General features: G+C 36.5%; 3 non-coding genes across 3 annotated transcripts; 1 reads left to right on the top strand and 2 right to left on the bottom strand.

The window, feature by feature from the left end:
- Positions 1-46,961: 46,961 nt before the first annotated feature.
- Positions 46,962-47,033, bottom strand: Trnap-agg (transfer RNA proline (anticodon AGG)). Its single transcript has one exon. It is a non-coding gene; the product is annotated as a tRNA-Pro (tRNA).
- A 976-nt stretch (positions 47,034-48,009) lies between these two features.
- Positions 48,010-48,081, bottom strand: Trnap-agg (transfer RNA proline (anticodon AGG)). Its single transcript has one exon. It is a non-coding gene; the product is annotated as a tRNA-Pro (tRNA).
- A 3,515-nt stretch (positions 48,082-51,596) lies between these two features.
- On the top strand, positions 51,597-51,668 carry Trnap-agg (transfer RNA proline (anticodon AGG)). Its single transcript has one exon. It is a non-coding gene; the product is annotated as a tRNA-Pro (tRNA).
- The last annotated feature ends 20,421 nt before the right edge of the window (positions 51,669-72,089 follow it).

The following is a 72,089-nucleotide window of genomic DNA, read 5'->3' as shown; positions in this document are numbered from 1 at the left end:
GATGACTCATTTATAATAGTATATGACTCCTGTAGAAGCTGTGTCCGTGAAAGTGTTAAACTTTTATAACTTTTTTAAAATTCTCGCTAAGGCACGCGCGGTGGAAGAAGATAGACTGCACTTTTTTTTCAGGGCTTGAGGTAGAGGAAGTTTTGGGCGTGAACCAAAATAGTCGTCGGCCGGGAAATTTAGTTAGTTTCCTAATAAAGTGTAATGTGGTGTGACATAATGGTACGTAGAGCAATGTGCAATTATTGTGTAGTGAGCTTATAATATGAGATAGCGTATTATACGAATGATTCGATGTCGGTTGCCAACGCTTGCGGGTTAATGGTTCGTTAGTTAGATAAGGTAGTATGAGCTAATATGTATTTATATACATAGAGTTACTGAGTACGTAGGTGCCTCGTATTAAATAATTTAAAGCCTGATGAAACAAAGCCGTGGCTGTGGTAGTCCAGTTAGATGAACGCTTGACTCTCACTGTAACGACGCAGGTTCGAATCCAGCACGAGCCTAAACCTATGATTTTTAAAATCATTTTTCGATGTGAAAATCTTTAAAAACACCTTGATTTTATTTCATGAATTTCATTCGAAGTTACATGAAACCATATTTTTTACTCATGTCTATTGCGAGTTTAAAAAAAAAATCACATACGAAGATAATTTCTCATAGAGGGTTTTTACTATAAGTCCACGAAAAGAATAGTTGAAGAAACAGCCGCAAGAAGGAATCCTATTTAACTTACACGTGACATATCTTTCGTCTCTTTCGTACTAGGCGGTGTACTATATCTCTGTCCTGCTTTCATTATAATCATATTACGTAATAAGCAGTTATCGGGACAGGTAGTAGCATTTGCGAGATTTGTCTTAAAATGGATATGCCTCTCAAATCTTGAATCCCGAAATCCAATACCTATTTGAATGTATTTTATACATTTATTTTTATTTTGCGAATTATTTCAGTTATTTCTATATTTTTTGTTTATTTATTTATTTGTTAATCGACAAATTTTCACATTTATAACATTAGTAGGACTGTACTTATGATAACTCAAACAGTTTATACAACAATATGAAAATAATCTCACAATATCAAAAACTCTCGTGGTCATATCGAGGGTTGAAAGGCAAATGGGTTTAAGCGACATTTTGTGAACTTTACAGGAGAGCCGTTTAAAGTTTTATTTTTTCGAAAAAAATTCATATAAAAAAAACTACTGAATCAAAAGTGTTCAAAATGCTAAGAATTATTTTAAATTAAACGTTGCACAATTCTGTATTTATTTGGTTCGAAAAACACATCAGTTATAGATTTTAGAAGTCGCTTAATACAAAATGCCTCAATTGAACTAAATTACAGTTGAAGGAAAAACGGTTGATATCCACTAGAGCCAAATATTGGCTAAAAGCAAAATGCTTTAAGAGAACTCTCACTTATTAGTTTGACTAAAGCTAAATGAGTTAAACGACTTCTTAAAAAAAGAAGACTAGAGGCAAATCAGCTTAACCTCCATAAAAGGTTATATGACAGGGAAGGAAAATATCTTAAGTGACCATCCGCTACTAATTTCAATTGTATGAAATCCAAATATTAGTAAGATCGGAAATAAAGTCGGTCCTTAAGCCGTTTTTCCTGGGAGAGATTTTAGTCGGGCAAGGCATTTACAGATATTTGTACCTTACAATATTAGGAAAAATCACGGCGGATATAATGAGTAAATCGATTTCATTAAGAAACAGGATCTAGAATATAACCATAAAGATTGTTACACATGCTTAATTCGACTTTTTAAGTATATGGTAAACCGCGTATGATGGCGGATGACAGATGACTGTCACCAATAAAAGTACAAATAGCTTTGAAAAAGTCTTAATATGCTTATACTCTGTGCTGAGTTTAATCTCACTATCACAACCTGTTTCCGATTTACTGAAAAATTTAACACCACGTGGCTGGATGCAAGTTCCAAGCACTGGCTCTTACTAGATGGTACGCGGTACTAGGACAGACTGCAGTGAAGTACTGATTGCTCTCATATTAAGAGGCGGCCAGGGGTGGATAGATCAGCGACTTGTTTGATCAAAATTTCTGTTACATTTGCGCCTAAGACCTCCACTTCGAGCTGGCCATAAGATACCGTCGAAGTTGACAAACAATAACAGAACTCGATCATGCTTTTAAAGCCGAGATACGTCGGACATCGCAGCAGACACATCTGTCGATGAGATAATATAGATGATAATAATAATAAATAGATGGTGTTCCTTTGCCGAGCATTTTTATAGCTGTGCTCTGCTCTACCGAAGTTATTGGTTGGTAAACCAGACCGCAAAACTAAGATTGGTGCGATGGTTCTAACGTGAAAATCAGCTCGTGGGGAACTACAGGCGGGCTTTTCTGTCACCATATGTCTCAAAAACAAATGCCAGGTGGAATAAGCTTGTGAAATTCAGCTCTATGCTGATTCCTATCAATCCAGTTCCGGTAGATTTTCGACAGCTTCAAGACTGTTTTCGGCCACAAACTTTGAAGAGAGTTTCAATCTACAACAAGGAAAAGACCCAACGCCTCACTGATCAGAAAGACTTATTAGCAGCGCTTTGGACACATTTTAACGATGTCTTAAATCCCAATAGTAATACCAGTGACTTGTTTGTTACAACATATCGGTCGAGTTTGTTACAACAAGGTCGGGGGTTTCGCTTAAGATCTAGCGGCACCCCCGACCTTTGAAGAACTTCTTACCGCGCTAAGAAGGATGACGAATACCAACACATCAAAAATACCATCTGAACTGTATAATATGCCTACACATTAATAACTGGTTATACAAACTCATCCTGAAGATATGGGAGTCAGCTGCTGGAATGATTTTAGCCTTCTTCCTCTTTGCGAGTCGATGGCGATCGATATTAAATTTTAGCCTTAACGTTATTCTATCCCGTGATGCAGAAAAGGTACTTCCGGAAACCCAATAATGATTTTGTCCGGACAGAGATATGGGGGTACGGTTTTGTTATTAAACAGATTCAGGCCAAAAGGCTTGAACAACATCGGCCTTTGTTATGTGCTGCGTGAGGCTTCACGCGGCTTGTGGATTGCTCTAAAGAAAACAGATTGTCCTGAAAAGTTATGACTTATCCTGATACGACAATATCATGACGACATGATGACGACAGTTTGATTTAGAAGTAACTTTTCAGAGCTATTCGTCGTTACCTACGGCGCGAAACAAGGCTATGTCATAACACATGGAACCATGGTTCGTAGTCTATTTTCTTTATATATCGCTTCTGTATCACGCATAAGTGGGATACTCTGTGGAATTGTCATTTATAGCTTAATTGAAATTAAGGAAATCATTTTTGATCTCTCACGTCTCACATCTATGCGTCAGTTAACCAAACTTGCCGAGGAATGGCCGATTCAATTAAGTCACACACCAGAATATTTATAGTTTTGTGCAAAAGTCTTTTAAAATAACCATCCAGAGGATGCTCCGGGGATGTAGCTTCTTCCAATGTTGCTTTAAAGGGCGCTGAGCTGGAGGAAGTTTCAAAATTAAAATATTTGGGTTCTCAAATATGAAATGACTCCAAAGTCATCGGAGTTGCCAGCCCGGATAACAGGTGCGGTGGCAGCCTTTAGAAAACTTAAAATATTAGTGTACAAAGTCTCAGCGGCGTACTTGATACGTAACACTTTAAATGTCTAAGGTCCATCCTTCGCATAAAGCGGCAAGATGCTTTTCCAATAACAGAAGTATTACGTCGTTCTGGCATATTCGGAATAGAAGCTCTCATCATAAAACATCACCTACGATGGTGCGGTCACGTCATGCGAATGGATGACAGAAAGGTTTTCTATTTCGAGGTGTCTAGAAGGAACTGTAAACAAGGTGGACAATACCTGCGGTACAAAGACGTACTCAAGCGCAACCATGTGGCTTTCAACACGCCAACTGATAGTTGGGATGAGTGTGTCTGAACCTGGAATAGCGCGTGATATAGTCCTCGAAAATCTTAGTCCAAGACGCCAAATACGGAAAACTCAACGGAAACCTTCTTACAATTACACGGTAAACTCGGCTGGCCAGCTTGATTGTATGCCATGTGACCAGATCTTCAATTCGAAGTTCGGTTCCGCTAGCCACGTCAAAGTCTACCACAACAACGACTTGGGATAGATACAAATAGAAGTCACCATCAACGGATACGGCTTGGGTGACATCTTCCCAATCGTAATTTTTAGCTGTGTGAACCGCCCAACCAGGACCTGCCCATACTTATTTTGATATGTTGAAGTGATGCGGGCACAAGGTTTCATACAAAATTGCGATGACTGAAATGTTAACATTATTTCTTTTTTGTTTTGGAAAAACGTTTTAAGTCCTTTCAAAAGAAAATGATAGTTGTTTTATACGACGAAAAATTTTAAAAAATGTAGCATAAATAGCTGAAGTCAAATTCTATGAATATTTTCGGTAAAGGCAAAACAGTTCAAGTGCCAATTTTACTTTTAAACTGTCGAAGGCAAAACGGTTGAAGCGACAATATTTATAAAATCTGGATTAAAGCAAAAAGATTTAAGCGCCAAATCTATTTTCGTTTCGTCTAAGGACAAATGATTTAACCGACTTATCTATAACAAAACACTGTCAGGGAAAACGCTTTAACAGACTTCGAATCATGAAAATGAAAAGACATAACAGCTTATGTGACCGACTCATATCCCGGAATACGACTGATATACCACCCGCCCAGAATTTTGTGCATTTTTTTGTCGGTTAAAACACGGGTTTTTAAAAATGTACCCAAAGTGCTAATTGGTTGAAGCGCCAAAAAGTAGCTTCGATTGATCTGAAACCAAGATCAGTCGACGCGGAAAAAATCGCTGATTCCGAATATATATATAAGTCAATTTCGCCCAAAATGTCGCTTAAACCCATTTGCCTTTCAACCCTCGATATCCATATTTACCACAACTCTCGGGGTTATTAACCTCGAATGGCACTACCTATCCCGATCACTGGTAATAAGGTAAAAAAAACAATTTCAAACTAACATTTATATACCTATATCAACAAGAGGCATTCCACTGTCGCCGTTACGTTTCGCTTTTACGTTTTTTAACCGCCGTATTTTCCGTACTTTACCTGACGCGTTCACACGTGGTTGGAATTTGAAACGCGAACATTTTACAAAACATTTCGTTCGAATATTGTGGGTTTTTACGCGGGAATTCGCGGCATCTCATGACAGATACGTTAGCGTTAGTGTCCTGGCTTGTCAAGCTTTTTAACAATGAGCGACTTTCCAGGCTACGTTTCTGAAGAAAATATAGATTGCACTGTCTAACATTATAATTATTATTTATACTTAATGTTTTTTCTGAATAAATTTTTATTATTATATTCTCTATTCTCCCTTTTTAAGGGGTAGTTTACACCCACTACACGGGCCTTAACCAAGTGCAGTGGGGTCGAGGTGATTCGATGAAATGGTGGGCGAAGTAAGGAATTTTCGGGTTATGCGACAGGTATTTAATATTGTAGCTTTTTGTATGGTGGTAATTATATAGGATGGTATATCAAGGGTTTTCAGGCTGCTATTTATGCTTTTGGGGATGACACCAGTTGAGGATATAACAATTGGGACAATGTGTACTGTATTTACTCGCCACTGTATTTTTATTTCTATTGCTAAGTCCCGGTACTTTGTGAGTTTGTCAGCTATTGTAGATTGGATGTTGTGTGTGTTTGGTATGGCTATGTCGATTATGTATACTGTGTGTTATTATTATTATTAATAATAATAATAATTAATTATAAATTAATTATTGTATGTCTTTTTCATATCTCGGGCTTATGGAGGCCCGGACTTTTGGAAGGCGTGCGTGGGGCCGAAGCCAACACGTAGAGGCCCCTTAAGACAGTTTAATCTAAATGTGGTGTGACACCAACCGGCGATTATACCTGTATTATTATTATTAGGTACCTATTTTCTCATTGCTCGGGTACATAATAATTATGGAATGTATTGTACCTGGGTGTAATAACAAGTCATCATTTTATACCAAAAACAAAGATTAAAGATGCTTAAGTTATCCATGAAATTAGAATATTAAACGAAGACAAATTTGGACAGCGCCACCTAAATTTTTTGGGGAACGTAGCCTGGAAAATCCTTCATTAATATAGGCAGGCAATGGTGTTGATTCCTGTAGACACCATCTAATTTTATTTGAAGTTATACCTGTAATTTTTTTATTCGCCGAAAAGGAAAGGCACGGGTAATCGACAGGCAAAAATAATATAGAACACACGTCAATTTTAAGCAGACAACCGTCTAAAAATTTTACATCAGCCAGTAACCCGACAGAGTTAAGTAGACAGCACGTCAAACGGATTACATACCAGCGAGATGCCTATTTTATTCGCCCGGGTTATTCATTTGTTTTAAAATTAACTTTTTGACAATCATCCGTCCCTTTAAAACTTAAAATAAAATTAGGAGGTGTCTGCAGGAATCGGGGCCAATAGATCTATTAATACTTCAGTAAGCCAGGTTTAAAATAATCTAGGTAAAACAGACCCTAAATTTCATAATATTGTGTGCATGCGTTGAACCTAATTTCTGTTTATCTACGCGTAGGTATGTACCTACTTTTATTTTGACAAAAATGTTATAAAAGGTGCTGTAAATGTCGCTAGGGAACGTCCCCTGACTTTCGGCAAACAAAGCGAAGAAGGGAAGTATAGCTGAGAAATTTATGGCATATTTTGGGGTACTTAATCGTAAAGGTTTGTGATATAGTGGGATAACCCCCGTCGATCGGAAATGGGTAATTTTTTTGTAAATGCCTTCTCTTTCTCTCGTGTGGGTAATGAGATTAATTATTTCATCAACTCTGGTGGCGGTTGCTTTGTAAAATACAAACTATTCCACCAATAAAAATGAATTCAAATTCAAAAATATCTGTATTCAGTAGGTAACATAGTTACCTTTTGAATTTACGCTACAATTCATATAAATGAAAACTTTTCCACCAAGAATGAATGAATTCAAATTGAATTCAAATTCAAAAATATCTTTAATCAGTAGGTAACCTAGTTACATTCCGAATCGTGTTTTTTACATAACAAACATCTCATCCGCCTAAAACTACTGCAGCTTCTCACAACCTGTACAGCCGGGGAAAAGAAGCTGTCTGAAAAACCTCGGCACAGGCACCTAGACGTTCCTTTTTTAAAAAAAGATACGGTTATACAATTTAGTAACTTAGTTTTGTAATGCAGGTTAAATGGTAAAGTTGGAAGGGGAACGCCTAGGCGTACATACCGTGATCAAATCCAGGATGTTTTACAGAAGAAAGGAAGAGTACTCCAAACCAAGAAGTCCTAGAAGTCTTTAATGAGAGTGGAGGAAGCGAAGGCGGTGTGTCAGATTCATAGTAAATAGAATTCCATGGTCTCTGCCTACTGCAACGAGAAACAGAAAGAAAGAAAGAAATAAATAATTATTATTTTCAGACACAGACACGTACAGACAGGTATATAAAACACACACACACACACACACACACACACACACACACACAGGTACAGAAATAGGCGTGATCTTATGTACTTATGTAAACTTTTCCATTGAACCTCTTTATATTCAAAGCAAGATCCTAACACGACTGTCCCAAAATTGTGATAGCTTCCTGCGTCTTCCTTTCGTATACGAGCAATAACAATAGGATAGTTTCCAACTAGTCAAATCAGTTACTTTTTACTAAACGTCAAAACACGAAATTGCTATGGAATTTGTATGTGAACGCAACCTGAGACATGAGAGAATGTCGCAATTATGATTATATTTTTCTTTATTAAAATTCTTATATAAGTTACTTAAATAGAAAAAAATAAAACGCTTTTTGTTACCTTTAGATCTGTCTTTATTTAGTACTTAATCAGAATTTCATTTTATCTTCGAAATAACCAATTCTAAGGATACCACTTTACTGATTTTACCACTTTTTCATTGTTAACCATTCCTTGGAATCACAAGTAGGTGGTAATATAGTAGACGACAAATCGTCGTAGTAAAGCAAAAGATTCGGGAAAATCTGAGAATGTTCGAGAACAAAATATTATGTAAGTACCTATATTTTTGATGCGTGCTTTGATGTAGTAGTATCGCCTACGCTTCTAAAGAGATGAAAACGATTTCTATGAATCCGAATATTGTGTTTTGTTATTCGTGTTTAAAGGGGGAAACCTTATAAGCTTGTTCCAATAGGATAATAATAATATTCATGTATATTATGAGAATCATACAGTAAGCCGGTTTTCCATGTAGCGTGCCCTACATCTATGCTTACGTAAATATAAATTATATCTTTTAGAATAAAATATTATTAAATACAATAATTAAAAACAAAGCAAACAACAAAAGACATTCATGGTTTAATAAGTTAAGGTTTTAGACATTGGTTGGTAGTCTTGTTATTGGCTTTTAGACATGTTATAGTTAAAATTGATATCATTTTTTCTTTTTGTTTTTTTGTTTTTTTTTTATGTTTATTCTTTATTTATTTTTGCTTTGCATGTCAACTATTTAGTGTTAGCAACCAGGGTAAGAGTGAGACATCCCCAACTCAAGCATTAACCTTGCTTCCTGGGGTTGCCTCATAACTTTATGCTGCTTGAAAACAAGAAATAAACACTTTTTTATTTTTTTATTTTATTTTATTACAACATAACTTATAAATAAAATACTCAGTAATTCCACTCCGACGAACTAAACGGATCAACTAGAAACTGTACAACTATTTTTCTTCCGAACGGCTCAACTATTTAGTTAGTCGGTTAGGAAACTAAATGATCAACTAGTTTGGAAGGGAAAGAGTCATGTTTCTCCAATGCGTCACATCGAGGCAAGGTGCCCAACAAGCTGGCAACATTGCCTCTCTGAATTGCCAGACTTTGTCTATCTTATTTATTTATTTATGCAATGCACAAAAACATAATTTTGGAATTTCTTTATAAGCTAATCATTCATCTCGAAAAAGCCGACGAAAGCGATTTGACACGTTCGTAACTGACCTTTGGTAACCTGTAACGAACATGGATTTATTTTCTTGCTTGATAACAGTTGAGAAGCTCGGTGGCGCAGCGGTAAACGCGCTCGGTCTGCGATTGTTGAAGTTAAGCAACTTTCGCAAAGGCCGGTCATAGAATGGATGACCACAAGAAAAAAGTTTTCATCTCGAGCTCCTCCGTGCTTCGGAAGGCACGTTAAGCCGTTGGTTCCGGCTGCATTAACAGTCGTTAATAACCAGCAATCCGCACTGGGCCCGGGCCCGATCTCCCATCAATCCATAGTGAAGGCCCGTGCCCCAGCAGTGGAGACGTTAATGGGCTGGTGATGATGAACCAGTTACGATAATAGAATTTACTTGTTGTTTTTGTAACCATGTTTCATAATCAGCTACGAAAATGGTTTTTATTTCTCTGTTCATAACTGATTATTAATTAATAAATATTTTATCCACTTTCGTAGCTGAGTTTACGAAAATGTTTTTTTTTTTATATATATAAATTCAGGGTATAATATCTAAAACGGCAGGCGTAGGTAGCGATAAGTTGATTGTCTCTTTTTTTACCGACTTTAACAAAGGAGATTATCAACTGGAACCGCTCCGATGAGAAGTATGTAATGTATGAAATATTGTTGGAATAGAACAATATAATTTAGTATAGGTGAGGTTTTAAACACGTGTGCCAAACACAAACTTCCCAGAATACTTATTATACTGTTGCGGAAGACTTAATCGTAAAACCGAATGTGTTTTTAAAATCCAAACCCCATTGTCTCAGGGTTAGGAGAAATTTTTAATATAATTAATGTTCATTTGTACACGCATTTCGTTAAAAATACTTATTAAACGTTTTTCAATTATTATTCTTTTTTCTTATTTTTTATTATGTAATCTTCTTTGAGGTCGAATTATTTTTGAAATTCCTTTTTCAACTGATAGTCTGAGACTCATGACACGATGACGTCACGATAAAAGAAAAATACCAACGACAAAGAATAGTATCTCCGTTACGCAGATTTATTGCTAACTTTCTAAGAATCGACCGCCTGCAAAGTTGATAAAGGGCAAATCCGACTTGATGTTTATCTTACTGAGAGAAAAGATCTGGCGCATTTATAAATCTGGCATTTTAAATACTGCTGAATAAACACAGACTAATTCAGGGTAGCTGATGGTACTAAGGTGACTCATACGACACCGCGTCCAAGCAAAAAAAAGGCATAAACAAAAGCAGTGTGATGATTGGTACTCTACGAACCGCGTTACCGTGCGGATCTTTGTGGGCGTTATACATTTATGCATGGTGGTTTTTTTTTTTTTTTTTGACGTGACTTATTGTAGATTTGCCGCAGATGGCATTAACTACTTGGCCGGACAAATGGGGAGCGCTGAAGGCTCTCACCCGGTACAACGTTTAAGACAACAGTCCTGAGGGTGCCCAGTTGGGCGCGAACCTATGCATGGTGGTGCTTTGTTGGTTACCTATACCAATCGAAAACCATCCGCACAGTGAGGTGGTCATTCGGATCTCTACTTCCACCGTGTGGGTTGTGAGGTGGATTACCAACCCCATCAACCCTGGTGTCAGGGTTACTATTCAGCCGCCAAAGGCCCCTGATATGGCTCATGTAACGACTACTTACTTACCAACAGGTTAACGTGGCTTCCGAAGCACCGATCATCTTAGCGAGGATAAGGGCCTGCTGCGTCAATGCGCGTGTAAGAATCACCTAATACAAACACATAGGTATATAAATCCCAAGGATTGATCCTTTGATGACTAATAGCTCATAATGACAAGCAGCAGATTGCTTTTTAAGTTGTATTTTCTATACTTACTTCCAGTTCAACAGAGCAGCGTAACGTAAATATAAATAATGTATGAACTAATCCCGAAAAATCCAATTTTGATACAAAAAATCGGCAGTCTAATTGCGTTGTAGAAATTATTCATGCGGGTCAAGGTTGAATAATGAAGTTTAATATAAAGCGCGGAATTTATAGGAATTTGCCAATGTTGATTTTATTGCGTGCTTAGGGTACAAACGCCTGGGGGTACAGTCAACCTAATTGTTTTGTCAGAGAGCTTCTTTAGAGGAAATATTATAAAAATTCCCATCCCCGACACTGCATTGCTTCATCAATAATTTCCTCCCATTTTGCGCGGGGTGTCGAACTTCGATGTTATTTATTGCTTTTTTAATCGGGGTAAAATTTTTGGCTGGAACCGTTATGAGAGAGTCTGTTATTAAAAATGTTTTCCTTTTTTTTTAATGCCATGAACCGTGGCTCGGGTACGCGTGAACTTTAATTAATCGGATAATGTAATCAATGATGTGCTGTTACCGCTGTAAAAACTCTTTGGTTGCTTTTCTTTTATAAATTGTACTTTCCTGTACTCTGGTATTATCTGCCTAAAAGTCTGTAACTGTACCTATCTTTCGTCCATTTTTTTTTGACGTGACTTATTGTAGTGCCGCAGATGGCATTTACTACTTGGCTGGACAAATGGGGAGCGCTGAGGTCACCCGGTACTTTCGCCTATGAGTGTATAACTTGTTATGTATGTTTTTTGCAATAAAGTATATTTATAATGTATTGTAATAAAGCTCTTTTTACATAATGTCATAAAAAAATAGTTTATTTTTATAAGTTTTACAAGTTATATACACATTTTTACAGACATTCTTGCCAACTGAAGAAAATGGGGAGGCGTTCCTAGAAAAATATGTGAAAAGGAAACCTTTGCTTTTATTGAACGTCAAAAGTTACAAAATTCATCATTCACGTAGGCCTTTTTTGAATATCGTAAACAATATTATTTTTTACGACGGAGAAGCGGTGCACGGAACTTAGTAAACACCATAATATTTACTTTATATTTTTCAAAGTTTTTCTGCGCAAACTCTTTTGGAATAGCCAAAACACAGAAACATTATCTATTTTTTACGGAAACGACTGACGTAAGAAACTTTGCAACAACATAAAATTATGCTTCTCTAGTGGTTTTTTAGGATCTTGTACTTGTTTATGAAGAACGCAGGCAAATATTGCTCAGGAAGAAGCGAGTGGTGTCGGATCGTATTAAGTGGAATTCCGTAGTCTGTCTATCCCAACTGATAATAGGCATGATCTTGTGTAATTTTCCATCGCAAAAGTATAGAATTGAAAAAACCCACACGATAAGAAGAAGGCCTGTCATCTAGTCTACTGCACGGTCAAACCGAGACAACTATTCAAATATAGTCGACCTTAGAACTAGAGTTGGCTAAACATTCTGAATAGCAAATCGCTCCCAAGAGAGCACTTAAGTACGCCCAATAAATACTATCATTTCTTGATTGACAAATTATTAGCGAAGGCCCAAAGTCAAATGCTTTCAGGAAGCTTGTGACGTACTTGAATATTCAATTTAAATTGATTTAGATGAAGTTATGGAAATAGTTTTACCATAGAAGGACAGTTTTATCCCGAAATCACTCAATTAAGGCGTGGAAAAAATTATACCTAGGTAATTATTTATTTTTATTTGTATCAACAGTGGATGCAAATTGTCTTTGATTATTTGTATCATGGAGTGAGTATGCAGCTCTGGAATGAGTATACAGGGTGTTAGTAACATCGTAACTAACACTAAAGGGGATTCTGACCATGATTCTGAGTTAATATTAAGTGGAATTTTCCTTCGCAAAATTCATGATTATTGTTAGTTTTTTTAATTATTTTCAAGTCTGTACTTTTGCGATAGAAAATTCCACTTGATATTAACTGAGAATAATGAGCTGAATCATCCCTCTTAGTATTCGTTACGATGTCACTTACACCTCGTACGTCGTGCCAATTAGGAGTCGAAATGGTCGCCATGGCCGAAATCCGTCGGAGAGATCATCATCATTATCATCATCACAGGTAGATTTGGGTGTTAGTACGAATACTGAGGGGGATGATTCAGACCATTATTCTGACTCGATATCAAATGGTATTTCCTGTCGGAAAATTCATGGTTTAAGTGTTTTTTTAAACTATTTTCAGTTTCATATTTTTGCGACGGAAAATTCCATTTGATATCTCCTGAATCATGTTGTTAATCATCCCTCAAAGTTTTCTTTACGATGTCACTAACATTCTGTATATATGAAAGTTATTAGAACTAATCCAGGCGCTTAATGTATTTAGTTTATTATTTATATATAACAAATCCTTAGGGTATCGCTGGTTTGTGAATAAATTAACAGATCGGGACTATGAGTTAGAAGGCCTAAAAGCCAATTGGTCTATTTACAGTTATGAGAAACAGGTGAGTGAATTTATGTGTACATAGGTATGTTACAAATATTAGTCTGTGGGCGAACTGTATTGTATTGAGCCGTGGTAGCTCAGTTGGAAAAACGGTTGACTCTCACTATAAGGTCACAGGTTCGAATCCTTCTAGACCTATGATTTTCGAAGTCATTTTTTGAATTCATGTTTGGATCAGAAATAATTATACCCGAGAAATACGTTTCGGAGGTTATGTGACCTAACCTGTGTTGGGCTGGTTTTCGCTTCGCGGGTTGGAAGGTCAGACAGGCAGTCGCTTCTGTAAAAACCGGACCTGTTTAATCTTCAGGTAAGCGGACCCTGTGAAAAACGGGATAACGCTAGAGAGATGATGGTCGAATTGTGTTGTATAGCGCGACTATAGAGGTACAATAGAATTTATCTAGCCCGACACACGCAGGACTACATATCATTCATAGTAATCTCTCCACCAACCGACACTGACGTGGAAATAACACAGAAATACACTTCCCTAAACATAATACGCACCATAATCTCTATGCGGCAGTGTAAATATATGATAGCGCGACAGCGAAATATTGAAAATCTAAATATTATGTTAACTGTAAACAACACGTGCGGCTAGCAAACAAACAACACCTGCACTTGTTTACGACACACGTGCAAGGTACGGTAGTGGGGACAACCCTTATAAGACGGCGAGCCGCACGAGTTGTACCATTCTTGTGTCGAACTCCGTACAGAGAACATCCAATAAAAGTAATCCGTGACAGTGAGCCATTGTTTAACTGGCGCTATGCGTCCTCCACAAAGGTCACTGTTACCTTGGGATCAGAGTATAATATTCGTACTCTAACATATATCAGTAGGTAACACGAACATAATATACGCCAAGGTATTAATAATACATAATACAGCCTCCATGGTATAGTGGTAAGAGCGTTAGGCTTACAATCTGGAGGTCCGGGTTCGATTTCTGATGGGGACATTGTCGAAATCACTTTGTGAGACTCATTTGTTTGGTAAGGACTTTTGCTTGAATCACCAGATTGTCCGAAAAAGTAAGATGATTCCGTGTTTCGGAGGGCACGTTAAGCCGTTGGTCCCGGCTGTTAGCCGTAGAAAAACACCTCCACCAACCTGCATTGGAGCATCGTGGTGGAGTTTGCTCCATACCCCCTCCGGTTGATTGAGAAAAGGCCTGTGCCCAGCAGTGGGACGTATATAGGTTGCTTATGTATGCTATGTAATACATAATGTCTCTATTTTGTCAAGACAAGTAATGAAGTCCGTTCAGGATATATATTTTTTGCGATTGATATTTTTTGCAAAAGATTTATTTCCACCACGTATTGTTAAATCGGCAAAACTAAAGAAAACAGCTGGTCTATTATGGCAATCAACTACAAGAGAGAGTTCTCTCTCTCTTGGTGGAAAGTGCTAGCGGAAGCCTTTCGTGTCGAATGGACAAGCTAAAAGGAGAACTGTTTGATGTGTATAATTATTATTCAAGTTTATTATGTCTTTATAATTTGAATTCGTAAATGACCTGTGTGTAATTCGCTGATGCCTAAACACACGAACACCGCTTCGCCGCGCGGTGCATAAACTACAAAATCCGGGTCGTGTGAGAATCGCCTTAAAGTATAAAATAGTCTATGATGATTTTTACTAGAAATTAATTGATACTTATGTCTATCGTGTTTTTACGGTGAAAACAAAATATACATAGTGTAAGTAACACCATATCGAATACTGTGGGGGATGCTTCAACTCATGATTCTGGTGAATCAAGTGGGAATTTTCCGCCGCAAAATTCATGTTATTTTTTTTTAAATTATTTCTTTCATAGTATTCAGTAAGGTGTCACAAAGATCCTGTATCCGTTCGTTATTTCATTTATTTCATTAAAACTGTTTTGTTTAAAGTAACAAACATATTATTAAAAAGAAACAAACTTGGTGAAGAATGAGTAGATACTCAAAATAAATAACACAAGTTCATGAGTATGTTCCTAAAATTCAGTGGTGCCTGCCTACCCCAATGGCAAAATGGCGTGATCTTATGTGTGTATATATTTCCAGTATCCACGCCTCACCGAACTTTCTCTCATACCAACGTGATAGGTGATAAGCAGTATCGCCGTCTACAATGGACGAGCTAACTATGTTAGTGAAAACTACACTTAATATAAATTAATAACTCATTGGCCCCGATTCCTGCAGACACCGCCTAATTTTATTTTAAGTTATATCCGTCATTTTCATATCCGTCGAAAAGGAAAGGGACGGATGATTCACAGCTCTTAATTTTAGGAAGAATGAGTAAATGAATGAATAACCCGGGCGAATCAAAAGGTACGTCGCTGGTATCCAATCCGTTTGACGTGCTGTCTAGTTAACTGTGTCGGGTTATTGACGGATGTAAAATTTTTAGACGGTTGGTTTAGATTTGTGCTTAAAATTGACGTGTGTTCCATAAATTTTATGCTTGTCGATTACCCGTCCCTTTCCTTTTCGGCGGATAAGAAAATGACAGATATAACTTAAAATAAAATTAGATGGTATTTACAGGAATTAGCACCATTGGTGCAAGTCAGGTACGGGGTTTCAGCTGAGAAGCAAGCGTACCACAGGATACCAGTGACTACTATTTTATCTATTTCTTTAACAGTGTCCTGTTCACCTGTGAGAATATTTCCAACTACGCTCAGAGCACGTTCACCTGCCAATGCTTCGTTTCATACAGCTTTTCTACACCATATATTACTTCACACGACAGGCTGTGCGTGAAGCGTGAATTCTTTCCCCATTCCTCAACTAGGATTGTTATTGTGAAATTTATATGACAGATATGCCAATTTGTTACCCAAATCGTGCCACTTTGCTTATTATGCTGGAAACGAAAAGGGCTGGATATTTTGTTTTCTAAATGTAAAAGGACTGATCGTCGTGGATATCCTTGGGGGAGGCCTATGCCCAGCAGTGGGCGTCGTATGGCTGATGATGAAATGTAAAGAAATGTTGTTGTACTTTTTCTTAGTGTGTTCTGTCAATTGGCTGAAATCAGCACAATATCGATACAGATCAAAATATTGGCATTTACTGGTTGTAGATTTCGGTTGGAACAGACGTGCATACACACATACATAGCGGTCAAACACATAACCCTAATTTTTGCTACGCCACACTAGGGTGATTAACGACTATTTGGTGTTTGTTGCGTAACTAAAGCTGCACAATATTTCTAATCACACACTCCGCTCTTTACATCGAATTGTCGTTATAATTCAGGCCATATCAGGGGCCTTTGGCGGTTCAATAATTACCGTGACACCAGAATTTTTGAGATGAATGATAAGCTTAAAGAGAAATTCCAAAATTGTGTTTTTATGCCTAAGATAAATAAATAAATACGATAAGATAGATAAAGTCTCGTCTGAGGAGCGGTTAACGCGCTCGGTCTGCGATTGTTGAAGTTAAGCAACTTTCGCAAAGGCCGGTCATAGGATGGGTGATCACAAAAAAGAAAGTTTTCATCTCGAGCTCTTCCATGCTTCGGAAGGCACGTTAAGCCGTTGGTCCCGGCTGCATTAGCGGTCGTTAATAACCATCAATCCGCACTGGGCCCGCGTGGTGGTTTAAGGCCCGATCTCCTTATCCATCCATAGGGAAGGCCCGTGCCCTAGCAGTGGGGACGTTAATGGGCTGATGATGATGATGAGTTGAGATAAAGTCTGGCAATTCAGAGAGGTAATGCTGCCAGCTTCTTGGGCACCTTGCCTCGCTGTGACGCGTTGGAGGAAGTGGTTTAATTGTTGTATTTTTTATTGGCTCAATTGACCCTGACACCAGGTTTGATGAGGTTGGTAATTCACCTCACAACCCACACGATAGAAGAAGTCGTTGTAATTTACTATTGTAAGTTTTACAAAACAGGTAACTTGGTGATATACTGCTTGATACGCTCTCCTGGTTTGACTAGAGGTGGTGGTTATAAATAGTACCGTCCGAGCTTTTCGGAATAATTTCCGGGTGAGAGCCTTCAGCGCTCCCCATTTGTCCGGCCAAGTAGTTAACGCCATCTGCGGCAAATCTACAATAAGTCACGTCAAAAAAAAGAATAATTTTCTCTTTAACTTAAAAAAAAAAAATCTCTCTTTATTTTGGTTCTACGTAATTGGCAAAGCCTCACTTAATCCGGTCTAAGTGCTAAGGATTGAGAAATTTGAAATTCGTGTAAACTTTATTGATTTCATATTGTAGGCGTTTCGTTTGGAGAGGGATTTCCTGGAATTTTCCCAAAGGGGATTGAAGGGTAAGTATAGCAAAGCTGATATCAAGTTAGAAATTAAGTAAATATTTTTTAGGTCAAACTTAACCTACGGATATTTTTTTTCTGATGTGACTTATTGTAGATTTGCCGCAGATGGCATTGAATACTTGGCTGAATAAATAGGGATATTCGGATGTATAACACGTAATATGACTAAAGCGAAATCATTTTAATGAAATTGAGAGAGAGAATATAATAACGAAAAGTACAACTGGGTTGTTTCCTAGGTTAAATATAAATTATAAAACTTTTATAACTAAATAAAAAGTAATAATAAGTGCGACATTTTGTCACGTTTTTTTATGACGGCACATGTTGCTTTTTCATACAAATTCCATAGTAATTTCGTGTTTTGACGTTTAGTTTTTTTTATAATACAATTTGTCGCATAAACAGAAACATACCTACGTAACTTTGTCACGTCCAACTAGGCGCTTAAGTGTTTATTTATTTTATTTTAACATTTACCGTAATATTAATAATATGTAGGGTGTTAATGTCATCATAACGCATACTGAGGAGGATGATTCAGACCATGATTCTGAGTTAATATCAAGTGGAATTTTCCGTTGCAACATGAATGTTTTTTTTTCTACTTTTTGAATTCTATACTTTTGCGATGGAAAATTCCACTTGATATCAACTCAGAATCACGGTTTGAATCATACCTCAAAGTTTTCGTTGCGATATCACTAACACCATATATATAAAAATGTGTTAATATCTTTAATATAAACAATTTTTATAAACAATTTTAACACAACACGAATATAAATTTAAATAATTATTTTTACGTTTACTAAAAAGGAAGTGATTTGACTAGTTAAAAACTACCCTGTTACAAAATTATTATTTTCTTGGTGTTTACCAGCCGTCGAAAGCTACACTGTGGTAACGGACAAGATTTAAACATAATTAATGATCTCTACTCTATAGGCAACTCGTCACATCGTCACTTGCGTTATATCACTGAGCTTAATTTGTAGAGGGCTCTCACCCAGTACAAAATTTAAGACAACAGGTCTGAGGGTGCCCAGTTGGGCGCGAACCTCGGCTCTAAGAATTAAATCGACCCTAGTGAGTCGATAGCGATATGCGCTGAATGAGGGAAATCGTCGACCACGCAGACGGGGCCGGTATCGGGCTTTTGAAGTGTTTGGAGTCGTGAGCAGATTGGTCGCCTCTATGGCTAGCGTAATCGGGTCGTCGGTATCGTATATTACGTCCTTCGGACGTCAATACTTTTGAGTACCGTCCCTGAGCGGGATGTATTCGGAAGCCGGTATTTGTAGCGAATAGCTGTGTGTTATTGCGTGATGTTCACGCTTCTATTGTTTCGCAATTATTGGGTAACAAACTATAAACACACGGAGCATATGCTGGCGTGTATTTCATAATGTGGGAGTATACAGAGCTTGCGTTTATTGGAGTAGGTACATACAACGAATAGTGAAATATGAATTTCAACTAAAATTCTGCTGTTCTTAATCCGTGACAGATAAAGAACCGTTTCTCTTTCTATTTAAGAGCTGCGCTCTTGTCGGTGGAGTAACCGCCATTCCTCTCTTCTTCCCGCCAAAACCTTCACCTCCCGATACGACACGACCTGCACCTTCTCTTTTATTTGTTTCATAAATGTTATCCTAGGTCTACCCCTTCCTCTCTTCCCTTCAATTTTTCGCCGTTTACAAAATAAAAATCTCCACGCGCACTAAGTGGCAGGGTACAAAAAAAAAAACGACAACGACCTCCGTGGTTATGTGTTGGGCTCACGATCCGGAGGCCCCGGGTTCGATTCCCTGTGGGAACATATCACAAAAATTACTCTGTGGTCCCTAGTTTGGTCAAGGCATTACTGGATGATCACCAGATTGTCCGAAAATAAGATAATCAGTGCGTCGTCGGGAGGCACGTTAAGCCGTTGGTCCCGGTTACTACTTACTGATGTAAGTGTAAGTAAGTAGTCGTTACATGAGCCATGTCAGGGGCCTTTGGCGGCTCAATAGTAACCCTGACACCAGGGTTGATAAGGTTGGTTTTCCACCTCACAACCCTCATATATAGATATACAGAGATAGAAGAAGAAAAAACATACTAATACCTATACTTGTCCTTTGTCGAATTATTAGCACTTACTTAATGTGAGTTTTAACAAAAACGGAGACAAAACATAGGACAATACTAATGTTTAAACAGATGCATGACTTTATATAACGGGCCTGTCGTCATTCATTTATTATTTCCTAATAACAAACGAATACTAATAATATCTACGTTCATCAATTATTATATTTCTTTTGTACCAGAATTTGAATTCAGAATTAAGTACTCTATTGACATTTTGTTCACGTAGGGATCAAAACAAGTACCTATTTATTCCTGAATTCAAATTCTGATGCCGATGAACATGGTTTTTTTTTGACGTGACTTATTGTAGATTTGCCGCAGATGGCATTAACTACTTGACCGGACAAATGGGGAGCGCTGAAGGCTCTCACCCGATGAATGAATATAATAATAATAATTCTTTATTAAAGGCAGAAACAAAACCCATTACAATATAAAATATAGAATATACAAATATAAAAAATCCAATTATACAAAATAAAATATAAAATAGTTAAAATGTAAAACATGAAATTTTAAAATAATAATATGATAAAAATAGATCATAAAAATACAATAGGTACAATACAATACTATTTAAAATTTGCGTCTTGGTGCAAGTGCAGCCAGTGACTAAGAATAGGACAGGTGATATCCTCACATATTCTTGCAAGTATCGCGTTTTTGGTTATTCTCAGCTTAGACCAGAAGGACGCAACACGCGCTCTGATCACGGCATAGAAGTCCGGAACACGCGACTCGGCAAACATGCCCGATGCGCTACACCAAGGTGCATGTCGCATGAGGATACGGACATCAGCATACATTTGTACTCGGAATCGGAGATAATTGCCAAATGATGTAAAGAAATAAAATGTAAGTTTAAAAACTACTGCCGTAATAGGCAAATTCTAAGGACAAATTGGTATTCGACCACTGCTATCTCCTAAACATCACTATTCGGAAGAATTTCAGAGAAACATGCCTATTTTCTTGTTTCATACCTTTTAGAGCGTGATTTTTCCGTAGTCGGGTTTTAATAGTTAAACTTATATTTTTATTTATATTATTTTGAAGTCTTATTTATTAAGATAACGCGCTTCCAATACGTGTTTTATGGAAGATTCCCACCGGGAATCGAACCCGGGACCTCCGGATCGTGAGCCCAACGCTCAACCACTGGACCACGGAGGTCGTTAGTAGCTACAGTTATACCTTGTACAAGAGGACTCGTCGACAGCTGTGACACCCGAGGCGATGCGTACGTGGCTCAGGGCAGTTAATGACTTGTCCCCAAAGTACTTTAATTGCCTTTATAGCCACTTGGAAGGGAAATTTACACTCCAAATTAAACGGAAAGATTTTAAGCTTCTGGTTTTAAGAGCCAATTTAAGAATACTTTTCTTTTTACTGTTATCTTAGGGTACCGAAGGCTTTTTCTTCAAATTACGATACAGATGGCATTAAATTCTTTGTCAGGTAAGTTTAATAGGCACTTAGATTTAAGGCGTACGCCTTGGAAAAAAATTAGCGGACACATTTAGATCAAATCAAATCAAATATACTTTATTGCACAGAACTAAATTTCAACAATCAGACATAACACATGAATACAGTACAAATTGGGCGGCCTTAGATCTTACGGCTGAACGAATTATATCTTCTATATGTGTTTCTTGGCCTTTTTAATAGGCAATTTATATGCATTGTTCATTGAATATTATTTGAATATGATATATTTTATTTTAAATTTAAAAATATAAAAAGTTGGTAATATTCTTGTCAGCAATTATTATTTTGTAGCTTAAGTACTTTCATGAATGATTTGCTTTTCTGAAACTGACTAACACAATAAAAAAAAGCTCAAAAAGACAGCCACGATTCTGCAGCGCATCTGGAATGTTCGTAGATGCCCATGTAGATGCCTTTGCAGCTATTATGAGAAAGACCATCCTTGATGTGCAGGGTGCGTGGTTGCGGAAACAGCAAAATTGTAGCAGCTTGTGCCCAAAGTTCATTTTTGAGCTCTTGACAAAGGCTCATATATTGTCTATTGATGTGTAAATGACTGAAATAAACATATTTAGATTTTTTGAATTGGAACACATCACAAATATCAAGTTGGTAAATTGTAGCGATAAGTCTACTTTCGACCAAATTTACATGAACACGTAGCACTATTCTTTATCAAAAACAAGTCAGATCACGAAAGACAGAATGACAGAATAAAGCCGGTATTTACAGTTCCATTCAACGTCACAACAAGAATCGCAATTTTTCACAGCGTTATTAATTTTCAAAATTACTTTCCGGTTTCAAAGAAACTCAATGCTGAAAGCGGAGAAATGGGGAAAACAATACCACATAAATCACAAATCAAAGTAAAGGAGACAGTGCCTTATCTGAACGCTAGGGGGCGCTGTCTAACGATACTTTGATAGCTTGGACTCTCTGGCATAGAAAACTATTAACAGGACGAAGCTTGAAGGTAGTCCAGATGCTTGAGCCAAACATGTCGTCACTCATAAATCGAATGATAGAGAAATTGGTTGCAGTTAGGATGAAGAAATCATGTTGATGTTAGTATGAATACTCAATATTTTGGACTATCTTTGGCTTGACAATTTATACTGAGTTCGGAAATCAATACAAATCCATTTTATTTCGGTTGTCATTAAAGTGCCATTATTATTTGATGTCAATATCTGGCATCACTTAAGGGCTTTAGTGTGTTAAGAGGTCCAATACCCACTCCTTCGGGAAGGTCTTGGCCCGTTGCCTGATAGCGTCTGCTTCGGGATACGACTATAATTAAAATGTCGTTAACAAAGACCAAAGCATGAGGAAAAATCGTTGTTGAAGGAAACGGTTGGTTTTTTAATGGCTCGAGATAGCCAGTTGTACGTGGCCGAAATGAGGAGGGGAAGTTTAAATTTCATATTGTGCCGATGAAGTAAGTCGAGAATAATACGCGCTCCAAATGGGGGGAAGTTAGGTCTATGTGCTCGTTTTGGTGGTAATTATTTTTGTTTGTTCCTTTTCTGTACTTATTCAATTCTAGGTTAATGCTACTTTTGTATTAGTGTAATGTGATGTTTTACTTACTTCTTGGGGAAATCTTAGGCTTCATTCAAGCCGCGTTTCTACTTGGCAACATTCGTCGCGCGACATGTTGCCCCACATGTTGAATGTGCCGCGGAACTTTTGTTTAACAAGAATAATACTACATGTCAACAACGGGATTCTCTTAAAATGCATAAATGGTTTTGTCATAATTTTAATTATCATAATCCTTTTCGCATAACGTTTTTAAGCATAATAGTACTTTCCCATAATAACATCTAAGAATACTGGTTTGTTAGGTATAACTTATTTTTAGACTAATATTTGTTGGTATAAATTTGATTCGCATATAAATAGGTATCCATAATTCTTTTTTAGAATAATAGTGTTTTGTCATAATTTTTACAAGGCATAACAGTAGTAGGTTAGGGAGCGGCGGGGGTGGCCCTTAGGCCACCCCTACGCCGCCAGCATGTTTATCTTACACAAGAAATACTTTTCTTGTGTAAGATAAACATACTGAATGATCACCAACAGCATGAAATAGAGTCAAAAAATATAAAAAGTCACAATCATGAACCAAATGCAGCCAAGGAAAAAGTAAGTTTCGGAAATGTTCAAAGTTGTGCCAAAACTTTTCTTATTCGGAGTATAGTTTTTATGCTTATAATAATTATGCTTATATATCATTATTGTCATTAATTATTATGCTTATGGTAGTTATGAGTTTCGAAATTATGCTTAAAAAGTTATGACAAATTAATACTATGCGTAACTAATAATAGGACAAGTAACATTATGCCATGGTAAATTATTACATAAAAAAATATGCGTAAAAATAGAGAACCGTCAACAACATGTCGCCTGAGAAACCAGTGTTGTTGCGCGTTACGTCTCCACTCAACAACAATTTATTCTCAACTAACGATGCTCTCTAAGCAAACAACAAGTCGCGCGACGTATTGCGCTTCAGCTGGCAACGTTGCGCGGTGTTGTGCAACGTTGCCGTTCATGTTGAGCGTTACGTGTTGCGCGTTAATTGTTGTCTAGTGTATACGAGGCTTCATGGTGACATTCACGTGACTTCGCAATGTTCTACTAGTGAGCTAGTAGACATGTTTACACCTAACTAAAGGCATGATCAGATAATGTTTTTGCTTGAAGGCTACCTGCGCGTCTTACTGATTGAATATTGCTTTATTGCTGTCGAAACTGTTTACTATAAGCTGATGATAGATCTTCTAGTACTTGTCATGGTACTTTACAGTGAGTCTTCGTCAATCATAATAATTTTACGTGCTTTAATACCACCAAATTCCAGAAAAACATTTATCCTTTGGCGTATAGAAGTTTCTTTGTATCTGTTGTGGATCTATACATGTCTGTTTAGATTCTAGAATTTCATACATACAGATTTGTAGTTTATTACTAATTTATTTCACTCTGTTTTTATTTAGGCAATAAATGCTCGGATTCACGACAGTGTTGCCAACAGAACTGCTTTGTATAACACCAGATGCGGGATTTTATTGTTGTTATTTATTATGTAATTTTGTACTATGTATTTGTTGGTTACGGCTGTAAAAAATCTTCATGTTACGTGTGAGAATGGAAATTTTATTTAAGTATTGTTTTATTGTAGCTCTACATTTGCGAGTATTAAGTTTAGTTTGATTTATTATAATTAGACTAAGCCGTTGGTCCTGGGGCCTGTTTAATAAAATTTACAATTGTAAATTACAATGACAATTTGATGTACATTGCGGAGTTTGTGATCACACATATTTTGCAGTTTCATATTAGCTACGTAATGAACACCAAATTGTCGTTGTAATTTACAATTGTAAGTTTTATTAAACAGGCCCCTGGTTACTACTTACTGATGTAAGTGAGTAATCGTTACATGAGCCATATCAGGGGCATTTGACGGCTCAATAATAACCCCGATATCAGGGTTGCTGAGGTTGGTAATCCACCTCACAACCCACATGATAGAAGAAGGAGGATTAGATAATTTCACACGCAGGTGGTGTGGTTGTTCGGTTATCGACCATTACAGACGGTGACACAGTTCATTGCCTATCATGGTGATGGAGCTCGGTGAACAGCTGATACAGTATTGCTATCGCCAGTCTACCTACAGCGTCCATGATCCAGTAGTGTATTTGTAGTAGAGCGTTTGGCTCACGACGTTCCGGGTTCGATTCCCGATGGGGACATATCACAAAAATCACTTTATGATGAGCCCTGGTTTGGTTAGAACATTATAGGCTGATCGCCAGATTGTCCAAAAGTAAGATGATCCGTGCTTCGGAAGGTACGCTAAACCAATGGTCACGGTTACTACTTACTGAGGTAAGTACGTAGTCGTCACATGAGCCGTGTCAGGAATAGTTGTCCGCCCTGACAGCGGGGTTGATGGGGTTGGTAATCCGCCTCATAATCCACACGACAGAAGAAAACCAGCCTACCGGATCCTATGTTTTCCACGTACTCCAGTCTTGTACGAGCTCTAACCAATCTCTCACACTATGTTCAGTCCAAGCCCTGGCAGTCTAAAAAATAAAATAAGTTTGCATTGCCCCTTTCAATCGTCCGCTGTCAATGTGGGTAGAAGGTAATATTAGGCACGTACGTACCTACCCCTGGAACAGAAGGTCCAAGATCGATTGGTCCAGGCTCCAATCCAGATTAGATATTTAATTCCACGACTCCAATATAACTTCATTACCAGGGATTAACTTATAAGAGAATTAATGTCGACCGGCTTCGAGAGGGTATATCTGCTGCCGATGTATTTTATAGTTAGGTTCTTATTCGGATTGAGTTGGGTTAATTCTTGTTTATCGATTCCATAGATCAGTGTATCGTTTGCACTGACATACTATAGACAAAATTAAATAGACTCACAATCTTCTTCTATCGTGTGGGTTGTGAGGCAAATTACCAACCTCATCAACCCTGGTGTCAGGATTATTATTGAGCCGCCAATGTAACGACTACTTATTTACATCAGTAAGTAGTAACGGAGACCAACGGCTTAACATGCCTTCCGAAGCACGGATCATCTTACTTTTTGGACAATCAGGTGACGGTGGCCTGTAATGTCCTAACCAAACTAGGGATCACAAAGTGATTTTTGTAATATGTCCCTAGCGAGATTCGAACCCTTCCAATGCTCAACTACTGGACCACTGAGGCCATTAATGTGTCTGACCCGCCTTGTTAATACGTATACTTTAGTTAGGTACATAGATAGTATAAGTTCGTTCCCTCAAATTAATATTTAAAGTTGTTAAAATAAAAAAAAAAACAACATCGGTTGTACAGTGTAGTCGATCTTGACATGCCGTCGCTTAGTGACAAGATGCGCCGCGGACACTTTTTTACAGAGATTAGTAGTCTATTTGTTTATATACGAGGTCAATGATCGTTTGTTATGGAATGCAAAGCGATGGCGGGCGAAAGAGAGTAGGCATCCTGGCTTTTAGCGTCTAATTGGCCTTATTACCGCTCAAATGAATTATTCAGTCTGGTTGCGTATTAGGAATGAAAAATATTTTTTAGCAACTATGCTGTTGAAAATATTCTTAGTTGGCAACTGGTTGCGTATAAACAAAACATTTTTCATTCACAACTAGTTGCCAACAAAGGAGTAAAATTCTTCCTTTGCAAACGTGGTTGCGATGGCGGCCGAAGGGTAGGGACGAAATCGCATTCCTATTAATATTATAAATGCTAAAGTACCTCTATATCTATCGTCATGTCAATACGCTTTCACACCGAAACTACTTGACCGATTCTGATGAAATTTGGCAAAGAGAAAGGAAAGAACAAAGAGTGCTGAAGGCAATCAATCGGTAATTGCATAAGTCAGAAAGATTATTCAATAATGAATCTTCATTTCAGGGCTTAGTAACACGCCTAGTTTGTAGTTAAGTAGAGTATCTTCTCTCCAACAAATGTTTGAGTAGTACTCAACAAGTTAAGTTAAGCAAACTCAACAACAAGGTATCCAACTAACAACGAATCTGTATGAGTTTGTTACTAAACACTTTATGCGCAAAGTCACGAAAATCTGAAGTTGTAAGCGAAAGCCGTAAAAGTATGACGGTGTAAGCGAAATTGAACTCTGAAGTTCTGGGCGTTGAATTCTGCTGTTGTAAGCGTACGGCGTCCAATCCAACTAGCACATTGTCTAGACAAGTTATATGAGAATCGCTCCCCAGGTGAGGGCCCTCGGCCGGTGAGTAGGGATGAGATATTTCGATGTCGATAAACTGGACATAAATAAGTCAATGAATATTTCGACCAGAATAAATGAATGAACACGCTGAATGTGAATTGTTATAAACACAATGGTGCCAATTCCTGTAAACAACATCTAATTTTATTTTAAGTTATATGTGTCATTTTCTTATCTGCCGAAAAGGAAAGGAAACGGGTAATCGACAAATATAAAATTTATCGAACTCACGTCAAATTTAAGCACAAATCTAAAACAACCGTCTAAAAATTTTACACTGGCCAATAAACCGACAGAATTATGTTGACAGCACACGTCAAACGGTTTGCATACCCGCGAGATACCTTTTTGATTCGCCCGGGTTATCCATTCATTTACTCATTCTTCCTAAAATTACGGGCGGTCAATTATCCGTCCCTTTCCTTTTCGGTGGATAAAAAAATGACAGGTATAACTTAAAGTAAAATTAGGAGGTGTCTGCAGGAATCGGGGCCAATATATGGGTAAAGTGGAAAACTGTGTAATACAAGGATTTATTGAAGCATTTTGTTTTTTTTTTTTAAGAATTCCCATCGGTTGGTTAGTTAGTGCGCAACCGAATTATTTTAGGTCACTTGAATCGTAACCTTCTGGATATTTTGGTAATAGGTATCTACTTTGTAGCTTTATTGAATTAATGAATGAAGGCTGTTAAAGGGCTGGTTAGATACAAACAAAAACATTTTCATGTAAAATTATGCCATGTTAAAAAGTTATCAGATCTCATGTACAGCTAAGCTTATAATTCTATACGCTCTTCTAACTATACAAACCCTAAGTTCTCAAACTCTACACGTTAGGTAAAATATGGGGCATTGCCCTGCCCTTGCGCTTCGCTTTGCTCGTCTTGGCGGGGGCACTGCCGTGCCCCCAGATTAGTTAGTTATGTATCTGTACTGTTGACAACAAATATCGCGCATGTATCCTAGAAGGGTTAGTCAGAGGTATACCATGTACAGTTATGAGAAGTATCATGTACCCACTTTAGAACCCTGTCGCACTATCATATTTGACATTTAATGAGACTTACGGTTTGATTGTCAAAAAGTTAATGTGACATGGTTTCAAAGTGTATACATATTAGTACTCGTGACCGTACACCAACTCCTCGCCAGCTATGTATAAGTCCCATGTAATAGGAGGCGAGTCTATTGCCATTAACTGAATACAAATTAGTGATGTTCCGAATATCCGTATCCGTATCCGCGGATATCCGAGATAAAAGAAAAATCCGTATTCGTATCCGTGTCCGTTACTTTTCACGCGGATCTTTTACGGATCTTTTTCAGGTGATTAAGTGGTGGTGAATTATTAAATAAAAAACTATAAAATTCCACAGTGTCACACTAAACCATAACCAAAACAAAAATACTACCCGCGCAATGCAAGTTAAAACGTTCCCTGCCTGACGTTGCGGCGAGCGAAGACGTCAACTATTGTTTCAAGGTCACGGGCGCCGCGCCGACACCAATCGAATAAGAAAATAAAGATCCGTATCCGTATCAGCGGATCTTTACACTAAATTGTAGCTATATATATTATAATATCCGTATCCGCGGATATACATTTTGAACGATCCGGCATATCACTAATATAAATCCTATTAACAAACCTATTAATCCTACTATAGACGAACTCCTTCGATAATTAGTTACTGGTCCATCTAATATGCGCTATATTACGTTAAATACAGATTGACAGCAGGACATCAAGTTTTTTTTTTGTCTACTGGGTAACCTCTGATACCAGGGTTGATGAAGGCGGTCATTGAGTTCACGACCTACACGAGAGGACAAGAAAAAAGTTAAAAGGATACATGGGGGATAAATGTATTGTTGTGATAGCTGTCACACAAATCAAGCTTTATTTCATCATCATCTCCCTAGCGCCATCTCGCCCGCACGGGGCCAATTACGTAACCTGAATATTTGACAGGTCCGGATTTTATAGAATCAACTGCCTGTCTTACCTTCAAACCCGCGAAGGGAAAACCAGCCCAACATAGATAAGGTCACATCACATAACTCCGAAACGCATTTCTCGGGTATGTGGGTTTCATTGCGATGTTTTCCTTCACCGCTGAGCAAGTAAAATCATTTAGGTTTAGGCCCGTGGTGTATTTGAATCTGCGACCTTACAGTGAGAGTCAAGCGTTCTTCCAACTGGGCTACCACGGCTACTAATCAAGCTTTATATTTTAACAGAATATATCACATAACATTCGTCACCGCCGCCATTACGTCATCACATTTTTCTATAGTCACTTATAGTTTTTTAGCTATATTTAATCCTATTTATTACCTTTATTATTTATTTTTCTCTTTTTTTTTCCTTTTTTATCCTCGTTACAACATATACATTTTCCTACATGTCAGATATTTTTTCGATATCATTTCTACTTGCCAAGCTCACGTCACTAAAGCTTTTCGTAATCCGACTGCCAGCGCCTGTAGGTATTAATATAAATGACATTAACGATTCGCCCGCCGATTTTCCATGACAATTGACTTCGTCCTCAAGCGAACTTTATGAACGCGGTTGATGAATTCGTAAATTCGCGGTATTACAAAATTGAGCCATGTGGTATTACATTTAGATCCTTGGAAATCCTTGCATACATTACCACAACCTGTGGAGTATATGCGATGCTTTGTTACCTTACTCTTAGGCTTAGTCGACAATTGCAACACAAAAATAAGATACATAAGATAAGATATTTATTGCATTCCTGATGTTTTACAGAAGTCTTAACGGCCTCTGTGGTCCAGTGGTTGAGCGTTGAGCTCACGATCCGGAGGCCTTGGGTTCGAATCCCGATGGGGACATATCACAAAAATCACTTTGTGATCCTTAGTTTGGTTAGGACATTACAGGCTGATTATCTGATTGTCTGAAAGTAAGATGATCCGTGATCCGAAGGCACGTTAAGCCGTTGGTCCCGGTTACTACTTACTGATGTAAGTATGTAGTCGTCTCATGCATGAGTCATGTCATGGGCATTCGGCAGGTCAGTAATAACCCTGACACCAGTGTTGATGAGGTTGGTATTCCACCTTACAACTCACACGATAAGAAGAAGACAGAGGTCTTAAAAGTAGAGCAAAGTACAAACAGGAACCCTGTAAGGGTACTACAGCAACAACTTAAAATTATACACAATGAAATAATAAATATTAAGTTAAAAAAATATAATAAAAAGAAATACGTACATTTACAATAATCAGTATCTAAAAGATTCGTTTTAAAACTCCTGCCGCGTATAAAAAGATTTTTCAATTAAGTATTATTTTAATGACATTTTGAAGAGATATATTTTGCTATTTCAGTTATGAATTTAGGTAATTTATTGTTTATTATAACGGACATAGTGTGAGGGAAAAATACCTTTAAAAAAGAATTTACCTACACCTTATGAACATTATTATATTCATTGTCTTTAATATAGTTGGTTACATTAAAAATACCAATGCTCGTAATTACTTAGTCCTTAACCAAAATCAATGTTCAAAAGCATTGATTGATCACCTTTAGATAGCTAATTCCAAATTATTTCTCTATCAATCATTTAAAATTGACTCCGAAAAAGGTTCCTTATGAAAACCCAGTGATTCGGGATTCGGGTGTCACCTGAAGGGATCCTGAATTATGGGTGTCTAAATTTGATTGATGGCACGCCTTGATTTTTTGGGATCCGTCGGAAATTACGCGCGAGAGTCAGTTTCTTCATTACCCGGTCCCTTTGCCTGAGCTTAATTAAAACGAGCCCTTTCACCCCTCACTTAAGTATTTCGGGAAAACGCGACCGGTTCATTATTCATTAATGCACGACAGCTATGGAGTATGTATGCTCCTCAATCTTATATTATGTCGTCGAGGCAACAAATGAGTAATGAAGTTTTATTACAATAGTGGCAAAATAGATAGATGGATAGTATAGATAGTAACAATACTTTATTGATATAAGATATATAAGATACAGAGATAAGGACAACATAAAAACAACACTACAGGTGGTCTTATTGCTCATGCAGCAATTTCTTTCAGGCAACAAATAATAGTAGCGGGTTAGTACATTCAGACATAATAAATTCTTAAAAGAACTACCTACATGAATAAAGTAGGTAAGTAAATTAATACGTAGAAGAGTGGTATGATACGTAGAAGAGTGGATCACTATGGAAGAAGGAAAACGTGACAGATGGTTTTTATAGAAGCACAAGCTAGCGTAGCTAATACAAATATTACTTATCTCTTATGGTTTTAATATCATCAATCGTTTAATAAGATAATGGAACTTAAATATAATGTTTAAGCTTCTTAACTAGTTTGTTGGTAATATTATACGTTTTTATTTACTCATTATTAATGAGAAATAAGACGTAATCTTATTATAATACCTTCGCCAATCAAGTATTTAAGTTTCAGAACTTTATATTTATCGAACTTAAAGTTGTATAATATTATTTTTCTATAAAACTATTCATATTTTTTTTTAAATACAGGATCGGTAAGACAGGTCATCGACCTTACAACGCATACGTAAAAAAACAGAAAATAATATATATAAAATGTAAGTTTCATTACTAAGTCTTTATTTTTTTGTTACAGATAAAGCAACACAAGCGTGAAACATCGCAGAACATGAGACAAGGGACAAAGAAGACGATAACACGACACGGACTGGACCAGAAGTACGAAGATGTCACCTAATAGTCTCGACCTACGAAGCACGATGGTGTACACCACTCACAAACCAATCCACAACAACACTTTAGGCAGTTATACATCATACACATATCCCCCTAAAAGACCACCAGACGACATTACACCGCACGGCAACCAAAGGATATACAAAATGAGAAAAGCGTTCCAAAACCTAGGTGGAAAGAACAACAGTTACGACACCACAGGGAACTACATGATGCTAGTGGATGACTTTAGTGACTACTTCTACAGTAATACAAGCCATGAAGTGTTTAGTGAACCAAATGCGACCGCGGACGTGTTAAAAGAGATTTATCAATACAGTAACTGTTCACTGAATGGTACGTTTAACGTGTCGTGTTTTGGAAGGCAGCCGCCTATGGCAGTGGAGTACAACTTTTGGGCCTTGCTACTACTGATTTTTCCGTTCTTCACGCTATTCGGGAATGTGTTAGTGATAATGAGTGTAGTGAGAGAGAGGACTCTTCAAACAGTGACGAATTACTTCATTGTGAGTTTGGCGGTGGCTGATCTTTTGGTGGCTGTGGTCGTGATGCCTTTTGGGGTTTATTATTTGGTAAGCCTTAGTCTATAATCATATCTTTAAGACGAACCAGATCAAGGTATCCATTATACGTCGTTCATATATACTAATATTACAAACAGGAAAAAATTGTATTGAATAAAATCAAAAATTACTGAACCGAATTCAAAAAATCTTGCACCATTAGAATGATGCAGTATCGTAGAGTAACAAATGCTATATTTATTACTACAAAAAATGTGATCCCCACTGAAATATACCCATAAAAGATAAATGTCCACCCGTGCGAAGCCAGGAACGGGCCACTAGTCCTCTTAATCGCATCCAATAATGGCGACCTTAGTTATTTTCTGTAATGTGCTCTTGACGTGACTGGCGAAACCGAACTTTGTCTTGAACACCTGATCGCAGTAGAGCTGTCCGTCACTATTATACGTGTAGGTAAAAGGACTCCTAAAAGGTGCAGAAAACTTCGAAGAGCTTGACTTGTAATCCTGGATGACAAGCTTCACTTGCAGATGAATCGATCCGCAAGCCCTCTTACAACTGCACGTTCATTTTGTAATAATATATATTAAAAATAAATAAAAACATCCTGTATTTTCCGGACAAACCACATCACACATATATATTTACTTAAACAATATAACAAAAACAATCACTTAACCTAAGAATAAAACAAAAAAAAAACACAAAATATTTACAAATATACATGGGTGCAGTCCACCGAAAAAGATCCAAGATTTTATTTACTTATTATTAATTTTTATATTTTTTTATATATGTATTTAAAAAAGAAAGAAAAAAGAAGTTGTACAAACTGTGTTTAAAGAACGTTTAAGGAAGAAAGATAATCATTTATTTTGGAAATAAGTAGACAGGTGTACAGTATAGAGGAGTGAACAAAATAAAACCTTATCTCTAAAAAGGGACATCATCTCAGCAAAATGTTGTGGCACTCCGACATTGAGGGAGTGGTACAAAGCTGATTTTCAGCTGTTTTTAACTTCAGCCGTTTCTTGTAAGCGCCAATGTCGACAACAGTAAAGTGCAAGCTAAGTTAGTCAATAAGTGCTGGTTGAATGTAGAGCCTTTAAAATGAACCAACTTTTAAAATAAGTACATTATAAAAAAATCATTGACCCTAAATAAAAAAAAAATCACAGCTAATGGAATTAATTAAATTACTTACGCAGAAAGCGTCTTTTAAAAGTAATAGCATTAAATTCTAATTTGAAAATATAAATTTACAACTCCGTTTACTACGCCATTATTATAAAATAAAAAACGGGCCTATTTACATGAGATTTACGTTGTGATTTGAATGGGTTATTTATAATACAATAGTACCAGGTAAAAATTGGCGGTAAAAAAACTGAAATTTTTAATAAAATAAGAATTGGATAGTTTCCTAGGTCTAAGATAAATTATGAAATTCTCATTACTAAATAAAGACATCTAAAACTATCAAAAAACGGTTTCTTTTTCCTCTTATACATATTTATGAATTTTAATAAAGAAAAAGGTAATCATAAGTAAGACATTTTGTCACGTTTTCCTACGGCGTCTCAGGTTGCGTTTTCATACAAATTCCATAGTAATTCCGTGTTTTGACGTTTAGTAAAAAGTAACGCATTTGATTAGTTGATAACCACCTTTTTTGGCCTTATCTTGATTTCATCTAATGACGTAACCAATAAGTAACGTAACCGTCAAAACACGAAATCACTATGACATTAATAACTTGATAAAATGTCGGAAAATTATTACATATCTCTTTAATAGGGTAAACAGAAAAAATAAATGTTTTTCTTTAGTCTCAGATCCGTCTTTTAGTAATCAGAATTTCTTTAACCTATTACACAACCCATCAGCTTCTCTGTTCCTACTTCGCGAACTAAACACCATACTAAATACACTGAAGTAATATAGTCATTCTTTCACCAAGAGTTACCTACTCACAGCGTAGAGTCAACGTTTTGAATTGCAAATCTCACAGTCAGTTTGCAGAGGACCTGCGAAATCCAGTCTGTTGCACTTAGCATATCCAGTGCAGTTTATACACCAGTTTGAACTGCAAAATAGTAAAGTGCCTTGGATAGAGTACAGGGACCTTAGTCAAGTTGCAAACGATTATGGCAATCACGAAATAAAAGTAAGAGGTTGATAGGGAATCGCGCGCCATACAAGTATGAGCAAATAGTTTATACTTCGACTTTGCACTCCACTCCGCAAACTTTACGATGCATGGAGCTCCACGAGAATAATTATATTAAAAGGTCGTATGATGATCATGCTAGGAGATATCTTCTTATCACAGGAATGCTAAAAACCTTAGTATGATCAGCTATTTATAAAAAAATATTTTGTATGCAGTGTCCTACGAAAAGTTACGATAAAATTGCAGCCTATCACATAAAATTTACATTACCGGTAAAATGGCTATTGAATTTGAGAAGCGGTAGAGTTATCGTAATTGTATGTTTGCAGGAGTAATAGTAAATGAGTGGGGTTGATCCGGCGACAGCGGTTCTCATACAAAATTTATTAGGGTCTTTCCAACCTCTTTGTTCTATTCCGTGATGGCAATCGACAGTGACAGTTTTTTTTGACATATTGTATATGATATGGGATTGATATGTCCTTACCTTATTGACCTTATGTCAATTTCATACATTTTTAGTCAAGTGTCATAATCGTTTCTTGCCGGGTCTGCATGACAACCGCGCCGCGCGCGACGCGAATTATATTGAGCGCTTCGACCAATAAACGACACGAATGCTATCTACGTAGATGGACGTCAAACGGCTATTGGTCGAAGGCCTCGATATAATTCGTGGTTACCGTGCAGAGCCTACAGGTTGGCTAAGGCCCTTGTCATTATCAACTTGCAGCCAATTTTGAATAAAAATCTCACATGCAAATCATCTTAATTAAAATATTCGAGTTGGGGTCTAAAAAGAACATATTGAATCAATTTATCTAAAAAAAAAAACAATATTTCAATTTGACATTTGCGCATATACAAGAATGTGCGACAAATATCAAGTCGAAAAATTGTTTTTGTCGATGAATTGCTTCAATTTGGCCTTCTTAACCCCCTGCTATACTTCCAGCACATCTTTAAGTATGCCAAAAGAGCATTTCCGACTAATAACAGCAGCACACATACTTACATGGTGTCAAGGCATTCCTGTCTTATATTATTAACATTCCTGCGGTACGCTTAGCAATTCATATCATGCCAGTTGACTGTGTGGTGTATGAAGGCAGAAAATTTAATAATATTATTAAAATCGTTATTTTATACTCCGGCCACGTAGTTAATGCCATCTACGGCAAATCTACAATAGGTCACGCCAAAAAAAACACAAAGTAGTTCGTTTATACTTTTTTCTTATTAAAAGATTTGAGTGTGTTTGTCCATGATGCACCGTGGTCTAAAGCGTGTGGTCTAACTTGTAGAACCTAAACTCAAATTAGATGATCTGCCTGCAATATATTTACTACATTACAAAGTGATTTTTGTAATATATAGGCCCCACTTTTCGAACCTTTATTCTTATTAAAAGGTTTGAGTGTATTTGTCCATAATGCACCGTAGTCTAAAGCGTGTGGTCTAACGTGTAGAACGTAAACTCAAATAAGGTGATCAGCCTGCAATCTATTAGCAACACTAGGGATCACAAAGTGATTTTTGTAATAATAATATTATAGCCCCCACTTTTCGAACCTGAATCTCGTACGCCTAACACTAACCACTAGACTATGGAGGACGTTCCAATCCTTTCAGATGAACGAAAAAATAACATAATTATAAGACCCAACTGTCGCTAGATATATACGTTATTTTCTTAAAATTTAAATACTTTTTTACATAATTAGGTACAGTCAGTACTTTAGAACCCTAACGCACTAACATATTTGACATTTAATGTGGGGTCAATTTGTCAAAAAAGTTAATGTGACATGGTATCAAAATGTGTACATAATTAGTACTCGTGACCTTACATACTTTTTTTGGCATAGTCCCTAACACAGATGCCTACTTCCAATAAGCAACTATGAATTTCAGAACATAGGCAGCTAATATCTAATAAAGGGGTGTTCAACCGTAACAGAGTCCATCAGAAAAGACATCAGATATGCCGAAGCTATAGAGTAGGTACATCTGAACATGGCTTTATGGATTTTAAAAATCTACCTCTAGTATTTTCTTGTCCAATGTTTTACTTCACCACGTGACATCAATTTTATTCACAATCTTAACATGAACAATGTACTTAACTGAACAAATTTGCTTAAGAATTCACGTTCTGTAACAAAAAAAAAGACTCATGCTTTGTAAGTATATTAGAGCATAACAAGACGTGTGGTGTGGCAAGGCGTTCCTCCCTTATATTATTGGCATTCCTGTGGTACGTTCAGCTATGTTCTCTATGCCTCGGGCTTCTACGGAGACTGCCATATATAAGTAAGTATGATAAGTCAATTTGGGCAGTTTATGAATTTATGTAGACTATCATCATCTACCGTTACCCGGTTTTATAGAAAAGAATAGAAATCATTTATTATAAAAGGACGCCACACACAAAGACTAGACAATAACATCACTTAAAAATTTTCACAAAACCGTTAGGTACAAAAATCATAGAGGATGTTCATTAGAGTGATCATAAGGTGGTGGTGGACGTCCTGAGATAAAAGGGCCTCACTCAACACAAGTCGCGGCGTGAACCACGACGCTGGTATTATGTGGACCCAGCTGGGTGAGGCACGAACGTCGTGTTCCATAAATATGCGTTAATATTCAATATTGCCAAATTAAAAACATAGATTTTAGGTGTACTTACATAAACAGATATTAACACATAAATGTATACATAAATACTAGGGTCCGCTTACCTAACCTGAATATTTGACAGGTCCGGTTTTTACAGAAGAGACTGCCTGTCTGACCTTCCAACCCGAAGGGAAAGCCAGCCCAATACAGATTAGGTCGCATCACCGAAACGCATTTCTCGGTATGTGGGTTATGAATTGATAGGTATTTATGTTTTTGTTTCATACAGATTTCATACAGATAAAAATATGCTTGAATGGATTTAAAGGGGATCGTTTGCCACTGCTGTGGTATATAAAATGTGATATATATCTCTATATATAGAGTCAGAATTTTTAAATATATACGATATGTATATTATTATACATAAGCTTACCTTTATAATCCGTGGAGAGCCACAAGTAATCGCAATTTAAAGCCTCTCTTGACACGAAGTCATAGATAATGATGAAACTTATTTATTTTTTTTACTACTAATCCTAGGGATAGGTCAAAGAATGACCCTTCTGTATAGTTTAGTCATTGCTATAAAAAAAGGGTCCGTCTTTGATGCAAGTCCTTTTTTTTGACATGTCTTATTGTAGATTTGCTGGTACTTGGTCCCAACTATATCTCTATCGATCCACTAGGTTCGGCGAATTCTTTCAAATATTTTCCTCTCAGACGACGCCCTGAGCCGAGGTTCGCGCCCAACTGGGCAACCTCAGGCCTGTTGTCTTAAATTTTGTACCGGGTGAAAGCCCTCAGCGCAACATTTGTCCGGCAAAGTAGTTAATGTTATTTGCGGCAATCCCATAATAAGTCACGTCCAAAAAAAACCCGCTACGTCATGTCAAGTAGCTTAAATATTTTTTTTTTATTAGTAGTAAGTATATTTTAGTACCGAGGTAAAAAAAACGAATGTTCAGCGAACCTATGACTCAGAAACCCGCATAACACCAAAGGACAACAAAAGCGAATAAATAAAAAATATAAAAGAGTAAATAAAACCCATCCAGGGATGTTCAGTTGATAATTAACAAGTGCTCGCAGTCGGAAGCGAGGCCCGCTTCGGATTTCAGATAAAACGACATAACTGGATCCACTGAAATAAATCAACTTTTTATTGAAAAGGCCCACATTAAAAATATCAACTGACTTACCGTAAAAATGGACATTTAATCCAGACTTCATTTTGTTTTTCGCAACTTATTGGCAAATGGTATTTTGCGATGTTCGATTTTTGAAGTTGTGATTAAAATTTCTGCTTTGATTTTCTGAATTTTTATTTTATTATTTTTTGAGACAGATTATCCAATCTAGCCCCTGGTCTGTGTTATTATTTTTCATTTGCTGAAAGTTGAAGCGCAAAGAGCAAGATTTGTATTATATTTAATAAGTAATAATTATGAATAATAGTTATTATTACTTATATCATCTGAAAACTACTCCAATATTAGTACTAGTTGGTAAAGGAATCTGTCGGTACATCGAAACCGATCAGGCTCTGACCGCAAGTCTGAGTTGTCTCTAATACCAATCGTCCCTCCATTTACTGTGGCTAGCTGTGCCACTTTCAGTAATTTATTGACACTTCCAGTATTATTTGGTTAATGTCAAAGTGGTTGAGCTGTTCCTTTAGGTTTGGAACTCATGTCCAAAGTTGGCCCAATTGCGTGAACACTCATTTTTCTGAGAGGAGATTTAAAAAAAGAGTTCGGATATGGAACGATTTCGCGACTTAAAGGTTTTTACCTTCGCCAATCCGCCGTGGAGCAGCGTGGTGGAGTATGATCCATACACCTTCCACTTGATTGAGGCCTGTGTTCAGCAGTGGATCAATGTACGTCCTTCTAGGTCTTCCTCTGCCAGCCCTACCAACAATCGTTGCCTTGTATACCGCTTTCATTATCCTATCATCCTTCATTCGCTCTACGTGTCCAAACTACTCGCGCTAATGAGATATTACACTACTTTTTCAGTTCCGTAATAATTGCATAATAATCAGTCATCAATTTTTTTTACGAAAGCAACTGCTTAGAGAGTGACGATTGCGTATATTATGTAAGTAAGTAAATTTTATTATTTTAATAAGCCCTTTTGCTCGCTCCGTCAATATCATTCGCAAGCTACTTGACAAGTTAATTCATTATTTTTATTCAGCCAAGCATGAAATTTTAATTAGACTTTAACTAGTTCAAAACCTAGATACCATGTAAAACTAAAGAATTCTCGTGAAACTTTTCAAAGAATCGCCTACTTTTACGTTCTGAAGCTTGCTTTTATACTGTTTATCTTCTCGGGCTTTAGTCAAAACCGACAGCGGGACTTTGCCCTTTCTATATCATAATGAATCTGTCATCATACGCTTCATCATAAAGTAGTCTACTTATTAATTTTGGACTTCTGGCCCTGCCCACCATTATCATCATCATCAATCAGCCTGCATCATGCCACTTGTGGGTATAGGTCTTCTCCATTTTGCACCACTCTTTCCAGTCTTTCGCTAACCTCACCCACAACTTTCTCGCCGTTGCAACGATGTCATCTACAGCTGCTGAATTGATTTAAGTACCTATCTACCTAATTTAAAACTTATTAAGACATAGACCTGTGTCTACAGACATCATCCTGAAAATGATAAGGGACAGAGTAGAGTGTCCATACTTTCGATACTGTTGTGGACTAGTTTCCAAAAAAATAAGAAAAATTGAGGCTTGTCCTGCTCATAATAGATATAAGTTTTACTAAGGAAATTGAGTTTGTTATTACTTGAGATATAAACTTTATTGTTATTATTAAAAGCGTTACTGTCAGTCATATATTGCTGTCTCGATATAAAAGTATTTTTCTTTTCGGCCTACTTTTTTACGTGACTGTCTGGTAAGGGAAATAACACCATTTTTCATATCATTTTATGTTCTTGAGCTAAAACTGAAACACATTTGAGCAAGTAGGTAGCATCAATTCAAGAAGCTTACAACTTTTGATGTTATACTTGATAGATTTTATGCTTAAGTCACGTTACTTAAAGATAACGTAGAAATAAGATTGCTTAAATAATAACAAAAACGGAATTTTCAAGTAGGCTGTTTTAGCGTGGAATATTTTATAAACATTAACTGTATTAAACATTAAATGCGTTCAGGTGCTTATCATACCGGGCATTATGTCGTAAAAACCGACTTATAATTATCATTTCCAATATAATAAAATGATGAAAATATGAGGGTAATAATTTCCAATAATGATGGGTTATCTTTAATATGATATTCTAAAACTAGTCAACCACAATAACGATCTGAAAAAAAAACCAAAAAGTTTTAGACCAATGAGTACCAAAGAAAAACCAAAGAGTTTTGTTGCGTTTTCGGCGCTCTGCCTTAGTGTGGCGCGCTCCGGCGCGCTGGAAGAAGTATTCAATTTATAATAAGCTGGTGTTGTTTTTATTGTTATTTTTACGTAAGTATTTATATCAAAATAAAATTAAAAGTATTGAGTCTGGTATGTAGTTTAGTTTTATGTTGTTCGTCTATCGATTCTGTAACTAATACTAGGTTAAGCTTTTTGTTACTAACTAAATATGGACTACTTTCCGAAATAAATATTTTGAATTTGAATTTTTTGAATTTGATATTTTGTATTGTTATTGTCTTTTTTTTCTTGCAAATCTATGACAAGCCACGTCATAAAAAAAACCAACCTTATCATCGTTAACGTAGCGCAGGATAACCTGCACTCTCTCATGGTGTCCCAAATTGTTCCACACCACTAATACTATTACAGCGTGCTAATAGCCCAGTAATGAACATCTCTATAGAAATTTAAATAGATTTAGAATTATACTAACGTAACGCAATTTAGTTGGCTTTTACTTAAGAGTCAGTAATTCTATAGGTATACATACTATAGGTATTTTCATTAACACAGTTGGCTCGACCGTCATAGACAGCGACATGGATTACCACCTATCACGTTGGTCTAATAGAAAGCTCGGTGATGTGTGGGTACTTAAGTAGTTCACATCTTCACTTCATTTCATTCTGAGTTAAAACTAAAAAAAAAACACATTTTATACAAAGAGAAAATTTAAATCGAAGAAAATTCTGACTCGGGCGGTTCTTGAACCCGCAGCACTTGTCAAGCCGGGGCATTCCGGCCAAGTAGTTAATGCCATCTGCGGCAAATCTACAATAAGTTACGTCAAAAAAATTGTCAAGCCGGGACGAGCGTGTTAACCAATACATAACCAGTAAAAAACCGGCCCTGTCAAATGTTCAGGATTAGCAAGTGGATCCTGTGAAAAACAGGACTACGCTAGGGAGATGTCGTCATTCTTCTTCTCTCGTGTGGGTTGTGAGGTGGATTACCAACCTCATCAACCCTGGTGTCAGGGTTACTATTGACCCACCAAAGGCCCCTGACATGACTCATGTAACGACTACTTACATCAGTAAGTAATAACCGGGACTAACGGTTTAACGTGCCTTCCTCGTGGATCATCTTACTTTCGGACAATCAGCCATGATTCGTCATTCGTTGATGTCGTCATTAAGCCGTCGCCTATCTGGGTAGAAAATGCATACCTAGGCAGTTCTTACTCGTCACCACTTGGGTACCCAATCACCATCGTTTGTTACCACAAATGACATTGTTAAGGGTGACAATGACCGATCGTCATGTGACGTCATTTTTCATGTCGCGTTTTCGTTGATAAAATGAACATGATTTATGTATTTCATACCCTAAGGTGAACGAACTAGGGTAAATTGGAAGGTCAAACTATTTGGATGACTCACATCTTAATCCCTAATGGGGTACGTAGAGCTACAAGTTATCAAGGTATCTGGTCTTATAATGGACTTGTATGTGATTTATACTGTTATAAGTAAACGTTTGATCTCTTGGCAGAAAAAGGGCCAGACGACACGAAACTGGCACAGGACCACCTGCCACTGACTACATCTGCAGAGCCTGTGGTAGACCTTGTCGCTCTCGCATTGGCTTATATAGGCATGAAAATAAAGCGCCTTCTAGAAACTGTATAAATCGTCAAGAAAAGATGTATGAGGCCTGTTGATGATGCCGAGGCTATCTGCATTTCCTAAACTGGTCCAAACCCAGGACAAGCTGGATCGGGGCGCTTATGCCTATAATATTTCTTATTTAGTTTTAGTAGCTGCTGGACATGACCCTCCTCTTCTCTTTCTACCCATTCCTGTCCAGTAGTCATGTTCTGGAAGGCGTCCAGCTTGTTTCTCCATCTGTCTCGATGTATTCCTACTAATCTGTATCCCTATATAATATAACATATCATCACTCTTGTATCCGTGAAAAGGTAGGCAGACGCGAATAGTACGAACCAAATACAAAAAGTATCGTACTTACATTACATTCTTTGCCAGCAATGTTTGTTACGACGAAACGAAGTCGCGGACTTAACCTAGCACTTACTGCTATATCGTAAAAGAAAATTATTACCGCACATACATTAAAAATAGAAAAGAATCTCAGAAGCCCAAGTCACGTTTTGTCAATTTAATCGCGGGCCCACTTCAGTATCAAAATGAAATTACACGCACATAAAATCCGAAGATAGCAATAAAACACGTATATACTAAATCCCAAATTCTATAACAGTGACCTAGAGCGTAATAAAATCTTTTCTTAAGCCTGTCAAAAACGCCAGGCAAGTGTGACTCTGGGAGTCCGGTGTGGTTCCGTACATGAACATAACATAATATGCAGAGTGTTAGTGACATCGTAATGAAAACTGACGGATGTGTCAGGCTATGATTCTGAGTCGCAAAAGTATGGAACGGAAAATAAATATACAAAATACAAAAACTTTCATAAAATTGCACTTGATATCAACTCGGAATCATGGCCTCAGTATTCGTTACGGTGTCACTGACACCTATACCTACTTGTATGGCTACCTGTATGACATGTATTTTTACGGGGCGTAAGTGACATCATAACGAAAACTTTGAGAGATGATTCAGGCCATGATTCTGAGTTGATAATGAAGTGGAATTTTCCGTCGCAAAAGTATGGATTGGAAAACAATTAAAAAAACAAACATGAATTTGGCGACGGAAAATTGCACTTGATATTAACTCAGAATTTATTATGATCTGAATCACCCCCCTTAGTATTCGTTACGATGTCACTAACACCTGTATAGGCTATACATCACACTCGCTGCTCCATTGCGGGTTGGCAGTTTTATTAAACGGCTAGTAGCCGAAACCAACGCCTTATCGTGCCCCTCTGACTTTTACAGACAATCAGGTAACTCAGCCAGCAATATCCATACCAAACAATGGACAATCTCAGTAAGTGGTTTTAGTTCAAATTCAAATTATATCTTTTTCAATAGGTAACATAATTAACACTTTGAATCGTCAAGTTTTGCATAACATAGGTACGTATCATACGCCTAAAAATAATGAAATATTATTATTATTTTTTAAGAATATGTAAATATGTTATTTTATTTAATATTTTAATTGTGGTTGTACTAAATTACAAGAACATTGCAAAGCCCTATTTGATAATTGATTGAAATAGTTATTACGTATTACTAAACATTAATTGAAGGTGAGAATTATTCGTATTACTTACCTATTCGACAAATTTTCAATGAAATGGATTGAGGATTTCGGTTCAATTAGTAAGTATTAACCTTTAAACGACCTGACAAAAAAAAAACAGCTATAAACGTTTGTTTCAAAGACCCCCAAAAAAGGAATCCCAAAAATTCGCGAGCGGACCAGCACTAAATCTTTTCTGGGAATATAATTTTATTACAAATATTTTATGGCGAAATTCGTGCGGCCCCTAAAAGTTTTACGATTTCCCTTGTATCGAGCGACATGGAATAAAATACGTCATGCGTTCCACGGCGTATAGACACGACTATCAAACTATTACACTTTTATTATTAATGTCTCCTTTACCTTGAGGAAAATATACGAAAGATTGCTCGATAAGGATAATCTCAGTCTTCGTCCACTAGTACTTGAGTAAGGTGCACGAAAGATGTAAATTTATGTGATTTAATAACTGACACCTAATAATTAAGCACCATTAATTTTATTTTACGTACTTTTTATTAGATTATCAGTATACTAAATTGTTCTGCGTTTTATTTTAAATTTTATATTAGAAGTTTGGAACTATCGCCTTTATATAATTCAATAGATCTAACCATGAAGATTGAATATCGAATTACATCAAGTTTTGAATAAAGAATTGGTAGTTTTTATCAAAATATATAAATAAAAAATTAACTAGTAGTTTACTTGTTGCCATTAACAATATTAAAAAATAAACATTTTAGTTTCCATAATTATCTAAAGACAAAGAATAATTTATTTCGTGAAATGTCGCCTGATATTGCACTAATTGCAGGTTTATTTTTCTAAATAAGTTTTTATTGGCAAAATATTATAATTATTTTTGTTTGGTCAAAATACTTATTGGATACAAACGATATTTTTTACTATTTTTATAATGTTTTTTTCAATCAATCAATTAATAAATAATACTTTATTGCACAACGATATAATATATACAAAGGACATAAACATACGAATAAAAACATACAATAATTAATAATTATCACATATAAAAAAGTTTTTAAAGATTATGCTTTTATGCTATCTTTCTATTAAGAAAATTCAGAAAGCTCGGTGACCTATATCATCAATTGCTTCAGAGCAGTAAGGCATTTGTACTGTTGCTATATGTTTTATAAATGTAATCGTGCCGACTAGGAGTCGAAGTGGTCGCCATGGCCGAAATCGGTCGGAGAGATCATCATCATCATCATCATAAATGTAAGATTTTTTTGTATGCAATATAGTATATTTGATTTCATTTGTTCTTAGTATTTATTAATTGCTGCAAGAGCAATAAGGCCGCCGTTTTAGGCGGATGAGACGTACATTAAATAAAGTGTCATTCAAAGTGTAACTATGTTACCTACTGAATAAAGATATTTTTGAATTTTTTTTGAACTTCGTCCTATCTTCATTATATCCTGTGTCTTTTGTGCTCAATAAAATATATCACTACATAATATAAAACAAAGTCGCTTTTAATGTCCCTATATCCCTATGTACGCTTAAATTTTTAAAAGTACGCAACGGGTTTTGATGCGGTTTGTTTTAATAGATAGAGTGATGCAAGAGAAACGTTTGTATGTATAATAACATCCATTAAATAGTGAATAAACAAATTTATTTATTTTTGAGGTTTTCAATGTGATGACGTAAATAATTTCATTTTTTCCTCAGCACCCGAGCGAAACCGAGGCGGGTCGCTAGTTAATCTTATATTATCATCAGTCTATTTCAACTGAGTACCAGCTCTAAAAGCACAAAGTTGAATGTAAGAAGCACAAATCTAGATTGTCCGTTCACACAAAGAAGGCTTAGATTGGAAAATCCTGAATTTTGATTACATTGGTAATGACCGCTAAGTCACAATGGGATATAAGGGAGCACTAGGGTCTATACATAATGACAAGTGTAGAGAACGTAACAATAATATAAGCTTACGACCACATCTCAACTGGGGAAGTCAGAGGTACATCGCAAGATGAACTAATAATAATAATAATAATAATAATGTTTATTGAATAGCTCAGTTACAGTTCTCGTTGAAACCCTGTCTCCCAAACTAGGCGAACCTGTATTTTGGAAGACAGTGTCTTCCCAAAATAAGTACTTATTAGCTACAATAACAGTGGTGACAATACGGTAGCTCTAACACTTCATCAAGCTTCTTGTTAGATGTGTAGATGACCGGATATTTACCTTCATTTTGTTATTTAACCACCCATCACGTTGGTCTAATAAAGGTCAGTGAACCGTGGGTACTTAGTTCATCACGCGATAGCTGTGATAGCCCACCTTAGGACTCTGTCGCACTAACATATTTGACATTTAGTGAGACTTACAGTTCAATTTGTCAAAAAAGTTAATGTGACATGGTACCAAAGTGCAATATATTAATGCTCGTGACCGTACCTCTGTCTACCTATCGCAATTGGGAATGTAATCATGAGATAATATTAATTATTTATATATTTTACTTTACTTTTATGAAATTAATCGATGTTGTTATATTGAATTATATTGGCATATAGTAGGTATCTATCTTTTAGAAATAAATATCATTATCTAGGTATAGTGATAATAAAATTACGTGTTCTTTTTAGTACAATGTAAATGTAATTACTTATTTGCAACTATTTTGTTTAGTACTGTACTTATTTTTAATAAATAAATAAAAATAATTTAAATAATTTAATATTTTTAATAATATTTTTTTATATTTGTTAAGGATCTCTCAATGCGTCTTATCGGGGCTTCGGGAGATGCTAGGGCTGGTAGTTATTTCTGTCAGAGAATTAGCCTGGCGATTCAGAGGGGTAATGCTGCCAGCCTGTTGGGCACCTTGCCTCGGTGTGACGCATTGGAGGAGGTGTTTTATTTATAAGATGTGTTTGTTTTGTTTTTAATTGTTTGAATAAATAAATATAAGTATCAATAAATAAATAAATAATAATTTTTATATTAAATACTTAAAAAAAATCCAAAATAAATAAAATGTCAAATATCTGCCCTTTGACAAACTCTTATTTCTGGTACAAACAATATAATCTACTTTTTGGACTCAAAATATATATGTACCAAAAATAATAAAAAAATATTGGGCTCGTCCGGGATTTGAACCCGGGACCTCTCGCACCCTAAGCGAAAATCATACCCCTAGACCAACGAGCCAGCTGCTTAAGACAACAAAATGTACTTACATATAGATAAGAGTTATATAACTATAGCTTCACATTTCGACGCGAGTGAAAGGTGGCCTAGATGCGTAAGCGCACGCTGATGGAATGATCCAAAAGATAGTGTTTATAGCGGTTAATAATTATACATACATACGTTTATAAACTCACGTCCATAACCCCTAATGGGGTAGGCAGAGCAAGTAAATTTTGATGTTGAAGTCCTAGTAAGTTGGCAGATGATCATTCCAGCAATATAATAGTCGATCATGTTAGGCAGGACATTCTCTGTGTCGGTTTGTACGACATTCCCGAGAATATAAGCAACATAACATTACAGTTCTACTACTTTTATCTTCTCCTAGTCCTCACTAGAAATTAATATTTATGAGTTCTAATTTTTTTTTAACAATTTCTTTGAACCCGCGATCGAACATGAAGATTTTGATCAGAGTGTAAGAAGAGAAAGTGGTGAGTCAGTATCGTCGTAAGTGGAATCCCTTGGTCTCTCCTTATCCCAACGGAAAATGACTTAATTTTGATATTATGGTTCCATTTTAATTAACTTAGTACAAATAATGAGTTTGTAAAGTAGGTTGGTAGGTAAACCTTATAATATTTTTATCTACATTTTTCAAATTGTACATGTTTCAATATTATTTCCTTCCCTTATAAAATTTTATTAAGGTATAACTATGGATAAGAAAAAAGCGTAAATAAAACGTTATAATTTATAAGTAAATGATTATCTTTCATTAAAATACCAGTGGATTGCTTTTAAACTTTTTTAAATAGCATTATTGAAATAAAAACTTCATTCCATTTTGGTACAATAATAATCTTAAAGAGTTTGACTAAAAAGTAACAAGAGTGTTTTATCATTAAAAGAAAAATAATCTACCTACCTTTTGTCTTCTATGACCACGGGAGTAACTGTCCGTCTCAACATTGTGTTTCTACAAAAATGCGTTGGGCTCGTCCGGGATTTGAACCCGGGACCTCTCGCACCCTAAGCGAAAATCATACCCCTAGACCAACGAGCCGGTTGAGCGAAACGTTAAATATAACATACACTATGTAAAGAGAACAGTGACAAATTGATAAGTGAGAGGTACTACCGACATCTAGTAGTTCAACTAGTGACGTATTGTATGTAGAATAGGTTAGTTTCCAACCAGTCAAATCAGTTACTTTTTACTAAGCGTAAAAACACGAAATTACTATGGAATTTGTATGAAAAAGCACACTGTGACGTCATAGAAAAACGTCATAAAATGTCGGACTTATTACGTTTTTCTTGATTAAAATTTATAAATAAGTTAAATAGAAAAAATAAAATATTTTTCGTTATTTTTACTGTATTTATTTAGGAATCCGAGTTTCATAATACTTCCGTATATAGGCTGTTTATGTTTATATTACTATTTAAAAAAAAAAACATTTTTTTGTTTATTTATTTGTTTATTTGTACACAATAAATCAGACACAAGAAACATTATTATATTACTGTTGTTGTTGTGTTGTGTGTTTTATTATTGTTTTATTTTATTTATATATAGAAATGCCCCAACTTCATAATACATAAAATAAAATTTTAATAAAGGTTGTCACTTTTTGTGCTGTGTCGGTGGTACACGTCAGGGGCCTGGAACACCCCGAACACTTAATACAAAAACCTCGTTTTACAGACACTACACATTGACGTTATCGTACACGCGCATGCATCTGTGTGTGTTACATCTGACGCCCATACGATTAAAGACTAAAGCAAGACCGAGGGGGTGAGGTAAACCTAGCTCAGCCGCTGGTGGGGAGCTGAGAGTTGCCGTTCTATCATCTAAAGTATTCAATACACATAGTCATTACAAGTACAGGCCTTTTGCGAGGTATGTAAACAATATACTTCTTTTCTGTAATATACTTAGAAATCTGTTTACCACTTAATTGTTATATAACATAAAAACAATATCTTTTCGTTATAAATATCTATCGCGGAAGCGACATTATACAATGCTCTTCAGTCAGAAGTTTTATGTAAGTATTACACATGTTAGTTGTGATTTGTGTCTGTCTATATGTCTATATATACTTACCTGTTTAATTTCAGAACAATAAAAGTTTTCTGAAGGTTTTCTGAAGGTCCCCACGTGATATAAACGTTAAACATTCGCGATAAACGTTCGCGTGTTTGGAATAGTTTTTAATTCCTGTAATTATCTGTTTATTTATATCATTCCTTCTAGTAAAATATGTTATAGGGGGCCCTTACTTAAAATTAATAGCCGTTGTGGCAGCCCTTCGACTGTATCTTTCTTTTTTACAAAAAAACTAAAGAATAATAATTTAAAAACTAAAACCTGTCTTCGAAAACATCGCGCTCTAAAAGTTTTATTTAAGTAGATATACAAGTCTTACTTGAGAAATAAAGTATAGGTATTTATAACCTAATGTAAGATTTCCATAATATCAGGATTCATTTAATAAATCAGCACCTTAATGAGCGTCGATTTTCCAATAAACATAATTATAAGTTGAAAACTGCTTGAAAATCTACAAGCGACTGAACACTTAATTAGCGAAAATTACCGGTTGCGTTCGTCAAACTTCTCAAATTAATTATTTGTATAACCATATTTTGTACTGTGTAATTTTAAACAGCTTCTTCTTCATAATGACGACATAATCGTACCTTTTGGAATTTAATTTGCCATTGTCCTTTAATGAAATATTTGCAAATACCTGTTCACGTCGTTATGTATTCAAGAACGGAGTTTCGACTGTGACTACTAACTACCGAAATAACGTAGAATAGCTATTAATTGCAAAATTGAGCTTCGAAAAAATATTTTCCCAAAAATAAGTAACTTTTTAAGTGCCTACACAAGATAAACTTTCGAAATAAAAAGTACTCGAAATGTTACTAATGTGAAGATTAATACTTACAAATGCTGTTAAAATTATCTATAAAACATTTTTTTTTGTTTCTAACTTTAGTTTAGAAAAAATATTAAAGTGTAGTACTTGGTTAGGCCAGTGTAGTTACGTAAATGACATTCATTTATTTTCGAATATTTGAATTTCGCATCTTTGTACTTATATTCATTTTGAAATTTAGAATTTCGAATCTTAGTATATTAATTTTGAATTTTTGAATTGCGATTTGCATGCCTAAGTACTTACAGTTTACAAAATTACATTCAGAAGGTTACCGCTACCAGTGATTATCTTTACAATGATTTATTGCTTTATTGCTGTATTTAAGCAGCTGTGTTATAAACAAATAATTTATTGAGAATTATCAGCTTCTTTTGTATAAAATGATAACATAAGTACGTACATATTAAAATATTTGCAAGTAATGTCTATAAATTATCAGACTATGGTTTTGTGTGGCTACAAAAAATGGTATTTTCTGTGTACTGTATATTTTATATCTTTACTATGGTTATGTATGTCTAAATAAAATCACATTATATAGAAGAAGAAGTAAAAGATCATAGATTACAAATTTCTACGATTCCGCACATTTATAAATACCATCGATTTTACTGTTCTACCATCATAAGACTCCTTTAAGGGCAATACAGTTGCCAATTTAAAAGCTCTTATGAGTCGCCCTCACCAAAAATATGTTTTGTCAGGATCGAATAGTATTTTGCTCCTAAAACGTTGAGTGCAAACTCTTATGTACGTAAATATCAATTATCTTTTAATATTTTTTAACACAGTCATACAAAACAAAATTCAGGCAGAAGTTTTTTAAATTTCTGGAAAATTGGCCCGATTGCACATAATAGATTTTAAATTGGCAACGACGATATAGTCTTATCAAAAATCATAAATTCCTACTGTTAGAAAGAAATCGGTCGGCCTAATCCCTAATGATTCATCATTATGCTTTTGAACTTCACAACAATGGCTTCTGTACTTTGACAGATCTAAGTCGCACCGTGCATTGAAGCTTGGAAAACTTTATCTTTTTGTCTGTACTTTATGACAAAGTATAATATACAAGATCTTAGTAACATCGTAACGAAAATTCCACTTAATCTCAACTCAGAATCATGGTCTGAATCATCCCTCTCAGTATTCGTTACGGTGTCACTAACACCAATACCTATTTTTATGGCTACCTGTATGTATTTGTACGAGATGTGAGTGACATCGTAACGAATACTGAGGGGGATGATTCAGCTCATTATTCTGAATTAATATCAAATGGCATTTTCGAACACCCTGTTTAGATATAATCACTAATTGTACTGTACCAGTCGTTCTTTTTAATACCACCTACTTACATACATTTTTATCGACATGGTTTTTCCTTATTTCTTCCATAAATTGAGATAATTCTCTTTTCTCTTATTGAGAATTGAACAGATATATATAGGAATAAAATAAATTTAATACAGGCTATCATGACTAATTTTGCAAGTCATAACTTTATAATGCATAATTTCACACAAACTCGTTTTGTCTCGATTGCCTTTCACTAAAGTGATCACGTCATTATGATGAACTCAGCATGCGTAAGTTAATTTCGATACATCGCTCAACCGGCTCGTTGGTCTAGGGGTATGATTTTCGCTTAGGGTGCGAGAGGTCCCGGGTTCAAATCCCGGACGAGCCCGAATCTTTTTGGGTTAAACTTTCTTATTTAATTCGGGTTTTATACCGCCATGAGCAATTGTGTTGTAATCGCAGAGGTTAGAGGTTATAAAAGAATGATCTACACAGAACCCTAGAGCTTAATCCCGAAACTTCTGTGTGAGCATAGTATATTTTTTAAATGTAAGTATTTTTAATGTAGTTTCCTTACGATGTTTTTCTTCACCGCTTCTTCTTATCGTGTCGATGGCAAACTAAATTATATCGGCCCAAAACTTGGCAACAAGTATGGCGCTATCTGCAGCGCTCATCAGATCCTCCTGCGTACAGGTGTTCGGGCACGCAGGACACGATGTAAGATGTTCCATCGTTTGGGGAACAGTGCCGCACTTGCACTTTAAGTCCGAGCCATCCGAGAAACCCCACCTGAACAGATTGTCCTTACTTCGGCCCACCTGAGTCCGAAGTCTATTTAGAGACTTCCAGGTAAGCCAAGGCAAATCAAGACCTGGCGGAGGTCTCTCGGACGGCGAAACAAAAGGTAAGGTAAGGTTAATAAGGTCTTCACCGCTGAGCACGTGATAATCATTTATGATCCAAACATTCATCCGAAAACAAATACGATAATCATTAGTTTAGGCCCGTGCTGGATTCGAACCTGCGACCTCAAAGTGAGAGGCATGCGTGGGCTTCCACGGCTCTTATCCACTCCACTCCTTATTATATTCAATCTATAAATAACCTAAACTGTAAACGTCTTTTATCATTAATTGTGTGTGGGTAGCCTTTTTACCTGAATAAAGAATTTATTATTATTATTAAGAGGGGAAAGTTGTCAAAACTAATTAATATCTTGGCCCTCTGTACGTATTAGTTGAAAATCCCACCAAAACTCAAAGTTAGGGCAATAAATAATTAATTAAGAACCCATATGAGCACGCGGCGTAATTAGAACTCTTATCAATCGCTGGTGCTAATTCCTGTAGACGCCATCCAATTTTATTTTAAGTTATATCTGTCATTTTCTTATCCGCCGAAAAGAACACGTCCAAACATGAATTTAAACTCATGAAGTCGAATTCAGTGGTTTCGAGCCCGAAACGGGATTTGAACCCGTAACACTACGATGTTAGTCGCACGTTCTCCGAACACGGTCATCGCCGACATGAACACACGACATGACCTTAAAGCGGTTTGATAACGACTGTGCAAAGCATACACCTAATAAGGTAAAAAGGGTATGAAAGATCCTACCACTGAAAGAGATCTTCCACAGGGTGATTTTATTATATCGATAAAGGTCGACCCTCACGTACGTGGCTACAGGGTGTTACTTTGCTAAACCTTTTGAAGGTAGCATGAAGTAAACTGGTACCCCACAATACACCCTTCCTGAAGGGTCAACAATTTGTTTGCAGATTTTGAAATATATTTGGTGTGTGGGAAAGATTAGATACGGGAAAGGAAGATTTGATTATATAGTATAACTAGCGACCCGCCCCGGCTTCTCTCGGGTGCAATGCTGAAGAAAAAATGAAATTATTTACGACATCACATTAAAAACCTAAAAAAATACAGTATTTCTCCACTATTTATTGGATGTTATTATACATAATAACCTTCCTCTTGAATCACTCTATCTATTAAAAAAACCGCATAAAAACCGTTGCGTATCTTTAAATATTTAAGCGTACATATAGGGATAAAAACAGGGTCAGAAAAAGCGACTTTGTTTTATACTATGTAGTACCTATTTGAGTAACTTTATGTATATTCATTATGCTTACGTCTACCATTCCAACCAGAATGGAACACCAGCCGAACCCGTGTTGGTCAGACAGGCAGTTGCTTCTATTAAAAACCGGACCTGTCAAATCTTCAGGTTAGGTAAACGTGGGTTGTGAATAACGGTAAAACACATTTGTGCTAAGGAGATGATAATGAATACAAAAAATATTAATAGAACTTTAGAATGAATTATTTATTTTTCAACATAAGAATATCAGAGTAAATGAATACCAAGTTTCAGAGAAGACTTCATGGTAATATGTACAAGATCATCACAACCTACACCATAGAAGAAGAAAAAGTACTGCATTATTATTAATATTATAATCCTCATAATGTGTAATCGTTTTAGTCAATATCCACATTTCAAAAGCGAAATATTAACAAATCTAAAAAAAAAATGATGCGCCATGTTTGTCACGGCCTGTATAAACGATGAAAGTGTACTTTCCAGCTATATTTTACACCGGAAGACATTTCTTCTTTGCATAGCTGTTTAATAATATAAATGGTAGAGAAAAGTGACGCAACAGGTTTTCGCTTTAGAAATAAGTAATCCACACCACCGAAATGATGTTTCGATGGCGTAAATATGCAAAATATGCGCCACCGAAATCACAAGTATTCCGGTAGCATAAATAGGTTATTTTTTCTGGGTTAAAGATAATGATAATTATGCTAATGTATAAATAATATAAATGGTAAAGAATAGTGACGCAACAGGTTTTTGCTTTAGATTTGACTAATTCATACCGCCGAAATTATGTTTCGGTGGCGTAAATATGCAAAATATGCGTTACCGAAATTACAAGTATTCCGGTAGCATAAATAGGTTATTTTCTCTGGGTTAAAGATAATGATAATTATGCTAATGTAGAAATAATATAAATGGTAAAGAATAGTGACGCAACAGGTTTTTGCTTTAGATTTGACTAATTCATACCGCCGAAATTATGTTTCGGTGGCGTAAATGTGCAAAATATGCGCCACCGAAATTAAAAGTATTCCAGTAGCATAAATAGGTTATTTCTGTAGGTTAAAGATAGGTAATGATAATTATGCTAATCTAGAAATAATATAAATGGTAGAGAATAGTGACGCAACAGGTTTTCGCTTTAAATTTGAGTAATTCACACCACCGAAATGATGTTTCGGTGGCGTAAATATACAAAATATGCACCACCAATATTACAAGTATTCCGGTAGCATAAATAGGTTATTTCTATGGGTTAAAGATAATGATAATAATTATGCTAAAGTAGAAATAGAAACCATTCTCAGATGATCAAAAAGCAATCTCGTTTTTCACTTTGATGTATTTTCGAATTTGAATTACGAATTAATTAACAATGAGTTCGATGGTTGGCTGCTTTAAATGTTGACATCAGTCGAATAAAATTCAATAGAAAATTTTCCTTTTGCCGTTTCGTAGAAAGATCTCATTTGATCTTATAAGTAAGTACATATTGTAGGTATCTTTATGTCTCCGTTGCATGTTTGTCGAGTTTCCGGACACAGTGGTTAGAACAGTTGTTCAAGTTTCTAAGTCGTCCAAGCCCTTGACTTTGTTCAACTTTGCTTGCCTAATATTAATCATATTGTAATGTAGTATGGTTCACACGCACAAAAGACTTTGATACAATGTTGAATTATTTAGCATCCCGGAAAGTATTATTGTAAGTAGTATGATTTTTTTGTTTTGTGTTAGGTACTTAGTTGATAACAATACTATGCATCAGTCAGTGTAACGAATGTCTATTTGGTGACTTTTTATAATCATCTTTATTGTAAGGAATTTATAAGCATCAGTATTGGGCATGGCTATATACTGTCCACATAATTATATAATCAAACCTAGCAATTTGACTGTAACGAATCTTGTATTTTTTTTTTAAATAATAATGTACATTATTTTAAACATTATAATCGACACCTGCTTCACAAATAACAAAAACCGAAGTAAGAAAATAAATTAAACGCCACAGTCACCTCACTTGCCCAGTGATGTTCCGTTCCTGGGAACGCTATACTTATGTAAATAGAGCTTTATTACCTAACCTAACCTGTGGACAGATAAGACCAGATAAGAACAATTTGTCCATCCTATTAAAGAGTTTTTACAATGGAACCATTCCCATTTTGGGAATATTCTTGGGTATGGCACATCACTGCTGCCACACCTCATTATCGCATTCGCATATTAAAATACCACATCCATTACATCCCTAGTTAGTATAGAATGTATCATGGATTCGCTGCAGTATTTCACTGTCGCGCGTTTCCTGTGAACTTCGTTTGTTAGCACAAAAAAGGTAAATAACAACGTTGAGGTGCGTTACGCGCGGTACGTTTTTATTCGTTCCTCAGAATCGAAGGAACGAATAAAAACGTCGTAATTTTTCGCACTCTAATGGGTTTGACGTGTGACCTTAATACACGTTTCGGTGTGCACGAGTATCGGGTAAGTATTTAACGCACTCTATCGAAACAAGATTGTCAGTATTCTTATGTTTAATATTATATTTCATATCTTTCCTTGTAACTCTTCTCGGGGTCATCATATTTTCCTTTACTTATTTATTCATTCAATTTGTTATAATATAGCAACTTCAGATTCAGATGAGACTTTCCCTTTTTTGCATTTTCCCGTAAGAAAATTAACTTTATTATCCTTATTTACTTCTAAAATTATTTCGTTCAATCCTTCCAAACATCCTTAAAAGCACATAATGAGGAAGTTAAATTGCCCTTAAGCTATTTGGTTTAACTTTAGTATTAATTGCCCCTTTCATACCCTGTTCGACTTTACAATACTGTTTCTGTTTCGACCTTATTTACATGGATTGAGATCCAAATTACGAGTAATTGTATTGATGAATAGGTACAGTATTTTTTAAAAAATGTTCTATTATACATTCAGGTACTCAACTTACTGATGTAAGTACGTAGTCGTTACATGAGTCAAGTCAGGGGCCTATGGCGGCTCAATAATAACCCTGACACCAGAGTTGATGGTTGGTAATCCACCTCAACCCACACGATAGTAGAAGAAGAATACAGATCGTCTTTCCATCGCTTCCTGGGCCTGCCTCTGCCTCTGCGTCTAAGAGGTGTCCATTCCGTGACAGCTTTTGCTGACCTATCATGTTGCATTCTGCAAACATGACCGGCCCACTTACCTTTGCCTTTCCATTTTTGCGTTTGAGACGGATTGGAGAGAGATCGCTCAGGACAGGCAGAAGTGGAAGCTCAAAGGGGAGGGTAGGGTAGGGTAGTTGAAAAAATATTATGAATAAAGACACTTGTGAGCGCTTGAGTTGTGAGTGGTGCAATGGCATTTACCTAAATATTTAACTAATGGTCCGGAGTTCGATTCCCGATCGGGTCAATTTTAGGGAACAAATCTCTCCCGCAATGGAACGTCCGTGCTAAAATATGTAATGTACATTTTATGTTATTTATAACGAGCCAGGTTAATGAAACCAATAGCCATAACATGGCAGCCAAATTACACGCCCGATGCGATAAGTGAGCCAATATAATGGATTTATTTATAATTAATTGCGGGCAGCATTTAATGGGGCCCGATATTAAATTTCTCGTGAATCATTATCACCTCCGTAGCGTTTCCTCATTTTCACAAGAATCACTTACCTAAGCTCAAAATTTGAGACATCTGACAAGGGAATACTTCTTGTGAATAGCGCCTTGAAAAAATTTCGACCGGTAATATCGATCCTCAAAATAACCTTTGTATAATTATTCCAAAAAGGGGGTAAACAGCGCGAAGGTCGCGTTTTCCATAAAGGAAGCTCGTTTCAACATAAATCTAGGTGGAACTCTTTATTACACGCCTGTTTAACACGTTCAGGTTATTTTATAGTACACAATCATGCAGGGGATAAATTTACAAGGGGTTCACTTGATTGGCCACTTAACCCTGAAAGTAATTTTGACTTGCGCAACATAAAAACGCTGATATATAGAACTAAAGCGGGCGCTAGTATTAACTGCTGCTATTTATAACTGAGAATTTAGAAAAAAAAACCAGTGGTTTTCTTACACACAACTATGCACACATTGTAGGTACTTACAGCAGTAAAATCTTCGACCGTAGACGACTTAAGTAAATCATTGGTTTAGGCTTGTCCTGGGATTGGAACCTGCGACCTTACAGGAAGAGCCAGACGTACTTGCAACTGGGCTACCACGGCTCTACTTACCACAATGCCAAGATTCATGTCAGTGCTGCAATATGCATTTCACTTAAACCTTAAAACTACTGAACCGTAATAATTTTATATTTCATCGTAAGGAAATAAGAGTCATATTTGGAGAGCGCTAGTTTCATCATTTTACGTTCTAGTTAATAGCTTTTTAGTAAAATATTTGCTTCAACTTTATGAGAATTTTGTGTGAATAATTACTGAAATATGATTTTATTATCTACCCTCATAAAGTCTGCCGCAAGTTTTATTATGACATTAGTAAAAACGGTGCTAAAACAATTTTGCGCATTGGATTTGTGGTTAGAATAAACTTTTGTTTTTACGTAGGTACTATACATTGATTGATGGAAATTTAAAGGTAGTACCACACCCCAGACGCACAGTCGGACGTTCACAGCTGAGCATTCACAGCTCGACACTCTATATAAAAATCGGATTATTATTGTGTGCCGTTTAAAAAGTTTGTGTGTGTGTGTGTGTGTGAGAGAGAGAGAGAGAGAGAGAGAGAGAGAGAGAGATCAGAGCGATTTCCCCCTTACTCCTTCTTTTTAGTGGCTACGGCCATTTTAGAATTTAAGACTTAAGTAACACCCAGAGCCGGGGAGGGGATCGGCGTCCGATACCAATAGGTGCAGTGCGGAGAGTTACCGTTTACCGTTCTATACCTAGTATTATTCTATGGTAGTAGAAACACCACGTAATCTCCCTAGCATTATCGCGTTTCTCACAGGGTCCTACCTAACCTGAAAGTTTGACAGGTCCGGTTTTTTACAGAAGCGACTACCTAATTAAAGCACATAATAACGGGTTGTTACCGCGTTTAAATGGGGATATGAGACTCCCGATATTTCGACACTGTTGCAAGTGCCATGATCACAGGATGACTGATGAGATTGGAGTGGAGTAGGTAGATCCGCGTCAACTTAAAACAATGTGCTTCTATGCTGTTCTGGGAGCAAATAAAAAACATAAAAAACGTTCAGCTGCTTGTCTTCCTGGGCATGTCGTAAAAACCGACAGAGGGATTGTGTCCTCTAACATGATGGACTAATGTTATGGGCGATGGGCTGATCCCTTGTCACCATAAGGTTCATCATATCCAGCTTACGACATCGTATCAGCAGTGGCTGCAAGTTGTCTTTGATTACTTGTGGCTCTGCCCACCCCATCAGGAATTACGGGCGTGAGTTTATGTATGTATGTATGTAAAACAATGTATAGGCGACTACCTGTCTGACCTTCCAACTCGCGAAGAGAAAACCAGCCCAAAAATGCATTTCTCGGGAACATTCCCACCCACCCCATCGCGGGGAAACCCACATGGGTTTCCCGCGATATTTTCCTTCACCGCTGAGCACGTGATAATCATTTATGAGCCAACATGAATTCGAAAATTTGACAATCGTTTGGGCCTGTGCTGCATTCGAACCTGCGGCCTCAAAGTGAGAGGCAAGCGTTCTACCTACTGAGCTACCACGGCTTTCACTGTAGATACCACAGTATCAGCATAAAATGATCTTGTGTTTATCTTCTTATAAGTAAAACAGTCAAAATACCTACAAACAAATGCAAATTTCAGTCTCTGTGTGTTGTTTATACTGTGGGAAATAGGTATGATTTTACATATGTACGTATGTCTCTTCGTACGGGTAAACATAACCATTTACTGGCGAGCGTATTCCGTCTCCGACCGCTTCGGCGGATTAGGTCGAATGCGCTCCGCATAACACTGGAAATTATGTACCTATTGTGTCGTATATCCGAAGGAATATCTTTAGAACACTATTTTTAAAGTAACTTTTAGGGAACAAATTAAATCTCTACTTTTGGATATACAGAAATTGATAAATTCATAAAAAGATGATGCATAAAGTGGCGAAAATTTCCAAGTTGCAAACATTAAACTTTAATTATTTATGCGTGTTTTATATTTATAATACAAACTGTTATACACACACATATACGAGTACATCACAATTACAATATTTTATGTCCTAATAAATAAAATTGTCTTAACGTAAACCTTTAAATACGAATTTTTAGTATTTTATACAACGATTTCTTTATTATTTATCGAATTTTATTGGCAAACATCGTCAGTTAGAATCGTGTTGTAGCCGAAAATCTGCGTATTTCTCCGTGACAGCAAAGAATTGCGCTGAGTTATGACCGTTTTGCGCTGCTGTAGCACACATACATACTTGGAGTGTTAAATACAGAGTTTTGTTTTAAATTTTAATTATATTTTTTTGTCTCTCTTGAATCTTCCACTTTTTGTATGCATGTTGTAGAAAAATAACCTATTTCTATCTGTCTATCTATTTCTATATTTAAATCTATAACACACAAAGAGAATAAAGAGAATTTTGGAAGTGAATCCGGGTATATACGGGGTGTTAGTGACATCGTAACGAATGCAAAATGAGAATGATTTAGACCATGATTCTGAGTTGATATCAAGTGAAATTTCCTGTCGGAAAATTCATGACAAGTTTAGTGTTTTAATCATTTTCAGTTCCTACTTTTACGACGGAAAAACCCACTTGATAGTAACTCAGAATCATGGTCTGAATCATCTCTTAAGGTTTTAGTTACGATGTCACTAACACCCTGTATTCGCACCCTCTGCACGAACTGAACTCAAATGACAGCTGTCACTACACGTTTATAACTTGACAGTTGTCAACCTATCGTTTTCACACGAATGAAAATATACCGTACTAGCTTTTGCCCGCGACTTCGTCCGCGTGGAAGGATTTTTCCCGCTAATTCCCGTTCCCGTGGGAATTTCGGGAATTCCTTTCTTAGTGCACCTCTACGGTACCTAAGCTACGTCCCTTCCAAATTTCAAGTGCCTACGTTTAGCCGTTTAGGCTGTGCGTTGATATGTCAGTCAGTCAGTTTCTCCGTTTATATATTTAGATGACCACCTCGCTGTGTTTAAAAACGAACACGAAACTGCTGTACAATTGCGTGTGAACCTTACCTTACAGCACCAAAATGGCGTTGATAAAGTAGGCACAATACACATTAGCCTTTAACTCTTCTGTGCTACATATATCAGTGCCCCTTCACTTGCCTACATAATATAAACAGCCTATATCGTCGTTTGAAAACGTGGTGAAAAAACATAACCGTCTTTCTTAAATGAGGTTTCGGATGTAATTCATTATCATTATCATCATAAGGCGACAATATATGTCCCACTGCTGGGCACAGGCCTCCCCTCAACTGGTGGGGGTATGGAGGATACTACACCACGCTGCTGCAATGCAGTTTGCTGAGTTTTCCCCCTCCATCAAATAATTAAATTTCCATCGTAAAAACTGAGTATTTACACTTCTTTCAAGACTTAAATTATCCGTGTCATTTGCATGTCCGGTAAAATTGAAATTTTACGTACGTATTTAGGCCATGAATATAATTATAACTTTATTTAAAGTGGCCTCAAATACTCCACACGTTTCACTTACTTACCCAGTTGGTTAATACTAACCTTTTTTTTTACTTGACTTATTGTAGATTTGCCGCATATGGTAATAACTTGGAGCACTGAGTGCTCTCAACCGGTGTCAGCGTTTCTAACTAAATGGAAAAGTGGAAAATTTACGACCGCTGATGATAATATAAACAAGTTTATTTTCAATATACCAAAACTTACCTCAGTTTAATACTCCTTGCACCTTTATAGCCAAGTATAAACTACGAAGACAGACGTTCAGTATTCAAATTTCAAGTTGTCTAGTTTAAAAGCAGCACATAAACTTTGATATCCTCATTCAGTTTAAATGTGAATACTTTAAGCGTTCAAAAAGACTTTTCATCTCCTGAAAATTCTAAAAGGGAAGTTGAAGCGGAGAGTGGTTGAAGTGCGAAAGCAATTTTACAATTTTTGTTTACTTTCTGCGCCGATCTCTTGCTCTATTTAATTTGCTATCGATGCCGCGCTCGTCAGGGCTATCAACACAAAGTAACGTGCGAGAAATATTTTTGTGCAAAGTAATTTGATGCGAAAAATGTTTATTTTGTACTGCTCGTTGTCTTGTTTACTTTCTTATTTCTATAATTAAATGCCTGACAGATACTTTTCACACATTCAATTAGTGATTCATCACATTTTTGACATTGATTCTATAAAGTTGTTAACAACACAACCGAAATTACTTAGTAGGTATATTTGATTTTTCTTCTTCTATCGTGCGGGTTGTGAGGTGGAGTAAAAACCTCATCCACCCTGGTGTCAGGGTTACTACTGAGCCGCCAAAAGCCCCTTACATCACTCATGTAACGACTTCCATCACTAAGTAGTAGTAAGCGGGACCAACGGCTTAACGTGCCTTCCGAAGGACGGATCATCTTACTTTCGGACAATCTGGTGATCAGCCAGTAATGTCCTAACCAAACCAGGGACCACAAAGTAATTTTTGTGATATATCATCGAACCTGGGATCTCCGGATCGTGAGCCCAACGCTCAACCTCTATACCACGGAGGTCGTTATTTTATTTTTAGTACTATTTATTTATTTTTTCCTATTTATATTAACATAATAGTATTTATTTATCAGTACAAAATTACAAATTATAAGTACAAAATATAAATAAAGAATAAATCTAGTAAAATAAAGGCATATGACGTACATACATAAACTCAAGCCTACTTCCCACCGGGGTAAGCAGAGACTATGAAATTCCATTTGCTTCAATCCTGACATACTTCCCTTGCTTCCTCCGCATTCATCAATCGTTTCATACACGCACGCCGTTTGAGAGTAGAGTGGAGTAGGTATATTTGATCAGTTAATATTATGTGCTGTAAACTCTATGGGCTCGTCAACTTATGAAAATGCGTTTTCGCTCTATCCATCAAACGCAATAATTCTATGATGTTAAAAACAAGTCTGCGTAAGTAATGTTAGAATTGATAATAAATAAATAATGTTTTAAATTTTAATTATAAACGACAATAAATATAATGTAGGTACTTATCAACCTTTGAATTTTGAATTTAGAGATTTTAATTTTGTTTTGCAGCTTCTAAACATACTGTTTCAGTTTGAATTTTACAAAGACAAATAAAACACGTTCGTAAATTAGATTCACGTTCACGACTGGAATAAAATATACTTACCTAGTATCTGTAGGCCACTGTACTAGTAAATATTTCATCAGGTTTTGAGACAAGTGGTCCGCTCGTAACTTTCAATTTACGGTGTTATTTCAACTAGGCTAACAAAGGGATTACCGTGCTTTCAATACCATTTAAGCAATTGATTATTTCTGAAAAATGTTTGGTTCGGTAAATGTTTGCTATTTACTTGTTTGCTGGACTGGGAGTTACTGGATAAAAATAAAACAAATATCAGGCCTTTATCACTTTGCGTATATAGAAAAGCTAATTCTTCTTCTTATCGTAACGATGGCAAACTAAATAGTATCGGCCCAAAACTTGGCAACAAATATGGCGCTATCTACAACGCTCATCAGATCCTCCTGCGTGCAGTTGTTCGGGCACACAGAACACGATGTAAGATGTTCCATCGTTTGGGGAACAGTGTCGCACTTGCACTTTAAGTCCGAGCCATCTGAGAACTCTACCTGAACAAATTGTCCTTACTTCGGCCCACCTGAGTCCGAAGCCTATTTAGAGACTTCCAGGTAAGCCAGGGCAAATCAAGACCTGGCGGAGGTTTCTCAGACGGCGAAACAAAGGGTTTTAGGAGGTGTACCCGTTCCTGCCAGATCCTGCATCTTTCCTTAGAGCGGTCATCATCATGTAGAGGCGACACACAATATCTAATTTATATTATATAGGGCTAAGTTATTATTATATTAAAATTTGCTATTCACCGACCGAGAAGAATCATCGTAAGACCGAGAAGGACTTACGATGATCAAATTGGAGATGTCCTTACAAAAGGTTCAATACGATCTACTCTGAACCGGCGTGCGTGTATGAGAACAAGCGATTGATGAGTGTGGAGGAGGCAAGAGAAGTGTGTCAGGATCGAAACAAATGGAATTCTATAGTCTCTGCTTACCCCGGTGGGAAATAGGCGTGAGTTTATGTATGAATGTATGTTGCTATTCATTTTTAACAGTCACATTGGTACTGTGTGTCATCGTCTAGCTTCTGAAATGGGGAGCGCCGGTTTGAAACCCGATACCGGATTTGCATGAACGACTTATGCAATTTTCACTAACACAGTTTTCTCGACCATTATATACACCAATACTCACCGTCTATCACATTGATCTAATAGAAAGCTCACATGGGCAAGCTGTTCATCTTGCGATGGACGTATCTCTGACAAGCCTTAGGAGCTTATAAATGGTATTATACAGGCTGTTAGTGACATCGTAACGAATACTGAAGGGGATGATTCAGAGTTAATATCAAGTGGAATTTTGCGATGGAAAATTCCACTCGATGTTAAGTCAAAATAATGAGCTGAATCGCCCCTCTTCAGTATTCGTTACGATGTCACTTACGCCCCGTACTATTACGTATACAAGTACGTAAATTATGGGTATTAGTGACACCGTAACAAATACTAAGAGGGATGATGCAGACCATTCTGAGTTGATATCAAATGGAATTTCCTGTCGGTACATGAAAATTTTAGTGTTTTTTTAAATTATTTTCACTTTCGTACTTTTGCGACAGAAAATTCCACTTGGTATCAAACCAGAATCATGGTCTGAGTCATCCTTCTAAATTTTCGTTACGATGTCACTAACACCCTGAATAACAGTAACCTTATACAAAGTGATGGTGTAAATAATATAATGCGGTACATTGCCGCTCATTCTCTTGACAAATAACAGTCGTTTACCAGGAAACAGTTGACAGTGTGCACTGTTTTATTTCATGCAAATGTACCTAAGCAAATGATGTGAAGTGACCCTTTAAAGCACACGCTTGATATTTTCCGTTTTTTCTTTTCGCATTGCACGAAGCTTGTTTTGTGTTTTGTAAAAACAAAGTGGTTCAATTTCGTTATTTTCGTTCGCTCGATTCTCGTGCAATTTTTAAAGTCAGTAAGAAGGCGTTGCGGTAGAAAATTCGTACTTAAACCACAGTTATATACAGGTTAATATCAGGTGGAATTCCCAGTCGGAAAATTAATATACTTATAGTTTTTTTTCTTATAAATTTCAGTGTCAGTTCCATACTTTTGCTTTGGATAATTCCGATTTATTTTAACTCAGAATCATGAACTCGATATTCGTTACGATGTAAATTATACCCAGTACAAATACGTACAGGTGTTATGACACCGTATCGAAATTTCATGTCGGAAAGGTCATGATTTTTTTATTTCATACTTTTGCGACGGGAAATTCCACTCTATTTTAACATAGAATCATGAACTGAATTATCCTTTCAGTATTCGGTACGGTGTCACTAGCTGTGTAACATTACATATAGAAATCGTTATGATAAAACCTTTCCACTGCATTTTGCCAAAAATAATGGTTGTCGTGATGTCGAAAGGAAATCGAAAGGGGTCTCTTGTGATGTTATCTCTGGGAGAAAGTTTCCAATAGCTATTTGGCACACATGCGTCGGTAATAGCGAGCGTAGTTTAAACGACGAATCGTACTGTCAGCATACTCTGGAACTGGTATTATGTAGCCAACGTAACCGTAACTCAGGAGACTATTGGCACAGAATTAAGAGTAATACGACGTATAAAACTGTTACTCTCTGCCCCGCACCAATTCGTATCGAACGCTGATCCCACCCCTTCCGGGTCTTAAAAGTCCGGTAAGGAGTAAAGGATAGCGCGCAGGACTGGGTCTCGCTCGCACTTATGTGTTAGGTAGCACACGGCAAGAATAAATGATATGATTATGATATTCTTCAATCGTGTGGGTTGTGAGTTGAATTACCAACATCATCAACCCTGTTGTCAGGGTTATTATTGAGCCGCCAAAGGCCCCTGATATGGCTCATGTAACGACTACTTACTTACATCAGTAAGTAGTAACCGGGACTAACGGCTTAACGTGCCTTCCGAAGCACGGATTATCTTACTTTTGGACAATCAGGTGATCAACCTGTAATATTCTAACCAAACTACGGCTCACAAAGTGATATTTGTGATATGTCCCCATCGGGATTCGAATCCAGGCCCTCCGGATCGTGAGCCCAACGCTCAACCACTGGACCGCGGAGGCCGTTATGTTATGATTATTATATTTTTGTATGAAGTGTCCGGGGTGTGCTATTCGTGCTGATTTCAGCAGACCTCTCCTCATTTCATTTTTTGTTTATATCTGTCACCTTCTTATCCACCGAAAAAGAAAGGGTGGTCATGTGTGCCAAAAATATTTAGCCCATACATTTATGGCACACATGGCCAAAATGGCAGAAATTTTAGGCAGTTAGACTAAAACTTTCAGATATAAAACTGATAAGAAAACTAAGTACCGACTACGGCAGCGTGGGTCCCAATGGGGTCGATTAATTCTGTCAAATATATCCTCTCAGACGATGTACCGAGTCGAGGTCTACACCCAACTGGGTACCTTCAGGCCTGTTGTCTGAACTTTTGTACCGGGAGCCCTCGGCATTCCCGATCTGTCCGGCTAAGTTGTAAATGTCATCTGCGGCAAATCTGCAATAACTTCCGTCTAAAAAATATAATTATAAAGCATAAAGTTCAGTATGTGTAATGTTTTAAGAACATTCAAAAGATTACGCCTTTGGGGTAGGCAGAAACTTCGACATGCCATTTACTACTGCAGGTATGCATGATCTCAGACTTACGTCCTCTATATACGTAATCTAATGGTAAATACTTATAAAAAAATATCGGAATATAAGCTGCTGCTTCTAAAATAAAAATATAGCGAAAAATGATCGTAAACTAAAATAATAAATCCTCTTGTTCTGCTGACCTTAGCGCTAGTGTCACTCCGTCAGCACTTATGGTAACTACGGGCCATCCATAAACTACTTAAACTTTTGATAGCGCACGACGTATTCATAGGCAAACTAGTGCAGTGATGAAGGTCCTATTTGTCAAAACGGGATAATAGGGTACACTCACAGGGGTTAAAGCTAGTAGGTGGGGTAAAAGCGTCACGGAAAAACGGGACAATAGGGTACACTGCGGTAAAAGCTAGTTAGTGGGGTAAAGGAATCACGGAAAAACGGGACAGTAAACACTGGAGTAAAAGTGAGTCAGTGGGGTAAAAGCGTCTCGGAAAACGGGACAATAGGGTACACCGGGGTAAAAGCGAGTCAGTATGGTAAAAGCGATACCGAAAATCGGGACAATAGGGTACACTGGGGTAAAAGCGAGTCAGTGGGGTAGAAGCATCACGGAAAAATGGGACAATAGACTACACTGGGGTAAAAGCGCGTCAGTATGGTAAAATAATTATCGAAAATCGATATAATAGGGTACACTGGGCTAAAAACGAGCCAATAACTTAAAACGGGAAAACGGGACACTAGGGTACGCTGGGGTAAAAGCACTACGATCAGGCAAAAACGGAATTTAGCTTTGTAAGTTTAGACGTAGAAAGCCAATTACAGTTATAATGCACTAATAATATAATATACATTAATATATATAAATATTACTATAGCTCACATACACAACTACGCCCGTAATCCCTGATAAAATGGACAAAGCCACTTTTCTTTTTTATGTACCTTGTATTGTTTGTGCTAAGTAAAAAAAAAGTAAACTATATTTATCGAACCATATCATATCCAACTTAACAAAAAAGAAACGTCATTTTTGTGTAATTGACAGTTGCTAGATCGTTGAAAATAGGGGTGTCTGGCAACACTACTTACGACGCGTAAGAACTTTTCCTGGAAGCTCCAAAATTCCTCAAGTGACGTTGATGTAATAAAAAGGACGACGCGAGCAAATTGGACATAATGTCGGCGAAATTCTCGTATAATGGTCTTGGTATCACTTACATTTGTAAGTATATACGGTAAACGTCATTAGTTTAAGAGACTGGGCAGAAACACATTTAAAATAATAGAATTTCTGCTTATTTTGAAATAAAAAAATAAGTTGTTAGTGATGTACACGCCAATTTGTCCTCTTTTAGTTTTAATTTTATCTCTTTCCCGGTCTGCTGGAAGAGATTTCTACTAGAAATAACCTGAATCGTTTGTCTATCTTATGTTAGTTTAATTGTTTTTTTTTTATTATTATTATATCCTGTTTTGTGTACAAAAAATTGATAAAAGCTGCTTTATTGTGGACTGCAATCTTTACGGGCCTGTTGTAAAAACCACAGAGGGATTTTTATCCTGTTTTTACAGAGTCCGCTTACCTAACTTGAAGTTTTGATAAGTCCGGTTTTTTTGAAGAAGCGACTGCCTGTCTGACCTTCCAACCAGCGAAGGGAAAACTATTCCAATACAGGTTAAGTCACATACTTCCGAAACGTATTTCTCGGGAATGTGGGGTTTCTCACGATGTTATCCTTCACCGCTGAGCACGTGATGATCATTTATGATCCAAACATGAATTATGGTTTATCATAAATACATCTAAGGATTTTCTATCAAAAGTGGCTGCCAGTTATCTTCTGATTACTTTCAGCTCTGTTCACCCCATTTGAGGTTAATCGGGAAGGTTCTGGGGGACCATTGGATTGAATTGCAAACCACAATACGACAATATCTACAACGAACCGCAATGTCAACCGCATGACACATATTATTAAATAGCTCAGGGTCTTACCTAAGTCAAATTTGTATTAATGGTGCTGAATCCAGTACACACCATCTTATTTTAAGTTGTACCTGTCATTTTCTTATCCGCCAAAAAAGAAAGGGACACGCGTCCCTATAATTGAAAATTTCTCAGGCAGTATAAGGATATTTATAAATATTTATGTCCTCCAGCATAATATATATATTTTACTTTTTTATGTATTTTTTTAATTATCTGTTTTTTAAATTTTATTATTTAGTTATCTACTAAACGATTACGTTGTCCTACTTTGCAAATGTTGTGTGCACCTATAATTGGCTTATGTAACAGTCTAATTCCTGATGTAACTTTTATTTTATTTAATGTCTTATTATATAAGCTGTTGGTGTACCTTTTTTATAAATAAATAAAATAAAATAAATTTCTACCTATATAAAATATGTGTATTATAATATGTGCTATATAATTTTCAATTATAGGTAGAAATTGATAATAACGTATTTAAAACACATAATAACGGGTTCTTACCGCGTTCAAAGCAGGGTTATGAGACTCCCGATATTATGTGTTTTAATAATGATAATAACCGCGTAAACTTAAAACAATGAAAATAACCTTCCCATGATTTTAAATTGGCTAATAACCAGACAGAAATAAGTTGACAGCACACGTCAATCGAGTTGCGTACCAGAGAGATGCTTAATTTATTCGCCCGGGTTATTCAATCATTCACTCATTCATTTTAAAATTGACAGTTGTCAATCATCCGTCCCTTTCTTTTTTATGTATAAAAAAATTATGGGTATAACTTAAAATAAAACTAGAAAGTGTCTGCAGGGACCGGAGCCATTATTTATGTATGGATCAATGAATCTACGTCACTCTTTTCTAGAAATGTCGTAAGACGTCGGCGTCGTGATTGCATCGCGTCTTAAACAGGAGAGACACCGCTCTTTTTTATATTTTTTTTTTTTGTGTGAAATTGAATAGGTTTTAATTTTATTTTTGGATTTTTTCGTGTGTACTACTTTCATGTTAATTAATTACAGTCTTGTTTTTCTTATTAATTGTTTGTTTTTTTTTTTGTTTTTTTTTTTTTTCTAACCATACGCATTATATTATACAGTAACGCTGTAAGTGAATTTACAAATAAATAAATAGAAGTACGTACTAGATATATAAAATTTGTAGGCTCTGATTCGGTATAACTCATCAGGTTCAAATGCAATATACCAAACGGCTTACAGACAAATTGAATTGAACTAGGCTGAACTTGTACTTAAGCCGTAATACTCTATCTACGTTGCCGTTGTACTAGTTATTGGTACCGACTAAACTCGAAATACTCTAGAACGAGGCGAACATTTAACGGCATTAAGTGACATTGTCTCGAGAGTCGACGGCAGATGTCGACAGACAGTTCGTAATTAACGAATTGTTTGACAGCTAACGAGTGTGTCGGTTCTAATGTTAGGTTGTGTGACCTTCGTCTCGTAGTATTAGATGAAGCGAAGTCGATCGACTTGGCGCAGCACTAAAATAGGAACATTACTACTTTTTCTTTTTGAATTGACGTTTTGTTAAATGATATTTCAATTTAGTGGTGCTTAATAAAATTTTATTTATTTAATTGTAATAATTCTACTAAATTATAGTAAAAAATATGATAATAGTAAGTAATTGATAATAATTTACTTTTCTGTAGGTGTTGTAAGTTTCAATAGTTTGCTTTTTCTACATACATACATACATAAGTACATAAACTCACGCCCGTAATCCCTAATGGGGTGGGCAGAGCCACAAGTAATCAAAGACAACTTGCAGCCACTGTTGATACGAAGTCCAAAGATGGATATGATGAACCTTATGGTGATAAGGGATCAGCCTATCGCCCATAACATTAGTCCATCATGTTAGAGGACACAATCCCTCTGTCGGTTTTTACGACATGCCCGGGAAGAGAAGCAGCTGAACGTGTTCTATGTTTTTTATATGCTCCCAGAACAGCATAGAAGCACTTTTCTACATACTTACCTAAATATTTAGCTATCTCTGCTAGCCTAAATGAAGAATCGACCCAATTTACCCCTATTCTATTATCTATCTTGGAGCGAATATTAAGAGTGATGGCGGGTTTTCTGATGACTGGTGGTTCTGCGGACCCCGATGAGGATAGTAACGTGACTATATTAACGTAACCTAAGTTCACGACTAAATCCCAATGGGGGTAGGAGTCACCTATGTTAATGAAAAAAACGTACATCTCTCAATAATATATGTAAGTACACTTGTACAGTCATGAGTGATATCCTGTACCCACTTTAGAACCCTATTGCACTAACATATATTTAACAATTAGTGAGACTTACAGTTCAATTTGTCAAAAAAGTTAATGCAACATGGTACCAAAATGTATACATATTAATGTTCGTGACCGTACATAATGTAATTTTATTACATACATACATAAACTCACGCCTATTTCCCACCGGGGTAAGCAGAGACTGTAGAATTCCATGTAATTTTAATAACCACCGAAAATTCGACATTCCCTACGAAAATTCACATTTACAGTGGCACATTTACCGCATTACTTCGTAGTTCGCGCGGAACTTTCTGGGTTTCATTACTAGCGTTTATTAAGTACTTTAGGTGTTATCTTCAGATTTTCTAGACTTAACACGAGTGCACGTATGTAGATAGCAAAGTTCGCTCACTGGGTACGGCTCGCCACTTTTACCTGCTCTAAATAGCTGATCGTTACTCTAGATTGGCCGCACTAGTGTAGTGATGTGCTGATGGGCTTTTATCGATATTTTCCCGTTTAGTTATTGACGTTATAAGTAAAGAAGCTCCAATTATATAACACAAAAATAGTAAAACAAACATACATACATACATACATAAACTCACGCCCGTAATCCCTAATGGGCTGGGCAGAGCCACAAGCAATCAAAGACAACTTGCAGCCACTGTTGATACGTTGCCGTAAGCTGGATATGATGAGCCTTATGGTAATAAGGGATCAGCCTATCGCCCATAACATTAGTCCATCATGTTAGAGGACACAATCCCTCTGTCGGTTTTTACGAAATGCCCGGGAAGACAAGCAGCTGAACGTGTTCTATGTTTTTTATTTGCTCCCAGAACAGCATAGAAGCAGCATAGTAAAACAAACGCATTTTATAATGAAAATTTAATTTAATTAAATTATAATTTCTTATCTTATTTAGCCTATTCGATCCCACTGCTGGGCAAAGGCCTCCCCTCGATTTTTCCACTCCTCTCGACTTTGCAGGATCTCCGGCCAATCCTTCCGATAAGCATTAAGGTCGTCACACCATCTTTTACGCGGTCTTTACTTCTACGTGACTTGCCTATCGCTCCGGATGCATCCGACAAACGTGTCCGACCCAGTCCCACTTCAGTTTGGCGGACTTTTCCCCTACATCAGTGATACCCGTTTTGGAGCGCAGTGTAGTGTTTCGCACACGGTCGTTTCGTTTGACGTCTGCGTTCCATTGCTCTTTGGCAGATCTTGAGCTTGGACTTTTGAGATGCTGTATTGTATTTCATACAACTGTTTTTATTTTTATTTATGACGTGACTTCTTGTACATTTGCCGCGAATGGTGTTAACTACTTGCTGGACGTGCACACAGAGAATATTAATAACAATAAAAAAACAAAGTTATAAGTAAAATTTATTAAAAACATCATAGAAGGAAAGCT

Source organism: Pectinophora gossypiella, chromosome 15, assembly GCF_024362695.1.
Source record: "Pectinophora gossypiella chromosome 15, ilPecGoss1.1, whole genome shotgun sequence".
NCBI lineage: Eukaryota > Metazoa > Arthropoda > Insecta > Lepidoptera > Gelechiidae > Pectinophora > Pectinophora gossypiella.
This window is presented reverse-complemented; position numbering and strand designations above follow the sequence as displayed.